This window comes from Mauremys reevesii, linkage group 8, assembly GCF_016161935.1.
Source record: "Mauremys reevesii isolate NIE-2019 linkage group 8, ASM1616193v1, whole genome shotgun sequence".
Lineage (NCBI taxonomy): Eukaryota > Metazoa > Chordata > Testudines > Geoemydidae > Mauremys > Mauremys reevesii.
This window is the reverse complement of record NC_052630.1, coordinates 61,269,917-61,342,005: the sequence shown is the minus strand read 5'-3', so window position 1 is coordinate 61,342,005 and position 72,089 is coordinate 61,269,917. Positions and strand designations below refer to the sequence as shown.

The following is a 72,089-nucleotide window of genomic DNA, read 5'->3' as shown; positions in this document are numbered from 1 at the left end:
TTAGCCAGGCTACTAAAGATTCCTTGCTTATTCCCCTGCTGTGTTGGTTATAGAAGGACATGAATAGTAAGGCAATGGTAGCTGATGTGTGATACATTTTGCCACTTAAAGTATTTTTGTACTTGTAGCTGGCTATCTGGACTCATGTTTCTCATGGGACAAGCAGCACAGTCTTTCAAGATTTAGGAAATTAATACATGCCGATAAACTGACCTGTTGAGAACTAAGCATTCAGAAGAAAGAGAAATAGTATCTTATCTGTTTTTCCAGGGAATTCTCCTCAGGCTCTCTTCTTATGTCAGCTTTATGCTTGTGATTGGAAAATTTTGTGTCTTGTGATGGGGCAAGGCCAGATGGCTACAGTAAAGTAGTGAGGAACAGGTATGTTAGCCCCAGTCTAAACAAATCCCTGGTCCCATGATAACCAATTGGCAGTTGCTCCAGGTTAATCAAGACACCTGGGGCCAATTAAGATCTTTCTAGAAGGCAGTGGAGATAGCTACATTGATTGGGACACCTGAAGCCAATCAAGGGCTGGCTGGAACTAGTTAAAAGCCTCCCAGTTAGTCAGTGAGGTACATGTGTGAGAAGCTGAGAGTGACAGGGTGTGCTGCTGGAGGACTAAGGTGTATAAGCATTATCAGACACCAGGAGGAAGGTCCTGTGGTGAGGATAAAGAAGGTGTTTGGAGGAGGCCATGGGGAAGTAGCCCAGGGAGTTGTAGCTGTCATGCAGCTGTTACAGGCAGCACTATAGACAGCTGCAGTCCACAGGGCCCTGGGCTGGAACCTGGAGTAGAGGGTGGGCCTGGGTTCCTCCCAAAGCTCCTAACTCCTGATCCGACACAGGAGGAGTTGACCCAGACTGTGGGTTCTACCAGAAGGGAAGGTCACTGAGGTGAGCAAATCTGCCAATAAGTGCAGGACCCACCAAGGTAGAGGAGGAACTTTGTCACAATCTATAATTTTAACTTTATTAACTTGAAGCTATAGGAGACTTTTAAGGGATTTATTCTGAATAATGGTACCATACCATGGGAATACTTTAAATACTAGGAAGGCTAAAGTTGGTAAGATCAGTTTGTAAAGTACATAGGTACTCTACCCCCTACTTTTGAAATTTCTTCAACTACTCTTATTGTGCAGTGTACAACCTCCACTCTAGCAAAGGGGTGTTTCAATGGGGCTATGCTGCTTATGTACAGCAGTTGCACAGTGTTTTCAAATCTTTCAGAATAAAAGGAGTTAAATGTGAAATCATCAGTTTATCCAACCTGTAAAGTTAAAACATCAATATCAGAAATATTTAAAATGATGAAATGATAAAAAAGCTGGGTCTTAGCCAGAAACTTCACTGTGCTGCTGTTACCATAGAGGCCATGATCCTACAAGCTAACCTCTCCTGCAAATTGCTACGGCTGCCCAGAGCTGTATTTGGAATCTGTTGGGTTCCATGGGGGAACACAGGTCTGTTCTCATGGGGTAACTGCTGGACTGGTGCCAGCAGGATTGTTCCTTAATACACTACAGTGCACAGTAGGTCACTTGGATAATACTGTAAAGCTAGAAAAGTTCTAGACCTTTCCTACTATTGGCATTTTTGAACTTTAGAATATTTTTAGATACAAATATTTTCATAAATTAGACATGTAGTATATTGAACAGATATGTTTAAGCTATCCTAGACTAGCATCCTAGTGCAGTTTATCATTTGATGCATCAAGCCTGAGCAATTCAGATGATGACATTTTTATCATAACAGAGATTAATTTGGGGAGCAGTGTGACAGTCATTAGAGTAGTGGACCAGGATTCAGGAGAGCTGGGTTCTAGTCCTTGGCTTCTGCCCTGCTGGTGGTCTTGCACAACTGCCTTTATGGTTACCCTGTGCCTCAGTTTCCCCAGCTGTAAAATGAGAATGTCACAGGGTCCACACAGGTTTCTGCCTTCTCTCCCTGTGCTTAGGCTGGTAAAATAAGAGTCCTCTCGCCTTCTTCTGGTGTTTCACCCTTGTGCTTTATTTTATAGTGCAACAATGCAGTCCCCTTTATCCCCCAACAGTTATCCCCTTTCCAACCCGTTCCAGGGTCTCTTGGCCCTTGAAGCTCCCTTCCTGTGGTGAGGCGACAGAGCTGTAGCCTGCTGTCCCTTCCCAGGCTAGCCTCCTGACTGAGTTTGGTTCAGGGCTATTATAGCTCCTCTCCCCCCACCCCCTTTCCAGCCCAGCTGTTGCTGCTTTGCTCAGTCTATTGCAGTGAGCCAGCCCTTGTTAGGGCCCACAGCTGGGCTCCCTGCTGGCTGCTTTGCACCTCTGCCCCGGCCTCTCTGCCTGAAAGCAGGGCTTAGCTAGCATTTTAGCAGGGCAGTCAAGGGGTTTTACCCCTGCCCTGCCACAGTCAGCTATCACCTTTGTAAAGTGCTTTGAGAGCTCCAGCTGAAGTATGGTATAAACTCTAGGTATGATTATTATTTATTGACTAAACAGCTGGTTGATATTCTTTGTTTAACATTGTCAAGGCTGATTTCCCACTTTGGCACTTCAAGCGCAGAAGGCGGGGGCCCGCAAGGATTTTAAAAATTAATATTGGCCACTAAAGGCATGTATTAAACTCCCAAGGTTACAGCTTCTCTCTGACCTTGGATGGGTAGATGCTGCCACCACCCAAGTGCAAAAAACCCCTTTGAAACCAGAAAGGCACACTTGGGAATTCCTTCCTGTGGGGTACCCTCAAGCCTTTTCACCACCCCCTCCGGGGAAGAGCTAAGAAAGAAAAACAAAGGAAATCAGCATTGCCACCAGCTAATTAAACAACATATGCACAAACCTCTTTGGACACCAGAAATCCAATCCTGTTCTTAAAAAAAGGTAAATTTTATTTAAAACAAAAAGAAAATACACCTGGAATTTAGGCTTTTGTTTAATTTTTGTAAGTGGGGTTTTTTAAAATCTAACATCAAGAATAACCTTCTTGAGGTCTAGCTTAAAGTTGCAAAACAAAAAGCAATTGAGGTTAGCACAGAGAAGTCCACAAGCTGATAAGAAATAAAACCTAATTGCATCTTCCTAGACATTCCCTAATTTACTTATCGGGGGTTTCAGATAAGCAATCTTTAGGTATGATCTGATGGCTTTTCATACGTGGTTTCAGCTTCTCACAGCATAACTGTTCCCCTCTTTCCTGGAGAACACCACCACCACAAAGGGAAGTTTTTTCCCAATTTTAAAAAGTTCTAGCCTCCCATTGGCTCTTTTGGTCAGGTGCCCACTCCTTTCCTTTTACCTGTGGGCTTGTTAACTCTTTACAAGTAAAGCAAATAGAGAACAACCACCAAGAGACATTCCACAGCCAACTGGCTGGCTGGATGCCCACAAAAGGGAGCTATCCCCCCTCTCATTTATCACAAACATTTTTATAAATAGTTTAGAAATTAATGACAAACTAGTCAGAATACAGCCAGTGTATAGTAGATGTGGATACAGTTTAAACAGACATAATAATTAGTTCCCATAAGATATGATACAAAAACCATCTATACCGACAGATGCAATTAAAATACCTAAGGATGAACACACAACACGTTATTAGACAAAACAAAAGAACAGGCTATAAACAAGACATTACCAATCTATTACTCAAAATGAGAGCTCACCCCAGGAATTTGCAGGGGAGGATTTATTATTGTCCAAAGGGAATAGCAAGATATGTCAACTTAAGAAAGTAACTACTACCATCGTAACTTTAGGTAATATATCAATAAGTGATTGCTTAAAGAGAATCCAGGCTTCACTTAAAAAAATCCTTTATTCTCTTGTTATACCTTTATTTCTTGATCTGAAAATGTATTTAATAAAATATCAAACTATACTATTACATGCTGCATTCCCAAAATGAACAGGAGAAAGGGAATGTTATTTCATTACTGCATTAATGTTTACTAGATCCTCTTTCTGATTTGTCTCTCAGCTAAGGGTAGTGGCAAAATCATGGAGCAGCTCATGTTGTCCAGCAAAATCATAGAGCTGGTCCTCAAGGGAATCCATTTTGAAGCACTTGGAGGAGAGGAAGGTGATCAGGAATAGTCAACATGGATTCACCAAGGGCAAGTCATGTCTGACCAACCTGATTGCCTTCAATGATGAGATAACTGGCTCTATGGATATGGGGAAAGCAGTGGCTGTGTTATTCCTTGACTTTAGCAAAGCTTTTGATATGGTCTCCTACAATATTCTTGCCAGCAAGTTAAAGTATGGATTGGATGAAGGGACTATACGGTGAATAGAAAGCTGGCTAGATCATCGGGCTCAACAGGTAGTGATCAACGGCTTGATGTCTAGTTGGCAGCCGGTATCAAGCGGAGTGCCCCAGAGGTCGGTCCTGGGGCTGGTTTTGTTCAACATCTTTATTAATGATCGGGATGATGGGATGAATTGCACCCTTAGCAAGGTCACAAATGACACTAAGCTGCGGGGAGAGGTAGATAGAGTCCAGAGTGAGCTAGACAAATTGGAGGATTGGGCCACAATAAATCTGATGAGGTTCAAAAAGGACAAGTGTAGAGTCCTGCACTTAGGATGTATGAATCCCATGCACTGCTACAGGCTGGGGACCGAATGGCCAGGCAGCAGTTCTGCAGAAAAGGACCTGGGGATTACAGTGGATGAGAAGCTGGATATGAGTCAGCAGTGTGCCCTTGTTGCCAAGAAGGCCAACAGCATATTGGGCTGTATTAGTAGGAGCATTACCAGCAGATCAAGGGAAGTGATTATTCCCCTCTATTCGGCACTGGTGAGGCCACACCTGGAGCATTGTCTAGTTTTGGTCCCCCCACTACAGAAGGGATGTGGACAAATTGAAGGGAGTCCAACAGAGGGCAACAAAAATGATTAGGAGGCTGGGGCACATGACTTAAGAGGAGAGGCTGAGGGAACTGTGGTTATTTAGTCCGCAGAAAAGAACAGTGAGGGGGGATTTGATAGCAGCCTTCAACTACCGAAGGGAGGTTCTAAAGAGGATGGAGCTAGGCTGTTCTCAGTGGTGGCAGATGACAGAACAAGAAGCAATGGTCTCAAGTTGCAGTGTGGGAGATCTAGGTTGGATATTAGGAAACACTATTTCACTAAGAGGATAGTGAAGCCCTGGAATGGGTTACCTAGGGAGATGGTGGAATCTCCATTCTTAGAGTTTTTTAAGGCCTGGCTTGACAAAGCCCTGGCTGGGATGATTTAGTTGGTGTTGGTCCCGCTTTGAGCAGGGGATTGGACTAGATGACCTCCTGAGCTCTCTTCCAACCCTAATAGTCTACGATTCTATGATTTTAGTGTAAACTCCCTTTGATCATTGCCTTCCTCTTGGTGTGTCATTACAAGTGCCTTCATTGCTCCCTCCCTTACATTTATAGATGGTCTTTAGCACTAGTATCATAAATCTCTCTTCTGTGCTATTTATCATTTTGTAAAATTTAACATGTAAAATAAGAGTTTTTAAAAACAAATTTTTTTAAAACAAGGAATCCTGGGGGATAATGGGAACCTGCCTGCTTCTAGACAGTGCTGTTCACAAGCGTGTGTGTGTGTGTGTGTGTGTGTGTGTGAAATCAACAGTGCATGTATGCAATAAAGCATAGTAGATAAAATCTAAACTGGTTACCACTAGAGGTAAGAGGTCAGTGTATCTGTCAAAAGAGATGCATGACATCCAGTAGTTAGGGTGAATAGTCGGCCAGGTGTATTACTATTTGCCTGTGAAGGCAATCTGAAATCGTTTAGTGCACTTGAGTACTTCTGAAGGATATCATCTTCTGGATTTTTTCAGGAAAGGTAAACATTTGTAAGGGGGGGTATTAATGTGTTGGCAGCTTAAAGAACCGAAAGAAGATAGTGTGGTGCAAATTTTTCTTATTTGCCAATCGATATCATTTTTAATATTACAGAAGACTTGAAGACTGAAACACAGCCTCAAAGAACAGCTTTACAGAAATCTAATAAGATAGCGATCAGTCAAAAAAACAATTGGTCTGAATAATTTGTGACTGAAGCTAATACAATTTGTTATAGTACCAGGGAATTTTACATAAAGAGAGTTTACTTTTGTTGTAAGGTGTAATTGTACTCTTGTTTCAGTTGTATGGTGCAGGAAAACAAGTTTTGATCATCTCATATTAATGTTCAGAGAATGAGTCAAAGGATAGGCTTAATCCACCAAGGATAACATTCTTCCTGTTTGTGATTTCATGACTTTTTCTTGGTAATCTGCATGTAAACATTTGCCATATTTTGGGGATAAGAGCCTTGCACTGCATAGAATAATATTCTACATCATAGTCCAAAATGTTTGTTTAAGCCTCACATTGCAGGAGCAAGGCAGAATTGGTCTAGTTCATGGGGAAAGCCAGTCAGTTTTTGTAGTGATTTCCTTTAGTGCATGTCTATAAAGCTCAGGGCTGGTTTTCTAAGGCCTGGTCTACACTAGGGTGGGGGGTCGAACTAAGATACGCGACTTCAGCTACGCGAATAGCGTAGCTGAAGTCAAACTACCTTAGTTCGAGTTACTTACCCGTCCAGACGCCGCGGGATCGAAGTCCGCGGCTCCCCCGTCGACTTCGCCACTGCCGTTCGCGGTGGTGGAGTTCCGGAGTCTAATCTAGATTAGACGCGATAGTTCGAACTCCGAGAAGTCGAACGCTATGCGTCGACCCGGCAGGTAAGTATAGACCTACCCTAAGAAATCTATGTATCAAAGATGAGTTTACCACAATCCTGGTTTAAGAATAAAACAGCACTGAAGAGATAGAGCTGTGTCAGATTACACAGGGTGATGACTTTGCCCACCATCTCCCCTCTTGTTAGTTACCAATGATGCACATGAAGTGTCTGAGAGGTTCTGTGTGGTATTCTTGTGTTTCATGTCTAAAAAATACTGGATACAACTTTTTTCCTCTCCATGCAATTAGCTTTTTGCTAAATGTTTGTTTTCTCCCAGCTGCCCCAAATGTTATAGAGGTGTGGTTTCCACCCCATAGTTAAACAGAAATTGGCAGGTACATAATAGGAAGCTAACATAAACCAAAATTAGTTTAATGATAGAGCTTGAGCTTCTACCTTCTGTCACTGAGCAACCCACTGAGAAGTCCCACCACACTAAGTGAGAGGGAACTGGGAGTTCCTGCATAATGAGCAGGTATTCTCATGTGGATTTATGGAAGAATGAGTGTTGCTGGAAATTGACTCCTGTTTCCCATGTCCTCTCCATCTTTAATTTGATCTTCCTTCCTATTGTAAAATTAGAAGGAAAGGGAGGGGAAATGGCCAGTGTAAAGGAAGAAAAAAGAGAGTGGAAAGTGTGTAAAGAACAGTTTAGATTTTAAGTGGGAGAAATTAAGAGGGTCAGAGAAGAGACTTCCTGTCACCTTTCCCTCATTCTCCTCACCCTAGCAAACCACAAACTGTAGCAAAACACAATTCTGCCCCTAAACAATCTTCAATTAATTCCACCACTCTAAAGACTAATTCTATAATTCCTATACACTGGATTTCCCAATTAATTCTGTACACCTCCTACATGCAAAGGCAGGATTGCCCAATTGAATCGGCTCTCCACCCAGGCACTCAGGTGCCTCAAACTAATTCTATTTATTCTCTCGTACTCAGTTAACTTTATAACTCAATAACAGTGTGATTTTTATCTCCGGGGCAGGGCTGATCCACAACATTTTGGCAATGGAGGTGGGGGGCTCAAATGATGGCCCCATGCCCTCTTGCTTGGGCCAAAACTTTGAAAGGTCTCAATTCTGCCTTCTTCCTGTTCTACTCCTCTCATGGTACTGCTCTGCTACCTACCCCCAATAAAGGAGAACTAACAGCTTAAAATGCCTTGCTTAAACATTTGAAGTAACACTTAAGTTTCATTTTCTGTTCAGGCGTTTAAAAGTTTTCTAGTCTGTATAGTAAACACTGGCATTTTTATCTGTTTGAATAATCAAAGTGGTGCTTTACGTGCCTTCTTGGTTGTAAAGGTTTGAACTGCTTCCTGAAGGTCCACAGTCTGGGCCAGCTTACGCTCTACTGAGATGGCTACAAGGCCGACCAGCCTCTCCTGTGTCATTGTGGAGCGTAGATGTGTTTTTATTAACTGCAGTTTGGAGAAGCTGCGTTCTCCACTGGCAACTGTTACAGGAAGTGTTGGAAGTATGCGCAGAGCAACAAAAGCATTTGGAAAGAGGGTGGTCATCTTATTTGTGCATATATACCAGAACAGCCTTTGGAGTTGATCCTGCTGAAATGTATCTTGACAGGGCTTTCAGTTCATCCCCTAAATCACTCACATCAATATCGCGCATGTCATCATGTGTCAACACTGTCTCTAGTGCCATGCATTGCTGGTGTAGGTCGTCTTCAGGTATAGTGAAGAGTTTTGGAATAACATACAACATGCCCAATATACTACTGTGTTCCTTGAGCTGCATAATCTGTTCTTCAACTGACTGTATTGCACAATCTAGCACCTGGTTAAAGAATTCAACTTTGAATTGTTGTTTAGGGTCTCTTATGGGATTATCTTGTGCCTTGTAATCAAAATGTCGTCTTCTTTGGTGACTCTTGTATTCTTGAATGGGTAGGAAAATAGTTTCAGTATGAAGTTCCTTTGCCAACTTCTGTGCACTCTTCAGAATGTTTTGAAATCCCTCATCTGACTGCTAAGACTGTAAGTATGACTTTGCTTTGTCCAGTTGTTCCATTGCTGCATATATATCAAAGTCAACACCTTGGAGTCTCTTGCTTACAACATTTATTTCAAACAGTATGTCATGCCACAACACTAAGCCACACAGAAATTTGAAGTTATGTATGTTTCTGGTGATTCCATTTTCCTCTGCCACTGTTCTCCCACGAACAGTACCTGTCATAGCATTATCGTCCACAGTGGCAACTATGGCATCATCTATCTTCCCAATTTGGTGTTTGATAGGCTTTATCACCTCAACTCAACTTTCCCAGCATGTGGCACTCAGTGGTTTCAGTATCAGAGAGGATGTTCCCAGATGTTACTTCAAAATTTGCCATCGATGAGTTGATGCAAGAAAAATACATTAAAAAATTCAGCAGCCTCACTAGAAGCTGATGCTGCATCACTGACCACCAAGTTCAAAGAATGAGAACTGCATGGGACAAAAAAAAGCTTGAGGGTTTAACTCTCAGATCCATGTCCGCACTCCTCTTTCCTCTCATGTTGGCGCCACTATCGTAGCCCTGACCTCTCATGTCAGCTATCGCACTTCCCATATCTTCCAGCTTTTTAAGAAGCACATTTGTCATACCAGCTCCTGTAGTACCCTCAATGTTAATAAATTCTAGAAAATGCTCTCTGACAATCACCATTGCAGGGACACTTTCACTAGGTTCTGTTGTTGTTACAGAACACACTACAGTCGAACCCATTTATCTCGACCTCGGTTAACTTGCCAATCGTATTAAGTCGACGTTTTAGAAGTGGAACCGCCAAACTCCCTCTTTGTCTTATCGGTTTCTCATCGGTTATGTCGATTCTTTAATCTCGCCGAACCCTAATATCTCGAGCACAGAAGAGCGCCGAATTTGCCACTTACCGGTAAACTACTAACTCCGGCGGCGGCCCTGCCCGGCTCCTGCCGCATCCCTCCCCGGCCGCGTGACTCCTGCCCTGGCCCCACGTCCCCAGCCGCGTGACTCCCGCCCGGCCCCCCGCGTCCCCGCTTCGCCGCCCGGCCCCCCGCTTCGCCGCCCGCTCCCCGGCTCCCCAGCCCCGCGGTTCCCCGCGTACCCGCCTGCCCGGCCCCGCTTCCCCAGTCCCCGCTTCGCCGCCCGCCCGGCCCCGCTTCCCCGGTCTCCGCCCGCCCGGCCGATTATCTCGATCATTGGTTATCTCAACGCTTTTTGGCAAACCCCTAGGCCGGCGACATAACAGGGTTCAACTGTATTAAAGTCATTTGTTCCGTATGGCTATCATCAGGTGTGCAGTCCAGAATAAAAGAGTAATATCTTGCTGACTTCAGATCTGCCACAATCTTCTGTTTGACTTTTGTTGCCAGTAACTATATGATCTCATTTTGCATTCTTTTTCCAAGGTAGTGGTGTGTGTACATTTCTTGGGTAGTGACTCTTCTTAGATACTCCCGGAGTACAGCATCAAACTGAGCTACCAGCTCCACAATTTTAAGGAAGTTTCCATTGTTTGGCATATACAACTGATCTAAAGTGCCACACAGTGCTAGGTTTTGGGTAGCAAGCATTCTCACAATGGCAATGAGTCTTTTCAGAACATTTTTGCCAGTAAAGAGACTCTGATGCAATCTTCTCTTGATGCTGATCATCTATGGTGGCCTTTAACCTTAGTCTCGTCTCATCTCAAGCGCTTTCCTTGCTCTCTGGTGATTTGCTGCCTGCATGCCAGATTTCATGGCATGCCAGATTTTTCCAGCCCTTTGTTCCTGTATAGCCCAATGTGGCTGGAACATTAGACTGGAAGAGTTTGCAACAAAAATAGTATGCAGCATTCTGGGGTTTTGAGTACATAAGCCATGGCCTCTCCACTTTGTCACCATTGGGGATTTCACACCAGTAATGTGTTTGGATGGAAACTTCTATTTTCATTGTCTTTGGGGAACATGAAGTTTTTCACTTGCTGTGGCCCATGCAGTACAAGGAAGTCCCTCAGGCTACTTTAGCTAAAGTGGGTCCACAGTCCTGGATCATCTAGACTTAAGGAACTAAACTCAGCAGCAGCTGTTTCTTGCACCTCCACCACCAGGGCCGGTGCAAGGAAGTTTCGCTCTCTAGGCGAAACTTCCACCTTGCACCCCCCACCCAGCTAATCCCCCCAAAGCAGCTAACTCAGCCCCCCACCTAGGGAGCCCCCCCTCACAGCAGCTACCCCCCCTGACTGCGACAGCTAACCCTTCTCCCCCCCCACGGCAACTAACCCCGTCCAGGGAGACTCCTCCTGTCCCCCCGTGGCAGCTAACCCCCCCTGTGGTGACTCTTCCCCCCCCCCCACCTCCCAGCAGCTAACCCTGCCTGGGAAGCCCGCCCCAGCTCACCTCGGCTCCGCCTCCTCCACTGAGCACGCCGGCGCTGCTCTAATTCTCCTCCCCGCCCAGGCTTGCGGCGCTGATTGGAGGAGACTTAGAGCTGGGCTGTGTGCTCAGCGGAGGAGGCAGAGTGGAGGTAAGCTGGGGCGTGGAGCTGTTCCCCTGTGCGCGCCCATTACTGCGGGCAGCCCTCCCCGCAGGCCCTCCCCGCAGGCCCCCCCCCCCACCCAGATCACCTCCACTCCACCTCCTCGCCGGAGGGGACTTTTAGGTGCCCCCAACCACTAGGCGCCCTAGGCGGCCGCCTAGTTTGCCTAAATGGCTGCACCGGCCCTGTCCACCACATTCTTCTCTGATCTACACTTTTCTTCAGGAATGTGCATGGTTACATCCATTTGAGATGGAGATATGGATGCTGCAGTAGCTGCCAGGTCACCTGCACTCTGACTAACTGGAAGATCAGGCATCTCCTCACCACTCACCTCCTCACTGGGGCTAGAAGGCTCACCGTGAACATTTCTGTCTATGTATCTCAGGAGAAGCAGCAGGAAACAAGAAGATACCTGAAAAGCTGGTGTTAATCAGTCCAGGCTTCTGGGGGTGGGGTGCTAGAAAGGTACATAAGAGGATCCTCCTCCTCTCTCTCCCTGCAGCTCCTGCTGCTTTCTGTTATTCCCTCTCACCTTTTCTCCTGCCTGCCTGTTATGTCTCTTGTGCCCTCCTTCCTCCAGCACAGCACAGCACTCCACCATCTCTGTGCATCTAGAGCAGAGAGAATACATACACACCAGCAGCAGACACAATTTTCTACACTCTGGGTCCTAGTGCCCGCCCCCGAATCCGGCACCTGAGGCGGCCGCCTCAATGATTCTAGGACTAGAAGGGACCTCGAGAGGTCATCGAGTCCAGTCCCCTGCCCTCATGGCAGGTCCAAATACTGTCTAGACCATCCCTGATAGACATTTATCTAACCTACTCTTAAATATCTCCAGAGATGGAGATTCTACAACTTCCCTAGGCAATTTATTCCAGTGTTTATTTGCCTCATGGTAAGGCCAGCCCCGTCTAGGGGCTAGCCCAGGAATGTCATTACCCACACACTCCTCTAATTCTATAATTCCTGAACATACATGCACAGGCTACCTTGGTTAATTTTGCTCTTACACACACACACACACACAGGAATCTCCAATTAATCCCACAATTCTGCTAATCAGTTCTGCCACCCCACAGGCTCCCCCAAGTCAGACCTGCCCTGCAACATGCCTTTTCACAGGGGCGGAAATCAAGGCCCACTTCCCCCTCCCTTTCTTTCTCCCTCCCTCCCTCCAACTTGAGGGCAGCTGTAGCAACAGGGTCATCTTCTTCACCATCTGCCCAGGCTGGGGAGGAACAACAGCAATGGAGCCTTTTCTCTTCCCCCTGTTGCCCAGGTCTTGCAGGAAGGGGAGGTGGCATAGCACACCCCTTCCCATCAAGGAGCAGGACAGCAGCCTCTTTACACTGCTTTCTAGAGCCCAAACCCATCAGGGATAGGTAGCAGCAACAGGAGGCTCTTCACCCTCCTGCCCCCAGGTCTGGGAAGGTGGTATTAATGGAGGCCTCTTCATCCCCCTCCCACAACCCAGGCCTTGTGGCCAGTACCAGGGAGGGTGGGGGTCTCTTCACCACCCTTCTCCCAGGCACGGTGTGGGGCAGCAGTGGAGGATGCTGAGCTAGCAGGATCTGCTGGTCTTGGCTTAAACTGGGGAGAGGGTAGCAGCTCTGTCCTTCCTCAGGGGGTGGGGAATGGGAGTCAAGCAGCCAGTCAGAGGGGTTTTCCTTGAAGAGCTGTAATGGGTTTGGAAAATCCACAGCCTACAGGAAATATGCAAGTTTCACCACCCCTTCCCTGTACCACAGTTTCCCCCAAAATGAACCATTCCCCCTGGAATCCAGGCAATGTTGGTGATCTGAGCCAGACATGAGGGAAAGGTGACACCTATATGGGATGGTCAGGACATTTAGGAGGAAATACAGAGGAAGGAATTGGCAGGGGGAATAGAGGGGGCTGGGAATGGGTAGATAATGATTAGGGTCACATGGAGCGGCTGCCTGAACCCATGCTTCCTAACTTTCAAGGGGTGGGGTAGGGTGGGATGGGAGGAGAGGGAGGTGGCGAGGGCATTAGAGGGAGGCAGGAGGAAAGGAAGCAAGAATCTCCTGGGGCATGGCAGGGAACTAAAGTTAAAACAAACTCTCCATGGCAAGCACAGTTATTTTGTATGGGACCTTGATCCCCTAGGCAATACTGAGATACAAATAATAATTTATTACTATGAAGGGTATATCTTCCCCAAGGTGTAAAAATTGAGTGTAGCTGAAGTGAAGTTTTTATAGGGGGGGAGGAAAAAAGGAAAAGGGTCCTCTTATGGTAGGGAAAAATAAGATAAGGAACAAGGAGTCTATTAGTGTGTTAAACCAAATAAAATAGTGAAAATTGGATTAACAATGAACTCTTGCATAAAATGTAAGCAGGACAGAAATACTCAGGAATCTGCTTGATAGTCCTTTTCCTTGTTTTTACATACTGCAGCTAAACTACAGGTGACTTCTCTGTCTATAATATATTGTTTTCCAGGAGGAGACTAAACATTGCAATAAATCTGGACAAGATGCAGTGCAAGATGGTATTGGGCTCAGAACATTATGAGAAGCAGCCTTATCTTTTGTTCCAAAATGGCTCTGTTCCTTAGCTTGATACTAGGACATAGACTACAGTTTGTTTTTTGAGGGCTAAATAAGATGAAAGAAAAATGTGTTTTAGTCAATAAGAGACAGGACCAGAAAGGAAAGTGGAATAGACAATATACATGGGTGAGCTGCTGTTGCTAGGTGGTAATATTATTCCTTGGACAAACTGTAGTTGTTGCATTTGATAGGCAGCAGATGACAGATGTAGAAAAACATCACACACATGGAATGCAGTAAAGCAGAGTAGGTTTGAAACTATTTGATTACCAATACTGAGCAACAGACTGTCCATTTAGCAGCTTATACAATGAGTAGGACAGAAATGCTATTTTAGCTAGGTAGCCCTACTCCTTCAGCAACAGATTTCTCCTGGCTGAAAGTATCAGGGGGTAGCCATGTTAATCTGTATCCACAAAAACAACAAGGAGTCCGGTGGCACCTTAAAGACTAACAGATTTATTTGGGCATAAGCTTTCGTGGGTAAAACAACCTCACTTCTTCAGCTGCTGGATAGTCAGTGCTTCTGAGGGCAGGCCAATAAATTAGGTGCTGGATTTAGGAGCCTAATTTTTGGCACCTATTTCTGAAAATATTGGCCTGCATCTCCACAAGTATAAAAAACCAAGCCATTATCACTTGACTGCTGTCTCATTAAAATACAGCAGTGCATCATATATCCTATTCTCTATTTAAAGAAAACAAAGATGGGCCTGAGCTGTGGAGTTTTGATCTGGATCTGTACTATCTCAAAGTTCAAGTGGAGTTAGATCAGGGTTCTGCTTTGAAATCATCTCTCATTTAGAATTCAGCTACCGTCATTGGCAGACCCTTTTTTTTTGTTTTCCATTTTTGATCAGTAGAGAGGCACTGACCTTGTGATTACGAATGTTCAACCAGTTAGAGAAATGACAGATAGTTGTTCTCCTACCACAGACATAGAGTATGGACAGAAAAGTTCTCTTTGTTTAACAAATCTGATGTGATGGCTTTCAAGCTTTTCGTTTTCTAGCTATGGGGCTATGACTCATGGCTTTTGCAAATGCATGTTTACCAATGCAAAAAGCATTCATTTAAAAAGGGAAGTTGCATTTGCAAATAAAAAAGATGGCATTGTTCTTTTTCACATGGCAGGATTAAAAAGACAGCTATGATTACTTCATTATACCCTGTGTATAGCATGAGCAACATATCAGTCTATGGAAGTAATAGTTTGTGTTTTCCTTGCTTGTAAAAGGCTTTCAATATTTCAGATTTCATAATGAAACTGGAAACTTTCAGAAAAATATACAAACCTATGAAAACTGCATAATTATGATCTCCAACACTTTTTTTTAAAGTGGGTGCACTTTCACTTAACTAGAACCCAAAAGAACATTGTGATCATGATGCAGTGCTTCAGGGAAGCGGGGGGGGGGGGGAGACATGGAATAAAAAACAGGCAAGAGCATCAGCAAGATGAGTAACTTCAGAATAATCAGTAAAATCTGAAGCTTTTGGGGTTCATCAGTGTTGAAATGCAGTTTCTCTCTCTTCTACCATGTAACAGGGTCTCTGCTCCGCCCGTCGTCTTCCTGCAGAAACTGCACAGAGTCCTCCAGGTATGTTCTCATTGAAGCTTTATTTCAAGTCCTCTTCACTAATATCACCACAGTCCCCCATGCTCCCACCTATTTACAGTGTTTGCCAAGGTTTAGGGCCTCTCAGCAGGAACTGAGGGGAACAGGGGTCTCCTTACTTTGAGCTCTCTGTGTGATTGTGACTGACTGACTGCCTCTTGGCTGATGGGGCCAATTGATTTCTTAGGCCATTAGCCTGATTAGACCATTACCCTCAATCAGCTTCTCCTGGGGCACTAATTAGCCTCAAGTGATCAGAGTGCAGGCTCACCTACTCACTCCTTGCACTCTGTCACATGCCATCTATATACAGTCTAACCTTGATTATCCAAATGTAAAAGGACATCCATTTAGACAGTCATGGAATCGGGTTAGGAGAATCATTGGGACTGAGAGCAGGCAGAATTTAGAAATGCTATAGGCTTAAGCGCTTGAGTGTAGAGTTTTCCACATAGGAAAAGTTAATGCAGTGAAGCCAAACCTTGGAGGTTTCAGTTAGAGCTGTTTTCCCCCTGCCCCGATGAACACTTCATCACATTTGATTCAAAGGTTAGCAGTATAGATGGTATCTTCTAATTGGAATGCAAACCCAGTATTGTTAAAGTCCAACTTTGAAATTTGCAGTGTTTGAAATGAGGTAAAATGAATTTGTCTGGCACTAGTTTGAGTGATGTTCAGTATGCCAGACCTCCCAAAACTGGACCTGATCTATGGAAAGCAAAGCTATTGGTTTCCAGACACCAGGTTGCTCCAAAAGTTTATTTTTAATATTTTTGATCCTGGTTATTTTTCCTCCTCATATTTGTGTTTCACATTATTCTTTGACAGAGGCTTGATTGCAACTTTTTCCATAACTGCTCAAGAAATTAACGAGGGGAGTAGGGAGACACGTTACTAGAGGGACAAAATGTACTGGTTGCTCAGTAATTTATTAAAGCAATAAAGCGCAGCAGGGCTTGTGAAGCTGATCCCTAGAGTGTAACTGGCAGGTTTCCCCAGTGCCATACAAGAGATTTCCTATGTTTACTCTCAAAATTCAGTTACTGCTCTTTACCTAAGAAATCCCTTAGCATGAAACTTTTTTTTTTTTTAAAGGATGGTAACTTTAGGAAGAGGGATACAGTCACTTCCCTGTGCTAGTCTTGTTCACTGTGCTGGGGTGGGAGGTATTCATTTGAAAGAAGGCAGTTCAAGGCATACATTGAACCAGGATATCTTCCCCGCTGGCTCCTAGCTGCCATAGACATGTCCTTTCTCCCGCTGGCACATTTTGAGTTGCACTGGCTGGCGACGTGGCCCCCTCTGTAGGGGTTATGCCATATTCCTTATATGACTCCTGGTGGACTTTAGTGCAGACCATGGCACAGATGCCATCATAAATAGTATAAATTTGGCACAAAGATATTAGATTAATATATTTTGTATTTTAAAAGCAACAAAAAATAAAACTTCCAAAGTAGAAAGATTGTAAAGGATTACATATTTAAGAGCTCTAACATGTTGAGCAAGTCCCCGAATGATGATTGGAATGTAAATTAGGAAAGTACCAAGCTTAGATGAGTCAGAAATCATTTTTTATTGATTATTACATCAATGAATGTGTGGGGACTATTAAAAAAAAGTTGAGTTTCTGTGTGCTTTAAATATAGCATGAGCAACAGAGAGGCCTTCAGTTTGTCATATGGACTTGTAACTGGAACATCATTGCATATGGTAGGTATCATTAAGTGTTCATGGCATTCTTCTAGTAGGAGAAATGTAATAAATATCCACCTGTTGCTTGCACTTGCAGCTCCCTTTTCCAGATTCCACCATCTCCTGCATATAGGTGATACTTCGTATAGATAATTTGTATCTGAAATAAATAATAAAGAATTATTTAAATGCCAGCATCAATTTGAAAATCACACGTTCTGAAAATGCTGTACTTACTGAGTTTAGAACACTTAAGATAACTGGAACAGAAAGTAGTTAGGTTTTTTTTTTGTCATTTTTGTTTTTTGCTTGTTTACTTTTTGCATTGAAGTAAATACAAAGCAGAAACAGTGAAACCTTCATACACAAAGTGGTGACAATCAGTCTTTTCAGCAAGGAAGAAATTCTTATAGGTTGCCCAATGAAGTCAATAATAAGGCTCCTATTGACTATAAATGTATATTGGCTCAGGCTCATAAATTTCAACAGGAGAAGCAGCCCATATGTATTTTTATGAAAGGGTTAACAAAATAAGGCATAGTATTTAAAGAGTTTTATTAGAATCTTGAATTTTTTTATTAGTCATTTTGAAAATAGTCAGAGTGACAACATATCTCTAAGTAAACCAAAGTGCAATCTGACACTACCTGTTTGCCAATATTCTGAAGAGAATATATTACAATCTAAAGCATATGCCATTATTGCTCCATACGTGCGGTGTACTGTATGTGTTTAGGAAAATGTGTAAAGGAACCACATACTACAAGATCCAATAACCACTCTAGCAATGCATGTTAATCACATAAACCCCCAAAACACAGGGCTCAGGGAATTATCTGTCCTCTGATCTCATTTGATGAAATTTGACCATCTATATTTATATATAATTTAAAACTTTGTATTCATTGGACTTGGATCACCGAAGATAGTATCTGGAAGGACAGAACAAAAATCAGTGAAGCAGGAAAGTAATGGTTCACTTATAAAGCTGGAAAGTAATTTGAACAATCTGATCTAAAACATCTTGCACTCTAGCATTTCTGTCTCTGGATGTCAAAGCCGTAGCAAAATTGTGACAAGATTTGTTTGTGAATTAAAGGAAAAAGAAAATAAATCTTTATCGAGATTATGGGCTACATCCTCAGCTGGAGTGAAGCCAATGAAACTTTCTTGATTAAAACCAAGTTAAAATAGGACTAGGTCCAGGAATTCCTCGATGAAGTTGTATGGTCTGTACGGAGGACATTGGACTAGAACAGGGGTCAGCAACTTTTGGCACACGGCTCATTAGGGTAAGCACCCTGGTGGGCTGGGATGGTTTGTTTTCCTGCTGCGTCCGCAGGTTCAGCCGATCGCGGCTCCCACTAGCCATGGTTCACCACTCCAGGCCAATGGGGGCAGTGGAAAGCGGCGGCCAGCACATTCCTCAGCCTGCGCTGCTTCCCGCTGCCCCCATTGGCTTGGAGCGGCGAACCACACCAAGTGGGAGCCGTGATCAGCTGAAGCTGCGGACGCGGCAGGTAATCAAACCAGCCTGGCCCGCCAGGGTGCTTACCCTGGTGAGTTGCGTACCACATGTTGATGATCTCTGGACTAGCAGGTCCCTTCTCCCCTTAAATCTTTGAATCTATGACAAGCTACAGATCTTTGTAAAGTTTTTTTTTTCAGAATAAAACATCATATTTTTACATTTCCTCATTTAAAGAATGAGAATAAACAACATGCTTAATCCACAAAGAGTCCAGCATGCAGTCAATCATCAATCACCACTGGTTCTGTGTTGAGAGAGGCCATTTCCAGCCACCTTTGCACTCAAGTTTTGTTTGTTTCTGATCCTACCTCTGAGAGAGAGACAGAGCTTTCTCTCTTTTATAGTATTTTACCTCACACTGCATCTCAGAAGACACATTTTGTCTTTATTTTTTTCACTAGAAACTAGAGAAGGAAAAGACCTGTTTTAAAACTGCAAATAACATTAAACAGAAGGGGTGGGGAGGGAAATGGAAATCCTCCACATCACTTATTTACTACCTATTTGGCTATAATGGGGTGTACTGTGAAGGCCATTCCTGGCTAGCATGTGTGATGAGAGACACCCTACATCTATTTCATACTAAGGAAATTTCCAAGTGGCTAGAGAAGGTACCATCAACTGGCTATGGTGGAGAAAGAGCAGTTGGCTTTACTTCCTTCCAAGCTTGTTTTGAGCTGAATGAAGGCAGCTGCATTTTGAATTCTGTCAGCTGTCAAGGCGATCCTTGTTATATTGGGCAGGGGCTAGAAATTGGAAACTTTTGGTGGTATAGTATTGTCAGTTAGGGGTATGACATTTTACAATATTTCTATACCAGCAAAGTGTAGTAGTGTAGTGTAGATGCAGTTATACTGGCAAAAGAGACCTTTTGTCAGGATAGCTTAATTCACTCTGGGAACACTGGGTGTACATAGTGTATGCAACACTGAAACAAGTGCACACTTGCTCCTTTAAGCTGTGTCTACAGTAGGAGGGTTTGCTGGTATACCTGAAATGGAAAATGTTTTTCAGTGTAGTGTAGGCCTCGAGGGGTGGGGGAAGCAAGAGGGAACAGAAATGCACAAAGGAAGACGATACAGAAAGTTCCATGTGAACAGCTTTCTGAAGAGAAAGTGAAGATAATGCTCCTGGTAGAAGCAGATTGTCTGTCTGATTTTTGTTGTGTTCTTCCTAACCAAAATAGGAAGTAGTATGGCTCAGTGACTGGGGACACTTTTTTTTTAATTTTTTTTAATATCTGAGTGATTGAATAAACACAGGGCAATTTTACAAAAGAACACTGTATGTTCTCCCTTGGTGCCAAACCCTAGAGCCTCTGCATTGTCCTTTTTATTTGCATGGCATGATCCTCCTGATTAGAACTGCATTGACAAACAAAAGTTACCTTTATTTCACATTTGACATGTGTGTAATAGTTTCAGGTGTTTGTTTATACACAGTAAACTCAAGGGGCTAAATTCATTCCTTCTGTAACTCCATTGAAGTTGCACCAGGATGGCTTTGGCCTACAATCTATTTTTTCTGTCATGTTTGATGGTGAACTGCATATAGGAGGTTGAGGAAATAATTAGGGTTCTGATTATGAGAAACTGAAAAATATCTTTAAACTGATTCCCAAATGAATTGTCATAGGGTTGCTTTATTATTTCAATATGTTGTATGCCCTCTGATTTTTACCTTTTTTATTACTGATTTCCCATTTGTTTTCTTCTCACTGGGAGAAAGGCAGTCATTGGCAATAGGAAAATGGAGTTAGGATTTAGCACACAGACTTTAAACAGAGAGAAGGAATAGAACATTTATTTGTCAGATTTCTCTCTTGGTGCCAATAGCTGATGAACTTTCAGTGCTGTCTTCATGTTTGATTCAGCTAATAAACTTATGAAACCAATCATCAAAGAAAGCTTGGCTTCCTTTCACATTCCTGTTTTCTCACATAAACAAACTTTCAAAATGAAAGCAAACCTCCACATATGTCACTCCTAACTGCTCTCACTCCTTTTTTAGTGAAACTTTGTTTCGTTAAACATTTTAACTTTTTAAATCTCCCAGCTATAAGCACTCAATGCATTAGTATCACTTCACTGTCTAATCCCTTTTTTGAAGTCCAGATGTGGCCTGAAGAGGAGATCCAAATTTAAGGCTATTTTTCCCCTCCTCAATAGATCCAGAGTTAAAGCCACAAAGAGCTGCACTCAATTGAATGACTTATCCTGGGGGTCTCAACTTTTTTCATTCCCATCAGCCACTTCCTGTAAAATATTGAATTGTTAAAATGGCTGCTAGTGTATCTACCCTTAGATAGCAATGCCAGAATGAGTACATACACATTAATATATTCATGTATTATACCCAAAACATACCTTTCTTCTGAGTTATAAGTCTTGAACCACTCACATATGCACCAAACTGCATATAAAATGCTGTGCCAATAGAAACTATTAAGTGATTATAAGAGTTACCTGTACATCGACTACATGTCCCTGGTTTTGATCACTCATGTATCTCATGAGTAAGTTTGCTGTTCACCTGCCAGTAAAAGCCTTTTTAAAATACAAAGAAATAATTGAAAATGGTGTGATGAAAAGCCATTCCTAGGTTTTCCCATTTATGGAGATTTTCTTGGTTATGGTGACTTGTGAGACCACTAGAGTAGTTTTATCCATTCTGCAAATGATTTACCCCCCCCCCCCCGCCAGGTCCACCATATGTAGAATAAAGACTACATAGGGCAGCTTCTTGCCATCCAAAAGACTGAGCATAGAGGTCCGGATTCAGCAAGAACTTAAGCACATGCCTAACTTCAAGCATGTGTGTAGTCTCATTGAGCTTAGTGAGAGCACTCATGTGTGGTTAGTCCTGTGCATAAATACTTGGTTGAACGAGGGCCTATATTATTCTGAATAACATTTAAGGTTTAGTAGCTGTCTGGCTCCTGGACTGATCACAAAGGCTGCCTAATAACTGTTAACTGTCTGCTAATACTTTTGCTAGTATTGTAGAATCTCTGTCAAATCTTTTCTTGGTCTCTCTGATTCTTTCCTAGTTTGAGCATTCCTGTTGGTTGTTCCTCTCAGTGATGGGGCTCACATACTAATATTCAAGCTATGATTAAATATGCCTAGCAGTTGATTTACCAGAATACCTGTTTTTGTAGCAGTCAGCTGAGCACCTCTGAGCTAGGGGATTTTCCTCCTCAGTTTATTACACAGGGTGTGTTTACATTTTAACTTATTCCAAGACTATCTTGGCATCTAGTGCTTCACTAATTCACCAGATGTGAGCAGGCTGAGTTTTAGTGTGTGCCAACACAGATGAACAATTGTTGGTTTTCCTTGTTCTGTTCTTTTTAGGTTAGTGCAGGCCCATCACCATGCCATCTGAGGGACAAGGTATAGTGTGTCTGCTTGGTAATATTCGTGGAATTCTATGAAATATAGTTCTGCTCTGAAAAGTTAGTGTAAACTGGTATCTTTTACTTTGATATTTGCTCCCTGTATTACTGTCATGTCAGAAAGACAAGATGGGGGAGGTAATGTATATATTTTTTATTGGACCAACTTCTGTTGGTGAGAGAGAGAAGCTTTCGAGCCGCACAAGCTAACTGTCTGTCCACTATCTGTGAACAGAATGAGAGCAAAATTTTATTGGTGTAAATGTTTGTAGAATGGAAACTTTATAAAGTGTTTCATTACAAAATTAAGCATGACTTTGGTTGGCAGTAGTTTATCTAACCTCTACAATCAGGACCAGAAAATATGCCATTTGTGGCAGAGGCTCCCTTTTCTAGCGGTTAGTTCCAAGCTCTCATCTCTTGCCTTTGGGTGGAAAAACAAGCTACAGCCTTTGGGCGATAGGGAATCACCCCACCCTCACTCCAACATCTTTATTAGCAAATGAATAGTACGTGTGCCACCATTAGTTCCTTAGTCATGGATCGGGATAGCCTCCTTCCCTTTGGGGTCTGGACGATTCTCACATGCAGTGCTTTGTAGGTTCCCAGGGGCCACACAGATGAGGTGCTCACAGTCCTGAGCGCTGCGTCTCATGCATCTGTCTCTCTGCAGCAGCAGTTTGTGCCCTCCCTTCCAGCATGCACAGTCTCGTTCTGGAATGGTACATCCATCCTCCAATTGGTGGATAGCTGCAGCATGAAGTAGGGGTTGGATTTCTTGCCAGTTTACCCGCCACCTAAGGTTCTTTCACGTTGTTGATCTGTGGAGTGGGAGCTCCCCACTCTGTGACTTAGATAACCAATCATACAGCTCTGATATCAGAGCATAAACAGTGAATAGATGATTTGTGATTTGATAATATTGAATGTCTGAATAGGAACAAATTTTAAAACTTGGAGTCTGCAGACAGGGCACAAGTGTGTGAGCGCTAAATTCACTAAACAAATTATCCATAGTGAATTGTTTACTCACCCTCAGCAGCTAAAGTAGATTAGGACTGTTCCCCTTTTCAAGGATAGAATACAGGTCAGAAACTCAGGAATATGGGGTTTCTAGCCACTGCATGGATAGTAGCTTACTGTGTGACTGGGGGCAAGTCCTTCAGGCCAAAATTTTCAAACCTGTGTGTCTGAAATTAGGCAGCTAAATCCACATGACAGTATCTAAATAAGTGGTATGATTCCCTTCCCCCCCATCCCCCCCGATGTGCTGAGCACCCATAGTGCCCACTGAAGTGCTCATCATTAGCAGTGATATTTACAAATGTGGGGAAGGACTCTGGCAGCATCAATAGTTCAAGGGCCAGCATTATGGTGGAGGTGGTCGCTATAGAATGGCCAGCTGGGGGACTTTTTTATTTTTTCAATTTTGCAGTGAAAACTAGAGCAACTGGCTTTCAAACCAGCCAGTAGGACCAGGTGCAACATAACCAAATCATATCATACCTAAAATGACAGTGTCCATGTTAGGGCAATTTTAAAAATCTGGATGCACGGGGTTTGTCTAATTTTGAAAATTGGATTCATGATGTGTGTATTGAAATCATGGCTTTTTGGGTTCAGCTCTAAATGCACATAACTTCCTTCACATATGGGAGGCAAAATTGGCTGACATCAATTAGCCTGCTTGGGAATTCAATTCATTCTTACACACTGCTTGTACATTGTAACACACTTGTTTTAAAATCTACCAACGTGTTGTGGAGAGTCAGAATGGTAATTAAAGATATTTATAGAGTACTCTCAAATCAGTATCCAAGCATAACAAATACTAGTAAGATTATTTTAAAATTATTTTGCTTGCAACTGCCTCAGTTGAAAGAAAAATAAGAGTTTAAATAGGGCCATGTTTGACTGTTTAAAGGTATAAAACTAACTATTCACTTATATATAAGTAATTCGTGACACATCTCCAGGATTTCTGAGTCTCTAAAGGAATACTAAATAAAGCTGCATTGTTAACAGTAGCTGGAAGGCAAAAATAAGTTCTACCTCTGGCAGCACCAGCTTTTTAAAGATTTACTAAAAGGGAACACCAGTGACACATCACAATGCTTCCTCATGAATATTTATCAAATGGCTAGAAGATCACGAGCAATTTGATTGGCACTGCATGTTCTGCCAGCTGCACGTACCCTTTGCAACTGCAGAGGTTGTAATTTATTTTCCACATCATGCTTCTTCATATCAAATACAGCCACACTAATAGAGAAAACTGAATGTGAATTTTACTGCATATAGCTGTTCAGGCTGAGCTACACCCAACTAAGAAATTATATGGAATGTGACGAGATCAAGGAGAAATGAATTGTTTAAAACTTCAAATTTGGTCTGACATGGGAAAAGTAGCTTTAAAATAGCTTTATTCCCCTTCTTTTATCTCCTAGAACTATATATGGATATAAATCAGTATTTAGGTTTAACACAGCAGCTCTTTCAAGCTGTATAAATGTGTGGCAGAAAATGTGATGCATATGATTTTTTAGGAGGTCTTCCAGGGTCCCTTGTTTTTTGTTTAAATGTCTGGTGTACCTGCTGGGCTATGCATGAAAGCCTGTCAAAGTGACTCTCCATCAGCTAAAGTAGAAGTCACCCAAGAGTGTCCACCTCACAGAATGTGAACATGCTTCCACTTCTTTCCAAGTCTCCTAGTCTGGGGTAGCAAGAAATCATGTCCGGTCCCAAACTCAGGTCACCTACTTAGCAGGCCACCCCCTCTCATGAGTGTCCTATTGCAAGCAGAAAAGTCCCCCAACCCTCACTCAATGGCCATCAAAACTCTGGTGGAGATCATATTGTCTGAGCCTTTAACAGGAGTCTCTGAGGTGAGCACCATGGTCTTAGCTGTAGGAATAGTGCAAGGCTGAGTCCTGCTATCGTCCCCCAAGGCTTCCAGAATCTCTCTTTGAAACACTGGCTGGAGATTATAAGTATTTTGAGGAGGAAAATATGTTGACTCTGGTCCAATGCCAGAATTATATCTCCAAATCTCACAATACTGCATAGACTGCAGTGGAAGAGAAATGTGTTATGCCCTAAGACCAAATGGACCCATAAGGATCTGACCCACTTGAGCTCATCAGCTGTCCAAATATTGTTAAATCAACCCTGTGACAGGGCAAGGTCCCATCTGTCTTTTGCTCTGTCTAGACAGACTATTTGGAAACTTTCAGTTGTTAAACATCACTGTGTAATTTATTTACATTGCTGTTCCTACCACTACACTGATCCTTCCACCAAACCATTTACAGCATTAGTTTCTCCTCACCCTCTGCAAGGAGCAGGAAGAGGTCTTTCCACCCAGAGATTTCTTCTTGGTTCTGGCTTTCCTAGCCTGTCTGCCTCTCCCTTCCAGCATGTCTTTCCTGTGCCTTTCTCAACCCTCTGTTAATGGGATAAGTAGCTTGTTAGTTAATCAGACATAGTCAGAGTGCTAGCTCAGTTGTTTGATCCCAGCACTCTGTCACAAACACATACTAGTTCTGTGCTCTAACTCACTGAGTCCTTCCTCTTGTATTGTATTTGCCAGCTCTAAATGAGAAGATTTGGAGACTCTAAGAACCCTGCCTGTTCTCAGGAGTGATATTTCTAAGGTTCTCCTTATCTCCAGCTCACTGAAGCAGTATCACTTCAGCCCCCCAAATCTGGCAGTGTTAATTTTGCAGCCACCTACAGTTGTGTGCCTGAATAAGGACCTCCAAGTTAGAGTGCAAGAGCCCACAGTCTCATAAAGAACTATATTCCAACAAGATAAATGTTATCCTGGAAATATACCAATTTCCCCACCTCTACAACCACGGTCTATATGGAAGTAGTCCCTCTCCTATCACATAGATCCTATTGAGGTGAAGTGGGAATCGTTAATCTGGCTCCTAGTAGTAGTTATACCTATCAGTTTTAGGTTAATGATTTTAAGACTTGTCTATTTTGATGGTTTTTTTTAGAGGTCACTTAGTGGATAGTGGAGAACATGACCTGGTCAAATCTACTGATACATGCTTTAGGTTTTGGGGAGATGTCCTCAACTGAGAGGATCATTGGAGTGCTGTTTAGGGCCTTACCAAATTCCTGGTCCGTTTTTGCAAATTTCATGGTCATAGCACTTTTAAAACCTTGAATTTCATGGTTTCAGATATTTAAATCTTAAATTTCAGTGTGGAACAAAGCATGAATATGTATTTTAAAATGGCAAAACATAAACATGTAAAACCTGTAAGTTAGTGTTTCTCAAACTGGGGGTCCTGACCCAAAAGGGGGCTGCAGGGTGTGTGTGCTACAAGGCAATTGTAGGGGGTCGCGATATTGCCATCCTTACTTCTGTGCTGCCTTCAGAGCTAGGTGGTTGGAGAGTGGTGGCTGCTGGCCGGGCACCCAACTCTGAAGACAGAACCACTGCCAGCAGCAGTACAGAAGTAAGGGTGGCAATACCATCCCATGTGGCCCTTACTTCAGAGCTGGGCATCTGGCTAGTTGCCACTGTTCTCCCAGTGCCCTGCTCTGAAGGCAGCACAGAACTAAGGGTAGCAATATTGTACCATAGGCTTACTAGTTTAAATGGTTACAATTTTTAAAAAGAATAGTTTGGGCACCAGGGAGTATCCATAGATGGTCAGGGTTCCCCTTTTTAGTTCATTCCTCCAGTAGAGGTCACTGGGTGTCCCTGCAGAGCCCTGCCAGGATTCAGTTCTGTGGTAGGTCTCATTGGAGGCTCCACTGTATTGTTCTGCCAGGCTGCTGCATGGCTCTTACCAGCACACTGCTCCACTTTCTCTTGGAAATTGTCTATACTACCTGTTCCTACAGGAAGGGTTCTCCTGTTGGTGTAGGTAATCCACCTCTCTGAGAGGTGGTAGCTGGGCCAATGGAATAATTCTTCAGCTGTTTACATGGGGACATAGGTCTGCTTAACTATGCCATTCGGGGAGTGGATTTTTCACACCTCTGACCAATGTAGTTAAACTGACCTGATTTTCTCGTGTAGACCAGGCCTTAGCTAGATGTCCAGCTAAAGTCAGGTCTGTTACTGTTGCTGGGGCCACTGGGAGACAGTGCTGAGTGACAGAATGATTTAGGTTCAAAGAAGCAGGCCTGGAATTCTGGGATCAGAAGGTTCCTGGGTGGTTGGAAATGGCAGTTCTGGGTAGGTTCCTCCTGGCTGCTGTGGTGCCAGGGAGCAGCAGAAAAACTGTTGCTGTTTGCTTACCGAGCAGTAAGAAATAGCGTGCCTCAGTGTCTTCCAATCGGTGGGAAGTTTAGTTTATTTCTTGTCCTTTCTTTGGGATAGTTTTGGTAACAGTGAGGGAGGTGGACTGGGGGAAGGCTAGGATTATTGCTAACCTGCTAATTATCTCCAAGGAGAGAGTAGTGAATGTGTGCATTAACTGCTGGTGACGGGACCCTAGGGACAAGTTCCCAGAGCACATGTAGCCTCCATCCCTACGGAAGCCCAAACCCCAGCCCTCCTTTTGCTTGTGTCTCCTCAAAATGGATAGGCCATTGAACTTCAAAGCCACCCAGACTGAGTCTGGTGTTCAAGGTCTGATGCATTAGTACCTTAGCCTACCTTCACAGCTCCTTTGGGATGAGGTATTAAGACTAAGTGACTTACACAAGGTAACACAGAATGTCTATGGCAAAGCAGTATGTTTATGGCAAAGCACAAGACCAGGTCCCCAGAGTCCCAGTCCACAACCTTAATCATAAGTCCATCTTTCCTCTCTCCAAGGTGAATGACAAATTGACCATCAATGCTACCAGGGTTGGATCCTTATTTGACTTGTTTATAAAATAACTTCACTGGATATCTGAGACGCTGTACAATTAAGGCAGTAATTCAAATAAAATTGGACCTAATGGCCTAAGAACCAAACAAAAAGAAAATTCCATACAACCTACAAACAAAAACAGATTGTTGATATTTACTATAGAGGGGGTTATTTTATTAGGAAGATATTAAGGTATAAAATAAGTGTGGGTAATATTTTTATAGTATTTATAGTCTGAGCTGCAGGCTTGTTAAGCACTAAGTTTAACAAGCTTGTCTCATTTTCATGAGCTATTATCCTAACTTCTCTGCTTCCTACATGTGGTATTTTCAGTGGTCTTTCTTAAAAATTCAACATTTGCCTAAACCTATCCCATGAGCTCTGATTCCTAACTTCGTTGACTTTAGGGGTCCACCTGTGCAATTCCCTTGGCAGGATTGGGGCCAAGGTTACAACAGGTATTTCGTAATTTTAATTTGGCTGGCAATGGAGGGAGTGTTGTGTTTCAGAAGTCAGTGTGTGGTAAGTGTTGTTAAATGCTGATTTTTTTTTTAACCAGTGACCAGAGTCTGGGAGGCTTGTTTACAACACCACCATTATCCCATCAGCAGGGGCAGCAGGTTTGTATAATTTTTGGTGGTGCCCAGAATGGGTCCAAGTCTGCTCCCACTACCTACCTAAGGCTCTGGGAGGAAGTTTTGGTGCAGGCTCTGGGCTGCAGGAGGGGATATAGGAGGGGCTGTGGGGTGCTGATGGTGGGAGGTGGTTTGGGTCAGGGCCGCCCAGAGGATTCCGGGGGCCCGGAGTCTTCGGCGGCGGGGGACCCTTCCGTTCCGGGACCCGCCGCCGAAGTGCCCCGAAGACCCGCGGCGGGGCCCCCCCCCCGCCGCCGAATTACCGCCGAAGCGGGACCCGCCACTGAAGTGCAGCCCGGTCTTCGGCGGTAATTCGGCGGAGGGGGGCTTTATCTTTTGGGTTTTATCTTTCTTAAACCTAAATTTAACAACAGCTGCAGTCATGTAATATCAACTTTAAAAAAAGTAAAATTGGAGGTGGGGAGACTTCCAGGATTTATTTAAAAATTGGAAATTCTTTAGAAAAGTTGATTAAAAATACTCAAGCTAACCTAGACCATCTGTTCTATTTCCTGTCAACATTACATCATGTAGTTTCATTGTGTTTACATATCTTTTAATGAAACAATATTTATGCATGTGGAGAAGGGGGAAGTTGGTAGTGGCAAGTGTACAAGAGGCTTTACTGTAATAAAGGTGGGCAGCAGTGAATGCTTATGTGGTAACTGAAGAACTTTATTTGAAACTAGATAGTTTCAGATGGGAACCAGTATTGAAAAGGTGAGCCATTCCCTTGCCAACTGGCTCATGGTGAACTGTCATTAAAAAACACTGTGAACAAAATGGCAGCAAAGTGCACAAGAACACTTTAAACAAAAAACAAAACAAAAAAACCTGAGGTGAAATCCAATTTTGCCATTGACTTCAGTGGAGCCAGAATTTCACATTTGAGCTTTTCAGGCTTGGCCCTAATTTTGAAATTTTGGATTTGTGTGTGTGTATAGCTCTCTTTATGTGTGAGGTGAGAAAGGGGTAGAATTATCCCTAAAATTGGATCCCCTTCTGGTACAGGATCCTAAACTGATTCTCTGTACTACCCACTGGATATGCAATGCACCGCATTACTCTTCAAATCTACCAATGTTAGATACAGGAGCAGAATACCATTTAATAATTCTTCCAGGGCATTGTATCAATCCAATAATGTTTGTTTCTTGCATTTGTCTTTTTTTTTTTTACATACAAACTGTAGTAGAAAAGAACAGGTGCAAACATATAAATAGAGTGCTCTAGTCCAGCTAATTATGACTAACTGCCTTTATTAACAGGTTTTAGGTATGCAATTAATATCCAATTATTTATACATTCATTCAAGAGTAATCCAGTTTACAGGATGTTGGAGGCGTTGTTGAGAAATGTTAAATAAAGCTGCATTGCTCATAATGGCTGGAAGGCAGAAATAATTTGTACCTCTGGCAGCCCCAGCTTTTTAAAGATTTACTAAGAAACACCACTGACGCATCTCTGTGTTTCTCACTGAATATTTATCAGGCAGACAGGATTGTGAGTAACCTGATTGGTGATCAGTATTCTGCCAATCAAATACACAAATGAAGAAAACTAAATAAGTTTAAAAGAGAATAACCACATAAGTCTGAGCTACAACAACCCAGTAAATCATCTGAAATTTGAGCATGTCGAGCTGTGTTTTAAGTTTTCAAAGGTGGGTCTGAGACAGGGAAATAATATGGCTTTAGAAAACAACAGGAGATGAGAAAAATATGGCCACCATTGCCCCTCTGACTGGGGAGTAGGATGTTGTTAATCATAAAAACAACTGTCACAAATAGTGTCTGGTAGTGAACTTTGAGAATTCATCCAAGTGAGGAGGACCTATGCAGGGCTCTCTCTAGTACCCATAGTAGGGTTGCCAGCCTCAAGGGTTGTCCTGGAGTCTCCAGGAATTAAAGATTAATCTTTAATTAAAGATTATGTCGTTATGAAACCTCCAGGAATACAGCCAACCAAAATTGGTAACCCTAACCCCATAGGTTCTCTGCCCACAAGGTTTGTGGAACTGCTGCTGGGGGTCTCCGCAAAGCTGTGCTGGGAAGGAGAGCTCTGCATTGGTTTTGAATAGGCCAGAATGGAAGGAGTTAATGGGGGTGAGCTAGGGGAGGAAATCCTGGATCTACACTTACATGGATCCAGTGGTCCAAAAGCCCCATTTGGTGTATGTCTGGAGTAGGAGAAAGGTGTTAGCTAAGATGTTTTTAAAGAATACCTTTTATCTTAATTTAGACAAGCCTTTAGGGAGAATGAAGGTGCACTGTTTGGTGTTCAGCTCCATATGTTGTGTTTTATGCTGTGCCCTGCATTCTGCCTGTAAGCTAGGGCTGGAATTTCATTCCCTGTTTCCTATGGATTTCTCGCCTTCTTGTGGTTTTGCACTACTGCCAATCACACAAGTATTGGAATCTACACCGTACTTGATTCTTGCTATGTACATGGAGGTTGAATTTCACCCAAACTAATTAAAATATTATCTGAAATCCATTAGATCGTTTTGGATTTGTTGCCTACCCAAATGCTTGTAATGGAAGTGATGGAAAGCTAAGGAGATTATGGAATAAAGAAAACCAAGGCAGTGAAGTTAACAGTTTAAACTAAGGAATTTTTGTCTTTCTGTTTCACAGACTGTAGTGATCATATGGCCATATTATGGATACTGCAACTTCCAGCGCTAAAAATGCTTTGATATCTTCTATTACCCAACTGTGATCGGTTTATCTTAACACTTTGGTATGTCATACTCAGTCACTGCTGATAATTTTTGACCCAAACCCTTATATTTCACCCATGATTCTGAACAAGAAATGCTATTAAGTATATTAAGTATTTCTTAATATAGCCTGTAGTGTACAAGTCTATTATTCCAGGAAGAAAGTATTACAAAAGCTGCATACCTTATGTCTTTCATCAAAACATTACCAAAAAGCATAGGGGAATGTGATTCCCTCACTGAATGTGTAACTTCCATTGATGTACATGAGAATTGTGCCTCCCCCAAAGAAAGCTATTCCTACCCACAACCCCATTAAACGGATCTTAATCAGATTTTGTGCCCACCTTGGGTTAAGTATAAGTGGGTAAAACTCATGAAAGTCAGTTCCCAAGCACAGCATTGCTGTAAACCATGGCTTAAGTTACACATTAGTGTAACTGTTAAAATAGAGTAACTTTTGTTCTCCCTGCCACACACATTGGTACAACTTCCCTGAGAGGCCAGAAGGGAGATGTGACATGAAAAGCATCTAACATGATGATATGGGATAAAGCGTAGGAGCTCTATCTCTCTCCAACTTTCGCACCGCTCTCTCACATACTCTTAATACCTCTTGTTAGCTATTCTACCTTCTATATCTCCCTTCCACTCCCTCAGGAAATGTCTCTTTTGACATATCTACTGAATGCTTAGGGGCTTCTTTCTAGCCAATTTACAATAAATGTTTAACTTACATCAATGACACACACTTCCTAATTTGGCCCGCTGCATATAAAATGCCATGTGTACCTCTGATTCTAATATGGACCAAATTTTGTCCTGATTGACACTCTACATAACTCCATCCAAGTCAATGGGCCTGCAAATGGTGCAAGGCAGGGCCCTGTATTTTGTCACTTCTTCATTAATAATGTTAATATATTTTGGTGTAAATTCTGCTCAGAATGACATGGTTGCAACCCCTATTGCCTTAAACAGGATCTACGCACGTATAACCGAGTGCCATTGTTTTTCGCCACCATGTGCTTTTTAAAGTATCAGCGACAATTCTTCAGATTTTTCCACTCATTAGCGTACAGGAATCAACTGTAAAGCTTATAAACAAGGCATTTTCTGATGCACACAATATCAGAAATAGCTTTCATTGTTAACTAGCTGTACATAAATGACTAGCAGACTTGGTGTTGCCGCTTCTTGATAGTGTCCTTCAATAACAGGCACTGAAGAAGCTGGTTGCTTGGTTAGTGAATCTCTGTGCTGACGGCTGCTCCTACACACTCTGTCATGCCTGTCCTTCCAAGTGGTGCCATTGTCGGTGCATCTTCTGGTAAAGCTGTTTGGCCGAAGGGTGCAGGATGGAGTCTCAAACAAAGGAAAAATAACTGCAGTGCAAGCCTCTCCACTTCTTCATCAAGCACTAAAGGAGTATGGAGTTTCTACACTGATGCTTCCCATGGGATCAAAATTGGTCCATTTACAGTACTGATCATAAGTATTCTTTTTATTGCTTTTGTAATAATATTACACATCTGGGCCAAGTATACTCGTTCCTAGACTCAGTTGTAGCCATGTAGTCTTTGCTACTTGCATTAATGGACAGCATGAGTTGGGGTGGGTGGAGAAATGGGGAAGCACCTGTCCCAAAACTATAGTGGGTTTAAAATTGTTTGTGAAATATTTGCAAGCTTTCTCTTTAGACTAAAAGGGGATTTTTAAAAAATAGTGAGGATTCCCTTCGCTCTTTTATTTGGCTGTTGTTGTTTTTGATCTTTAAAATGGAAACGTGTTGTACTTAGTATCTCTGGTTCCTAAAGTTTGTCAGTCACAGGACTATCCACCTGTAAAAATGTGTGGTAGAACTCTTTTTAAATGCATAAAACAAGGCACTAAGAACAACATCTTATGCAAGTTTGAAACAACAAGCTTTTGGAATGAGTGATCTACTGGAAGTTTAATTCTGATATATATTTGGAGGAGTTAGTGTTGCAGTTGCCTTATCTAATGATTTATATGTATGCATAAATAAACTGATTACATTTTATATGATTTTAGACAACATACTGTACAGATTTAAAAAGTACATAAACTATGTTATCATATAGGAAGATACAGATTGTAACATCTATAGCAAAAAGGCATGGCATGACATAGCTTGCCAGAGTAATATGGTTATTTTGGATATGTTTTTATTTGAAAAGTTGAGGTTCTCCCAATCCCTTCACTTATTTAAATAAATGTTTCATTCTGTATGTAAGTGTTTTTCTTTGATTATTCATCATAAGAAGTTGAGAATAATAGAAAAAACTCACTGGCAACTTGCCTATATATTTCAATTAGCTATATATCCCATCCATCTCTGGGGTTAGACTGTACCATTCAATTTCTGTTAGCCAGTGGGGACATGGTATGCAAAGGAGGAGGAGCCCCAGTTCTCCTGAATCATTCTTTCCCTCCCCAAAGCCTGTAGAACCTTCTCTGGAGGATTTATACTCTGCTGGATTTTGTGGGTAAAGCCTGGGGCACAAAGAAGATGGGGCAGAGGACCAGCCACTCTTCCTGTTGTTGTTGTCTCAGGCTTCCTCCATGAATAATCCCAGAAGAAGTCCAAGCTCTCAAGTGTTCCCACTACTGCTGTATTGAAATGGCACAAGGATCTTTCAGAAGGTGAAGGGGCATTTGTCTGCATCCACATATTGAGGGCTATCTATCTCCAAGGATCCTAGGATGTCCTAGTCTCCTCCATAGACTGCACAACCCCTTCCCTTTTGAGGATGTGATTCTCTGGAAATTTTGCAAGGTAAGTCTCTAGCCGATTTTCCAGCCCCCTCTGTTCCTCTTCTATAGGTTTTTCTAGTGCAGGACACAATGGGGCCCGGATCATCGATGGGGGACTTTAAGCATTATTACAATGCAAATTAATAATAATGGTGGAGATTAGCTACAATGAGTTCCACAACCAGGAACTCTTTCTAAATCATAGCTATGCATGGATTGTGAGGCCTTCCACCTTAGTCTCAGAAGATCTGCCCTTATGAAACCCAGTGAGCTAGATGGAAAAGTTATTAGCAGACAAATGGGCTGCTAGAAACCAGAAAGAATCAGAGATCAACTGAATTATTAAAGTACATAATTACACTATTCTGGGAAAAATAACTACAGTATTTAAGATACTATGTTACATTAGCTTGATATACTATTGGATAACAATCAGTCAAACCAGGTTAAACGGCTAGGGTGCAAATAATTAGTGTGCTCTATTAAACTGTTTTGTCCTTTCAGCTACCAGGGTAGATAATTTGATTGTTATATATCATCTTCACCGTTTGATCTGGCCTCTGATCAGACCAGGCCCTACAAACCCTCAAACCTTTTATAACATTATACCTAGGCAAGCTTATCAGTGATGCAATGCTAGAGTGAATGTAATTATTTCACCAATTGTTCCAATTTTTATGGCAAATTAAGCTTTATTTATTAGAGTCTAGAGATGAAGATTGCATAGTCTGCAGTGTTTAGCAATGTAAAGTAGCTGTTTTGTAAACATCAATATGTTTGTGTATGATAACATAGTCTTCTGTGGTCTATCATCCTTGTGTTAATTGAGTGAAACTATAATTTGATACCAGACTTCATATTGCTAGCAATTACTTCCCAGCATCTGTGATAACTATAGCCTAAATTTAGCTATAATGGCACCCACTGTAATATATTCTGTGGAATGTTTGCTAGATTCAGGGTTTTATGTTTCTTTACATGACAGCATGGTATTTTGGGCCTCAATCCTGCAATAGGATCTGTGTGAGTGGACCCTGGTGCCTATGCATAGTCCCACTGAAGAAACTGGATCTCCAAAGAAGTTCAAAGGGTCCACCTGAGCAGGTCAGATTACAGGATTGGGGTTTTACTTTGAATGGGGATTTATTTGTAAGGACACCAAACACTTTACAGACTTAAATAAGCATTTAGAGTTCAGTGGCAGAGGAGAAGAGGAAAAGGGAGAAGAAATTGACAAGCTCATAAGGAAGAGAGATGGGATGTGTTCTAGATGTAGTAGCCAGATCACACACTAACAAAAATGGAGAGAACGGCCAATGCTAAATCAGAAAGAAAGAGGAAAAGGAGGGGGAAGCAGTGAAGAAAGCAAGTCAGAGAGAAAACCTGGAGCAAGTCAATGAGCATTTGAAAAAGAAAGGTAGCTTTGAACTGACTTGGGAAATAATTGTCTTGTTTGAAGGGGCAATGTATTTTCCTTTGTTCATGTGAGATAGTGGGCAGAAACCTTCTTCATGTGCTGGAATCTGAAGAACTAAGATTTGGGGAATTTTAAAGAAGAGATCTGCAATAAACAAGGGGAGAAGATCTTGTATGAGGATTTTAGCAAAAGGTAGAATTGAGGATGTGTCTTGCACAGGAGTAACATGAGCAATAATTTATATGAAAATGTATTGGACACAGTGATGGGGAGTCCACCCCACACCAGACCTGAAAGGGTTAAGGTGCCTAGCTGGGCCAATTAACTCTCCTGGCTGCACCTGGAGGAGGATCACTTAAGGTTAAAGAGGCACAGTCTCTTGTTGGTGCTGATTAACCTGAGGTTAACCTGAGTTTTGTATTTGTATTTATGTAAGCATTTCTAATGCATCCATCCCAAATGTGAGAACCAACACATTTTATGTGAAGTAGACAGTCACTGGATGTAGTCTAATCTCCAGAAAACTAATTTACATGTGCTTGTGCCTTGCATATACCTTAGCATAGCAGATACTCAGTAAAATTCAGTTTAGACCTGGTTCCACAGTAGCCCACTCAGTCTACTCCACATTCCTTTCTGTAAGGGGACCAGATGGGTGAGCCCCATTTCCATGGAGAGGACTATATACAAGGATTCCAGAGCTTGGAATGAAAAGAGCCTTCCTTGCAGTAGGTTGTATCTTCCTTTCTGGCCCTGACTAAAACCATGCATGGAGAACAATATTTTCTTTTCTTAAAAAGTCAAGTAGCTTTTTCTTGGCAGGTGTACAGCAAGAATTCCAGTGGGCAGCCACAGGGTTATCATCAGGGAGGGTTAGCTGCCATGTGCCAGCTTCATCTGGGACCACCAGAAGTAGGGTGAGCAGATATCCCGATTTTATAGGGACAGTCTCAGTATGTGGGACTTTTTCTTATATAGGCACCTATAACATCTCACCCTGTCCCAAATAGCAAGGCTGAAATATTGGGCACTCTAACTAGGAGGAACATTCTGACTGCACTTCCGGTCCTTATCTACATAGGCCTCATATTCCCCCCTCCTTGTTTTGTGTGTCTGTAAACTGGGTAGCAGCCAAACTCTGGCAGAAAGAGAACAAAAGGCAGTCCTGGTTCTAAAACAACCAGCAGCAACGCGTGTGGGCACAAAAAGGAACCCTGAACTTTTTCTTCCCCCATGATCTTCAGCTTTCAGAATGGAATTGCTGTGGCAGAAGGAATGATAAGAGGGCTGCAGAACCGTGCAGGTGCTGGTCTGAAGAATGCTGGGGGTGGGGAGGATGCCAAAAAGGGAAAGGAGAGGAGTTACAGCTAGCCCAGTAGAATGCCAGAGGAGGAGAGGCAGGGAGGAGATGAAAAGTGGAGTCCTCTTTCAGGCAACTAAAAAAGGGGCTGTCCGCTGCCCCTATTTATGTGCAGTTTTTTCCAGGTTAAATTTTCAGCTTGCAACATGCTCCAACCCAAAATATGGGCGGTTTGTGGCTGTCAATGCTGATTTCCCCACTCTGGCACTTGGAGTGCAGAAGGTGGGGGCCCACAAGGACTCTAATACTTGCCACTCCAGACTTGTATTAAACTCCCAAGGTTACAGCTTTTCTTTGACCTTGGATTGGTAGATGCTGCCACCATCCAAGTGCAAAACCTCTTTGAGAACCCAGGAAGGCACACTTGGGAATTCCTTCTGTGGGGTACCCTCAAACCCTTTCACCCCTCCCTCCCTGGGGAAGAGGTAAGAAGGAAATCAGCTGTTGCCACCAGCTAATTAAACTTGCGCACAAACCTCTTAAGACACAAATATCCAATTCTGTTCTTAAAAAAGTAAATTTTATTACTAAAAAAAAGGAAGAAAATACATCTGGGGACTTAGGCTTTTGCTAGATTTAAAAAAAGAACTACAAGGATTAAGCATCAAGAATAGCTCTCTTGAGGTCCAGCTTAACGGTTACAAGCACAACAAAAGCACCGGGGTTAGCACAGAGGAATCCACAAGCCATAAAGAAATAAAAGGGATAAACCTAACTGCATCTTCCTGGACATTTCCTGATCTACTTACATATCTGGGGTTTTAGATGAGTAGTTTCTAGGTATGATACTGATGATTTTTCATACTTGGCCCAAGCTTCTCATAGCATAACTGCTCCCTGTCTGCCTCTCCCCGAGAACAACAAGAGACAGATAAAAGGGGAGTCTTGTTTCAATTTTAAAAAGTTCTAGCCTTCCCATTGGCTCTTTTGGCCAGGTGCCCACTCACTTCCTTTTACCTGTGCATAGCAGTGAGACTTTGTAACCCTTTACAGGTAGAGCAATTAGAGAACAGCTACTAAGAGGGATTTTATAGCTACGGGCTGGCTCGGTGTCCATAAAAGAGAGCTACTCCCACCCCTTCATTTATCACAGTGGCTTTCCCCTTAAAGGAATAATCAGTAGGTAAAGAGAACCCCTCCAAAAATCTATATGGTTTAATTTTTCCATGCACAACTTTATGGGTTTTCTTATGACTTTGTTTTGACCTGTGATATGATTTTTGCATGACTGAGGCTGGCAATGCTGCTTTAATTTTTGGGTGTTCAAATTTTCTTTCTGCTGGAGAGAGAAGAGATATTGCTTTTGGGTGGTAAAGATGGAAAATCAAACCATGCAAAATAGGTAAAAGCACCACAGATAGCGGTAGCACATTTGTGTAAAAATACCCCCAAATAATCCTAGGATAGGGGCCATGTCTGCACATCACTCTGGGCCTTGAAAATCCTGGCTGCATATGCACTTTCTATGGCTAAGATGGTAGTTTTGGCAACCCTGCTTTATAATCTTAGAACCTGATCTGAATTGTTCCATTTCTTCTCTGTGTCGGCTCATGAGTATTGGTACTGAATAGCCAACTACTATTTTAAAGTGCCTTTAACTAGTCAAGTTAAGTATGCATGAATGTTTTGGTAGTATCATTGTGGATGCATAAATTGGTCCACGATTTTTAGCTATTTTACTTAATATTTCCCTTTAAAATGGAAACAGAGAAACCATTACTGTATACACTACAAAATGTTCTAAGTGAGGTAGCCCAAAGTTACAAATATCTTGTATATCGCATTCTTGGCAATATGCCAGAAGTTCCCCCGTTAGAGTCATCAGTGTCTGGTTTAACAAAGAAACTATGAGAAAATACTTCACTATCAGTAGTTTTATGTTTCTGATTGTAAAGAATGCTGGGAGACAGTAGTTAATCATTGCTTATCACGGTGAGATATTAGGAGTTTCTGAAATTTAGTTATGTCACTTGGGGGATTATTTTGCTTAGCCGGGTGAAATAGCCACATAGACGTAATAACCAATATCTTAGGGTGACCGTTACATACTCACAAATATGGGTTGAAGCTATGTTTGGCAATCTGAACTTTCATAGAATGAACTACATCACTTTTTTTCCCCCAGATGACATGAACGATTTTTTCTCCCATAGCTTTGTGCCTTGCATTCCTAGGAATTGTTGTTTTTTAGATTTTTAATCTTGGGCATCTAGGCCATAAAATTATTCTCTAGTGTTATTTAAAAAAATCTTTAAAAACTTCCTATGTATTTTAAAGGGATCATCAGTTTTGGCTTTTTGCTATTCTGATATTTGAATGATGAATTTACTACTTTGGAGCTTGAAGCCCAAGACTTAAAACTGATAAGCTCTGCTTTAAGAAGAAAAAATACTGATTTATTGCAATGCCAGCTTTTTCTGAATCAAGTGTTTTTCTCCTCTCTCCTCCTGATTTGTAGTAGTTTCAAACATCTACTAATAGAACCCTATTTGAGAAACATCTAATTCCATGGGTTGCTTAGGTTCTTGCCGGGTTAAAGGGGTGTGTGTGCATGTTTCAGATTCTTGTCAGCAATGTTGACAGTACATAGGATAATTCTGATGACAACTGATCACCAGTCAGCTTCTGTTGTGCTTGGCTCAAATGTAGAGTCTCTGTAAACATATGCAGCCAGCAAGAGTGTTCTGTTACTTTTTACTCTGGTCCCTCAATGCATTTCCCTTTACACTGGTGACAGCCATCCCAGTCTTCTCTGATTGATGGATTTCTCATCCTGTCCAGAAAGCAGGGAGTTCATTTCAGTCCCAAATGTGATCAAAACAGATGCTTCTGGTTGGAGCTAAGGAATACACCAAGAGCTGACAGTTTAATCAGTGGAATGTGGGAGGAATGTTCGGGAATTGCGAGCTTTAGTATTAAGTGGATGGGCCATAATACCTTTCTTGCGCCATGTTGTTCAAGTGCTCATAGATAACAGAACAGCCATGTATTACTTTTTAAAAAGTTGCTTGCTTCTAAAATCTCTGTGGAGATGCATGGCTCAATGAGACTGGTGCCTACCTCATAAAGTGCATTCCATTACTCTGTATCTGCCAGGTGAGTGGAGGACTTCAGTTGCAGTATACAGGAAAACATGAGTAGTTCTTGAAATAGATCATAACTGATCTGCTGTTCAAATAGTGGGCCCATTTGCAAACATTTTGACAAACAGCAATGCAAACTGTCCCCAGTTCTGCTCCAGAGCAAATATAGATTGAGACTTGACCACAGATACTTTTAATTTGGATAGACATAAGGGATTTTTTTGTTTCTTCATTGATTCCATGGATGGTTTTAGATATAGTGTCTGAGACACAACACGGCAGAGCCTGAGTCTACATCCCAGTCTGGAACAATTTCTCCCAGGGGCGGCTCCAGGCCCCAGCACACCAAGCGCGTGCTTGGGATGGTATGCCGCAGGGAGCGCTCTGCCAGTCGCCAGGAGGGCGGCAGGTGGCTCCGGTGGACCTCCCGCAGACGTGCCTGCGGGAGGTCTACCGAAGCCGCGGGACCAGCAACCGGCAGAGCGCCCCCCGCGGCGTGCCGCCGTGCTTGGGGCGGCGGAATGGCTAGAGCTGCTCCTGATTTCTCCCTACCTCATGCATCACAGGATAATGATATACTACTCTCTTTGCTTGGCCTCTAGATCTGATACTCACTTTGGGAGGGTAGTTCTGCAATTCTAGTTTAATTCCTTAGCTCCCTTTCTCTGGGGTTGTATTGCTTGCTAGGCATTTTAAAAAAATATTTATGTAAAGCCTCTGTCTAGGGCACTAAATGCAGCACAATCATTTCTTACTGACCCTAGTAATAAACTGGCCACAGTGTCCTGGACTTTAAAAGAAGAACTAAATATTCACAGTTAATATGAAAATATAAATGTATTTGGAAGTACATGAGAGAAAAGGTTGTTTATTCTGTGAAGGCTTTTGGTGTTCCAGAAGTATATTATAAAGAACTGCTAGTATCTACTTTATCATCCATTAGCACTGTTTTTTTTTAAATCTGTCTGTACTAGCCTTGCAAGTGTTTTCTTGCCAACTTCAGCTACTGCTCTAAGCAATTCTTTATTTGGCATCTCTTTGACTTGCTTTACCATCTGTTTGCTACCCTCCATTTATCAGCACCTACTCACCTACTGTGAATGCAGAGCTGATTAAAACTGCATACAATATTAAAGGGATGATCAGTACTTTATCTCTGCTCCCTTCTTTTCTTCCCAGTGTCTGTATTTTTCCAGTTTAAAATATTAATTTCATTTGGGGTTTGTTTGCTCTTGTCCGGTGATTGTTTCTCTGAAGAGGAGGAAAGAGGCCTAAACTAAAGATGTCACTTTTTAAAGAGGAGGAATAAGTGACAGAATTTTCATTTAGGCCTGAAAGTTAGGTTAATGATGAGATTTCCCCACATGGAAATGTTCTCATTATTTAAAAAAGAAAATAGCTACCATATATTGAACATTACTCTGTGATGGTGGCACTATACTAATGAACTGTACTACTTAATGTATGGTAGGTCAGTGAGAAACAATCAACATCTAATTTAACTGCATGATCAGCTCGCTGTGTCTGCGCCTGCGTAGGCTTCATGGTGACTTGCTAGATAACATTCTACATTGGAGAGGAACATAAAATGGTGGCTGTGTCACAGTTGCCCTTGCAACAGACAAGGAGACGGCTCTATATTTAAGGATGAATACTCAGAAGACAGGATGACAGCTCTTTTCAGTTCCCGGGCAGAAAGTGCCACCTAAATAAGGAGGATAAATGTCAACTTGATTGTTAATGCTTTTAGTTTAAATTATTAAATGCTAATCTGTTAACTGGTATCAGAGATAAGGATTTTTAAAATATTTAATCTTGACAGCATCCATTTAGCTGGTTGTGTGACCTGAATTTAACTTGACATACTGATTAATCTCTTAAATTTTGTGTTTGAATATTTTCCATATTTATCACTTCAAATCTTTTACTTTTGTTCTTACCTGTTAAGTAAACAGTTGAAGAATAAAGAGGGAGAATTGACTACTAAGGTTACAGGGTTTTAGATTTCATTTTCTTTCTTAACAGTAGTCCTTCAACTGATAAGGATTGATGTTGACATATACTTCTGAATGCTGTACGCAAATGGAAAGTACATCTAAACTAGCTGTTCAAGTGCTACTACTGACAATGATAAATGCATGAGGTCAGTGGTTTGTTCTTGCTGCCATTAGTTACTGTTATTACGAACCGTACGACCTGATGAAAAGCATTGTGATTGTTCATCCACTAATGAGGAAAGGGAATCCAGAGAGAAATAAATTGCCATGTTTCCAGTTCATAGGACTAAGCTGTTTAATAGAGAAAAGAAACAAACTCTGAAACTTTTAGTCATTTCCTGACAGAAGAGGCTCTGCACTTGAATATTAAACAGACCCTAAAGTTTCATTCTAGAAAGAGGAATTTTAAATGTATCTTGAATAAAATAACCATAAGATGAGCATGTTTTAGGCCAAAAAATAATGCTGATTATTAACTGTAATTTTTCATAGTCATCCCTATGGACCACTTTCTTTCCTAAGTGTGAGGGATGTTGTATTGTGAATGGCCCCAGCCTCACTGCACTACTGTAAGTGACCCCACTATGGGTATCAGTTAGGTACATTAAGCCCTTTCAGAAACTTGGCAGTGTGCTCCTTGTACCATGAACTTGGAGGCAATCATTGTAGAAGAATCTCTCTAAAATGTAAACTGGTCCATACCCACCTCAAACTAAAAGTGACACACTTGTAAGATTAGCAAGTCCTCCCTTTTGGAGCATAGCTTTATTAACAAAAAGATAGTTTTCAGCAGTAGCTCCCCAGCCCTCTCCTTCATTTGGGATTCACGTGGGCTAGTTTGAAACTATCCACTGTAGAGGAAACTTTCACAATCACTAAAAACCAGCCTGAGCAGAGGCCAAAAGGAGCTGGACTAGCAGCAGCTGAGGACACATGGCAGATACAGAGTAATTTCTAACAGCAAAAAGGAAGCAGACAGGCTCTCTCAAATAATATGCTGAGCAAGGCTGGTTGCTGACCATGGAGAAAAGAGGGCTGCTGATTTATGGATATCAAATATGGAGTTGGGGGACTAGGAGGAGTATCCAGAGAATGATAGGCCTATGATAATGGCATTAGGTCGGTACTGATGGAGAAGGCCACCTACATCATCAGCAACTCTCCCTGTACCACCTAGATTTCTGTTGGAGATCTCCCAAATGCATACAGATCACCAATGCTTAGTTTGTCAGATTGGACGTGATCACAGCCTGATGTATTATATTGGAAAATATTGATTGAAAAGACACTTGAAAAGCTTTAGTTATACAACAGAATCACTTATAATTTAGTGTGTGTGTGAGAGCTTATAATTAGTTTAGACATTAGAACATGTTATGCTCAGGTGAAAACTAGTAGTATCTTATTTTATAATTGGGGATAGCACCACTTCTCACTAATCCAATCCATTACCCAAGAGAAGGATTTGTATTCTGTTTATCCAAACTAGCAGCATGCCCTATTCCTTTAATGGACAGCTCACAGTAGTCCATTGTTTCCCCTCTAGGTTTTATAGATGAAAGATTTACAAGAAACATTTTCATTTGGATACATTTGTTGTGTGAGGGCCTGATAGTGATGTAAACATTCTAATTATAAAGGGGCAAAAGCTACACTTTGAATAGTGCAGTGAACAGGCAGATCAGGTGAATCTGCCAAAATGTAAGTGGCATGAAATATAGGGCTAGCCATAATAAATGTCATATACTGCTGTGAAAACACAAGTCATGCAGAACTAATCTAGGTGTTTATTTTCTACCATCTGCACCTGGCTAGCCAGATTTATGAAGCCATTCCCAACATGACTTATTAAACAAAAACATTCCATATCTCTCCTCTAAGGTTTAACAACCTGCTTTGTATCTTACTTTATTAATCCAAGAGCATTTGGTACAACATGCACAGTAGCTTAAATACGCCTGGATACAATTACAACTATCCTTGGAGCCTTCTGAAAACTAATGTATTTTTTGTGTAATCAAATGTAATGGGCATGTGTTTCCCTTTACACTTGAGACTGTTTAGCTGATGAACTGGGCAATGTGCTGAATTTTAGCTTGTGAATTATAGAGTTTAGAATACTGTACGTAACTATCATTCTAAACCTCAGCACTTTTATTTTTAAATAAAGTGGCTTCCCTTGGATAGTGGTGGATGTTGATGAGGGGGTGGAACTAGTCTTCCCTAGCTGGTAGGAGAAGGACAAGAGTCAGCTAATTTCCCATAGATTGTAGTGAGTGAGTGGGGTCCTAGGTTTCTTCCCTGTAACGACTTTTTAAAATTCCAGACAGACTGAGGTGAACTAAAAGTGGCTTTCAATTTTTTGACATAAAGCTGAAATATTCCACCAGGCGGGTGCGGGTGGAGGGTGGAAAGTATTTTATGTTCAGCTCTAATATCTGCATAAGAACAAACTACCATTCTTTGTAAGGAAAATTCATCCATTGGCTGATTTCTTCTGTTCTTCTTTTACCATTTGAAAACATTAATAAACCAGAAGGAAGTCTCTTCTGCTAAATCCTTAGTCTCTCTCTCTAATGTATTGAGTCATTTCTGTCAGTCTGAAGGCCTGTGTTTGAGTTTCTGATAGATTTCTGATCCAAGAAACCTGGGATATGAATCCCTTTCCATGTGCATGTAAACTATTCTCTGAGCTTCATCAAAACAGGATTGAGTTGGTTCTTGAATATTCCTGATAATAGCTTCCCTTGCAGGACTATCAATGTTAATCTGAAAAATAACACAATATTAAAGAAAGTTACAACAAAAATACAGAGGACAAAAATAGGATACTTCAAAGATGAAGCTTGGTAGGCTGCAGCCTATGCCTTACATCCATATGATCTACTTTGGCACCATGTTCCCTATGTTGAAAAGGAGCTACAGGAGAGAGATTATTAAGAAAAATAAAAATCTAATATTAAAAAATCTTGATATAAAAGTGTTCGCCTCCCCCCACTTAAAGTTAGGTTCCTATATCTATATTTATTTATCTAAATTGAAGGCCTGTTTTTCAGACATTCTGACCAACTGAAATCAGTGGGAGCCATTGGGTGCTCATCACATCACTTTTGAAAATTAGGCCACTGAAGTCACAGAATATTGTACAACAGAGATTGTACATTAATCCTGATTAGGAAATGGGTTATTGTGTAAGAGACTCAGGAGTCAGATGAGGATTTGCAGTGGATGAGTGGAAGCTTTGTGGATCTCTAAGAACTTAATGTGCTCGTGGTGCTTACCTTTCTGATAGAAAGGTACTGCAAATAAAAGTTGAACCTCACCATAATCTAGGAGACTGACCAAGGCAATTGCAGTTCAACTAAACATTTTGTACTTAGATTTGCTCTGCTAAATTGCACTTATTGGAGGCTGAAAGAGGAGCTGGAGGCACGTGAATTAATGTATAACTGTTGATGTGTGGAGACCTTGCTGTACCAAGGGTGTTTTTTAAGGTGCAATCTACTCCTTTCCTAATACTATTGCATTTTTTTAATACAGACTACGTTGAGATTACCATCAGCTTCCATTTAAAAAAGAAAGTTTCAAGCCTTCATGTTTGCAGAGAAAAACTTGAAAACAGGAAGCAAGTGTGTTCCTAAAGACTCAAAATCAGAAGGCAAACTAATAATTCACAATTTATTATTTAAAAATTGTTATGCTGATCTCATGATTTTGAGAACTGACTCATGATTATTCAATGCTTGAGGCTGTCAATGCTGATAAGCAAAAGGGAGTTTATCCATCTTTAAGCATGTGTGGCTTTTTTTTTGTACATTTGTGATTGAATTTCCTATAAACGTCCATGAAAAGCTCAAATAAAACAACAGCAGGCCGGCCAACCAATCCCTTCTTCCCCCCACAAAATCCTCAAAACAAAAAAAACCCCAAACTCATCATAATGTTTAAAATAATCACATGAATTTTTGAGCCAGTCTTGTGAATTTTCAACTTGCAGGGCTGACAAGATTGTTGTCTCTTAATCAAAGCAGTAAACTGTCACCCTACTCCAACCTTAGTCTGGCATCTGAGAATCAAACTGGGTTCTTTCTAGCCCTCACATCTCCAGTAATTTGTATTGTGCATTTTTAATTTAGTTAACAATTCTGTTGCTGAAGCATGAGCCAGAAAAAATCTAGCCTCACTCTACCAGTGTTGTGTTGGACCTGCAGTGGTAACGAGTAAAAAGCAGATTAATTTATTTTTGTCAGTAAAGTGAGAAGATATGATTCTGAAGACACCTAGAAATGATCTGCTAGGTGTAATGTTTATTTAGTGTTTTAACAGAAAAGAACGACCCTTTAATATTAATCCCTGTTCATACAGCCAAATCTGGTCTGTTTTTCCTAAAATTTGTCCATGTTTTTATTAGAAGATTATTAAGGATTGATTTATTGAAGTAGTTTAACCATTTGGAATGAATTACTTCAATTTTTCTTACTTCTCCAGTGCTTTTGGGAACTTGATGGTCTTTCAGCATGCTTCTGCCAGCCCTCGAAAAGGATGGAACTGGGTAGAGATTTCACTTAATTTCCAGGTACCGGACTAAGTAAGGGTCACATTCAAAGTCTATTGAAGTGTTTGGAAAGATTCCTATTGGCATCAACAGGCTTTGTACATGCCCTAAAAGTATGGACCCCCACCCCCAGACATTTAGTTCTAGACTCTTTCTGGCACTGACTCCCTTTTACCTACCTGCCTCAGTTTATCTGAAATGAGGTTAAAAATACGTAATTACCTGCTTCACAAAGGTGCTGTGAAGATGATTAATCAAGTAAACATCTTTACACTACTTTGTACAGTGAGTGCCATTGCCAAGTATTTTGGAATACTTGCATTTTGCAAGCTGCTGCTTTCAGTTTCAACAGGTATTACATGCATGTTTTAAATATAAACAGGTAGGGGTGTGCGTGTGTGTGTGCGCGCACACACACTGAAGGGAGGGACGGAGCAGTTCTTGCAATGTTAATTCACCTCTTTAGGCGCCTGGGGCTGAATGTAATTTTTAAACATTCTCTTGGCCACAGAAATCCTTTTCCTCCGAGATTCAATCTTCTTGTAAGTTTCACATGCAAGCCAGAATTCAATGTTCTCATCACTGTATTCTGTCTTCAGGTAGGTCTTGTAGATTACAGGTCCATCTGAAAATATTTCAGAAGTCAAACTTTATAAACTATAAATGATAGCATTTAGGAAGATAATTGTCAAACAGGTTTTGCTTAGCTTTGAGTGAAAAATGACTAGACAAGGATTATGGACCAGTTTTGGTACTTTTTCTCATGTTGAATAGTTCCTGACTCCACAAGAAATCTTACAGAAGACAATGGGGCTACTCATGGGATAAGGTACTACCCATGGTCAGTATGTGTATCACAGATTACTTCAGGAGTGCTGGAACAATTTTTATAGTGGGAGTGCTGAGAGCCATTGAACCAAACTGTAAACCCTGTATATAATAACCATTTCAGTGCAGGGGGTGCTGCAGGACTCTTAGTTCCAGCACCTATGAACTACTTTTAAATCTTCTGGCCCTTTTTGTTTTATATTTACATAAAATGTGAGATTGTTAATAGAATGGTTTTAAAAGAATATTTGGGGGATAACTGGCCACTCAATGTGACATATAAAAGTTTCAGACTTCAATATTCATTTTGTACATGCTCAGAACTCCCGTAACATCAGTGAGAGCTGCACATGAGCAGAATATCAAAGAACATTTTTCCTCTTCCTGTGGTTTAAAATCACACATAAGAACAGAAGAATGGCTGTACTGGCTCAGACCAAAGGTCCATCTAGCCCAGTATCCTGTCTACCGACAGTAGCCAATGCCAGGTGCCTCAGAGGGAGTGAACCGAACAGGCAATGATCAAGTGATCTCTCTTCTGCCATCCATCTTCATCCTCTGACAAACAGAGGCTAGGGACACCATTCCTTACCCATCCTGGCTAATAGCCATTTATGGACTTAACCACCATGAATTTATCCAGTTCTCTTTTAAATGCACACAACACATATACATCTGTTATGAGGCTGATAATTATCTTAAAAATTCAGCTCTACATCAGAGTGAAAAACATCTAAACATCAAAAAATCATGATCTAACTGGGGAAGAAGGGAAGGCTTTAATAGACTCATGGACTTTAAGGTCAGAAGAGACCATTATGATCTAGTCCAACCTCCTGCACAACACAGGCCACAGAATGTCACCCACTCACTCCTGTAACAACCCTCTAACCTATATCTGAGCCATTTAAGTCTGCAAATCATGGTTTAAAGACTTCAAGGTGCAGAGAATCCTCCAGCAGGTGACCCGTGCCCCATGCTACAGAGGAAGGCAAAAAAAACCCCAGATCCTCTGCCAATCTGCCCTGGGGGAAAATTCCTTCCCGACTCCTAATATGGCGATCAGCTAAACCCTGAGCATGTGGGCAAGACTCACCAGCTGGACACCCAGGAAAGAATTCTCTGTAGTAACTCAGATCTCACCCCATCTAACATCCCATCACAAGCCATTGGGCATATTTACCACTAATAGTCAAAGATCAATTAATTGCCAAAATTAGGCTACCCCATTATACCATTCCTGCCATAAACTTATCAAGCTTAGTCTTGAAGCCAGATATGTCTTTTGCCCCCACTACTCCCCTTGGCAAACTGTTCCAGAACTTCTCTCCTCTGATGGTTAGAAACCTTTGTCTAATTTCAAGTCTAAACTTCCTGATGGCCAGTTTATATCCATTTGTTCTTGTGTCCACATTGGTACTGAATGTAAATAATTCCTCTCCTTCCCTGGTATTTATCCATCTGATCTATTTATAGAGAGCCATCATATCTCCCCTCAGCCTTCTTTTGGTTAGGCTAAATAAGCTGAGCTCTTTGAGTCTCCATTCATAAGACGGGTTTCCATTCCTCGGGTCATCCTAGTAGCCCATCTCTGAACCTGTTCCAGTTTGAATTCATCCTTCTTAAACATGGGAGACCAGAACTGCACAGCATTCCAGATGAGGTCTCACCAGTGCCTTGTATAATGGTACTAACACCTCCTTATCTCTACTGGAAATACCTCGCCTGATGCATCCCAAGACCACATGAGCTTTTTTCATGGCCATATCACACTGGCGACTCATAGTCATCCTGTGATCAACCAATACTCCAAAGTCCTCCTCCTCCTCTGTTACTTCCAACTGATACGTCCCCAGCTTATAACCAAAATTCTTGTTGTTAATCCCTAAATGGATGACCTTGCACTTTTCACTATTAAATTTCATCCTATTACTATTACTCCAGTTTACAAGGTCATCCAGATCTTCCTGAATGATATCCCGGCCCTTCTCTGTATTGGTAATACCTCCCAGCTTTGTGTCATCTGCAAGCTTTATTAGCACATTTCCCACTTTTTGTCTCAAGGTCAGTAATAAAAAGATTAAATAAGATTGGTCCCAAAACTGATCCCTGAGGAACTCCACTAGTAACCTCCCTCCAGCCTGACAGTTCACCTTTCAGTATGACCTGTTGTAGTCTCCTCTTTAACCAATTCCTTATCCACCTTTCAATTTTCATATTGATCCCCAACTTTTCCAATTTAGTTAATAATTCCCCATGTGGAACCATATCAAATGCCTTACTGAAATCAAGGTAAATTAGATCCACTGTGTTTCCTTTGTCTAAAAAATCTGTTACCTTCTCAAAGAAGGAGATCAGGTTGGTTTGGCACGATCTACCTTTTGTAAAATCATGTTGTATTTTGTCTCAATGACCATTGACCTCAATGTCCTTAACTACTTTCTCCTTAAAATTTTTTTCCAAGACCTTGCATACTACAGATGTCAAACTAACAGGCCTGTAGTTACCCAGATCACTTTTCCCCCCATTTCTTAAAAATAGGAACTATGTTAGCAATTCTCCAGTCATACGGTACAACCCCTGAGTTTACAGATTCATTAAAAATGCTTGCTAATGGGCTTGCAATTTCATGTGCAATATTCTTGGATGAAGAGTATCTGGGCTCCCCAGTTTAGTCCCATTAAGCTGTTCGAGTTTGGCTTCTACCTCGGATGTGGTGATATCTACCTCCATATCCTCATTCCCATTTGTCACCCTACCATTATCCCTAAGCTCCTCATTAGCCTCATTAAAGACTGAGGCAAAGTATTTGTTTAGATATTGGACCATGCCTAGATTATCCTTAACCTTCACTCCATCCTCAGTGTTTAGCGGTCCCACTTCTTCCTTTGTTTTCTTCTTAGTTATATGGCTATAGAACCTTTTACTATTGGTTTTAATTCCTGTTGCAAGGTCCAACTCTACATGGCTTTTGGCCTTTCTCACTTTGTCCCTACATGTTCTGACCTCAATAAAGTAGCTTTCCTTGCTGATCCCTCCCATCTTCCACTCCTTGTAGGCTTTCTGCTTTTTCTTAATCACCTCTCTGAGATGCTTGCTCATCCAGCTTTGTATATAACACCTGCATATGAATTTTTTCCCCTTTCTTGTGATTCAGACTTCTGATAGTTTCTGCAACTTTGACTTGAAGTAATTCCAGGCCTCCTCTGCCTTTAGATCCACAAGTTCTTCAGTCCAATCCACTTCCCTAACTAATTCCCTTAATTTTCTAAAGTTAGCCCTTTTGAAATAAAAAACCCTAGTCCCAGATCTATTTTTGTTTATCCTTCCATTTAGTTTGAACTGAATTAGCTCATGATCGCTCGAACCAAGGTTGTCCCCTACAATCATTTCTTCTATGATGTCTTCACTACTCACCAAAACCAAATCTAAAATGGCATCCCCTCTTGTTGGTTCAGCAACTACTTGGTGAAGGAATCCATCAGCTATCACATCCAGGAAAACCTGAGCCCTATTATTACTAGCACTTGTCCTCCAGTTTATATCTGGGAAGTTAGTCTCCCATGATCACACAATTCCCATTAGTATTTACTTCATTAAAAACATTAAAGAAGTCTCTATCCATATCCAGATCAGATCCCAGTGGTCTATAGCACACCCTAAGCACTATCCCAAGGGAGGCTCTAGTAACTTTCTTCCCCAATGTGAATTTTGCCCAGACAAACTCTTACCCATTCCATCACTTATTTCTTTACAGTCTACCTCATCATTGATATACAATGCTACTCCACCACCTTTGCCTTTATTTCTGTCTTTCCTAAACAGCACATACCCTTCAATACCTATACTCCAGTCATGACTACTATTCCACCATGTTTCTGTTATCCCTATATTATCTGGTTTCACTTCCTGCACCAGTAGCTCTAGTTCCTCCATTTTGTTTCCTAGGCTCCTCACATTAGTGTACAAACATCTTAATTTTTGTTGTTTGGCTTTGCTCACATTCTTTACCCGATTAGGCCCAGACATTCAACTGCCAGTATCACCTTTTAGATTCGTATCTACACTACCCTTCCTCCTTATGTCCATTCTCCTACCCACGGCTGTATCCTTTCTTACTTCATTTTCTTCCATCTCAGTGTTAAAATCTAGCATGGAGATTACCTGTACATCTCCCAACCATCTCCCCCAAATTCCTAGTTTAAAGCTCTCTTAATCAGTTGTCAGTCTCCATCCTAGAAGTCTATTTCCTGCCCTACTCAGGTGAAGTCCATCCCAAGAGAACAGTTCTCTGTCCATGAATGCCTCCCAGTGGCCATACATCCCAAAGCCCTCCTTATAGCACCACTGCCTGAGCCATCTGTTGAGCATCATAATCTTGTCACACCTTTGTTACCCTTCTCTAGGAACAGACAGAATCCCACTGAAGATCACCTGAGCCTTGAATTCCTTAAGCATCTTCCCCAGCCTTGGATAGACTCCCTTGATTCGTTCCAGTGAGAATCTAGCCGTGTCATTTGTTCCCACATGAAGGACAATCAGTGCATTCTTTCCCGCTCCCGTTAGGATCCTCTTCAGCATCAGTTCTACATCCCGTATCTTTGCACCCGGCATACAGCACACCCTTCTGTTCTCTGGATCAGCTCTGGTTACAAGCCTATCTATTCTTCTCAGTAAAGAGTCCCCAATTGTGTAGACCTGCCTTTTCCCGTATCCTTCTGGGGCTCATATTTGGTGTCATCTCCATTGACTCTTCTCTTCTTCCTATAGGATTCACTGTTCTTCTCTTCTTCCTTGCCTTCTCACCTTCAGTGACCACCTGCTGTGCCCCTTCTTCATTTTCCAACTCCGCAAACCTGTTCCTGAGCTCTATTTCTTCTTCACTAGCCCGCTTTTCCTCTGCCTGGTTCTTAGTCACATGCTTCCACTGTCTTCACCAGGCAGTCTCCTCTCGGAGTTCTTCAGTCCTGCTTCCGTCTGCAAGTCTGAGCTTTTCCCTTCAGCCTCCTTATGTCTTCGCTCCATCATCTGCTCAAACTCCCTTCTAAACTCAACCAGAATTCCCACCTGCATCTCCAATCCTCGCATCTTTTCTTCCATCAGCTCTATCAGGTGCCACTTCATGCAGATGAAACTCTTTTCAGGTACCCCCTCCAGGATCATGTACATACCGCAGCTTCAACATCTAGTCATCTTCATTGTGTCTTCCACTGCTTCGGTCACTACCACTGCTGCTTCTGTCATAGACTTCCCATCTAAGTCCAGAAAGCACAAACCAAACCAAAACACCACAACCCATAGCAAAGCAAACCCCCAACAAGCAGCAAAACACTGCCAGAACACCACACACTCCCTTCACTAGACTGTCTGTTCCTCTGCTTGCCTCTTTTAGTGTTCCCTGCAAACTCCCATCAACCTCCCCTGTTTACAGCTCTGTTTGCTGGCTCCTGTACTACTTCCATTTTTTTCCTCTGTCATCAACAGGAAAGGTGACTTTTGTTGCTGCCATCATTGTAACTAAGAAAGCTGTCAGTTTTCTCTCCAGCAAATAAAAGTTTTTCCAAATTGTGTTCTGGTATTCATTAAGGGTGCAGTACATCTTTGCTATAATGAACCTAGGGATCCAAACCATTTCTTCAGCATAGCCAACAGTTTGTTATAGAGAGAGGGGTGGAGGAAGACAGAGCTCCTAGGGCCATGGCAGAGAGGGTGAGTAGGATCCAGGGACCATGTTCACTATAGCTCAAGGTTTGCTATTGCAAAGGCATTATAATGAGGACCTTCTGTATTTTGTCCAAACATCCCAACTTCCACTGATTTTTGGCTTTACCAGTGGTAGCAATTATTGGAAGCCTTAGTACACTATCCTTTAAAGAACTAGCAGCTTCAAGAATTTAACACCATGTCACTTACACCTGCTCTGAGCAGTGCTTGATGATGCAGTGGCTAAAATACCTGCAGTCATGAGAACATTGAGGTTTCAACCATTGTTACTACTTGCTGAGTAGCACCTTTTTTAGCAATGGTGAGAAATATTTTCCAGTAAAACTTAGTGTAGGCAAATACTTTAAGACCAACATAGCTCTGGGATAAGCAGTTGCAGCTTCATTGACTTCAAGTGAAGTTTCTCATGATTCATATACTTGGCCCTTTGCAACCTGAGAGCAATGCAGAGACATTTAATCAATGGCAAAATCTATATATTGTGAGTGATTCATAGCTCTCTAGTTCTAAAAGCAAATTTCTCCAGTGATGCAAATCATAGGGTTTTTTGGTTTCTGCAAGAGATGTCAGCATGCCACAGGCTGAGGGTGGTGGTTACAAGCACTCATGCTGCTCCGGGGGGCCCGGAAAACTCTTGAGGGGCCGGGCCCAGGAGCTGCTTCTGCTCCCGGTCTTCGCTGGCGGGGGGTCCTTCCGCTCCGGTATTCATTAAGGGTGCAGTACACCTTTGCTATAATGAACCTAGGGATCCAAACCATTTCTTCAGCATAGCCAACAGTTTGTTATAGAGAGAGGGGTGGAGGAAGACAGAGCTCCTAGGGCCATGGCAGAGAGGGTGAGTAGGATCCAGGGACCATGTTCACTATAGCTCAAGGTTTGCTATTGCAAAGGCATTATAATGAGGACCTTCTGTATTTTGTCCAAACATCCCACCAAAGTGCCCCGCCAAAGTGCCCCGAAGACCCGCAGCAGGGCCCCCCCCGCCGCCGAATTACCACCTAAGAACGGGCTGCACTTCAGCGGTGGGTCCCGCTTTGGCGGTAATTCGGTGGCGGGGGGAGCCCCGCCGCGGGACTTCGGGGCACTTCAGCGGGGTGTCCCGGAGCGGAAGGGCCCCCCTGCTGCCGAAGACCCCAGGCCCTGGAATCCTCTGGGCGGCCCTGGGCCCAAAACTGGACACAGTACTCCAGATGAGGCCTCACCAATGTTGAATGGAGGGGAATGATCATGTCCCTCGATCTGCTAGCAATGCCCCTACTTATACAGCCAAAATGCTCATTAGCCTTCTTGGCAACAAGGGCACACTGTTGACTCCTAGGTCCTTTTCTGCAGAACTGCTGCCTAGCTATTCGGTCTCTAGTCTGTAGCGGTGCATGGGATTCTTCTGTCCTAAGTGAAGGACTCTGCACTTGTCCTTGTTGAACCTCATCAGATTTCTTTTGGCCCAATCCTCTAATTTGTCTAGGTCCCTCTGTATCCTATCCCTATCCTCCAGTGTATCTACCACTCCTCCCAGTTTAGTGTTATCTGCAAACTTGCTGAGGGTGCAGTCCACACCATCCTCCAGATCATTAATGAAGATATTGAACAAAACTGGCCCCAGGACTGACCCTATCCGTTGAGCCGAATGATCTAGCCAGCTTTCTATCCACCATACTTCTTTAACTTGCCGGCAAGAATACTGTGGGAGACAGTATGAAAAGCTTTGCTGAAGTCAAGGAATAACACATCCACTGCTTTCCCCTCATTCACAGAACCAGTTATCTCTTTAGAGAAGACAATTAGGTTAATCAGGCATGACTTGCCCTTGGTGAATCCATGCTGACTGTTCCTGATCACTTTCCTCTCCTCTAAGTGCTTCAGAATTGATTCCTTGAGGACCTGCTCCATGATTTTTCCAGGGACTGAGGTGAGGCTGACTGGCCTGTAGTTCCCCGGATCCTCCTCCTTCCCTTTTTAAAAGATGGGCACTACATTAGCCTTTTTCCAGTCATCTGGGACCTCCCCCGATTGCCATGATTTTTCAAAGATAATGGCCAATGGCTCTGCATCACATCCACCAACTCCTTTAGCACCCTTGCATGCAATTCATCCGGCCCCATGGACTTGTGCTCATCCAGATTTTCCAAATAGTCCCAAACCACTTCTTTCTCCACAGAGAGCTGGTCACTTCCTTCCCATGCTGTGCTGCCCAGTGCAGCAGTCTGGGAGCTGACCTTGTTCGTGAAGACAGAGGCAAAAAAAGCATTGAGTACATTAGCTTTTTTCACATTCTCTCTCACTAGGTTGCCTCCTTCATTCAGTAAGGGGCCCACACTTTCCTTGACTTTCTTCTTGTTACTAACATACCTGAAGAAACCCTTCTTGTTACTTTTAACATCTCTGGCTAGCTGCAACTCCAAGTGTGATTTGGCCTTCCTGATTTCACTCCTACATGCCTGAGCAATATTTTTATACTCCTCCCTGGTCATTTGTCCAATCTTCCACTTCTTGTAAGCTTCTTTTTTGTGTTTAAGATCAGCAAGGATTTCACTGTTAAGCCAAGCTGTTGGCCTGCCATATTTACTATTCTTTATACACATTGAGATGGTTGGTTCCTGCAACCTCAATAAGGATTCTTTAAAATACAGCCAGCTCTCCTGCACTCCTTTCTCCTTCATGTTATTCTTCCAGGGGATCCCACCCATCAGTTCCCTGAGGGAGTCAAAGTCTGCTTTTCTGAAGTCCAGGGTCTGTATTCTGCTGCTCTCCTTTCTTCCTTATGTCAGGATCCCGAACTTGACCCTCTCATGGTCACTGCCTCCCAGGTTCCCATCCACTTTTGCTTCCCCTACTAATTCTTCCCAGTTTGTGAGCAGCAGGTTAAGAAGAGCTCTGCCCCTAGTTGGTTCCTCCAGCACTTGCACCAGGAAATTGTCCCCTACACTTTTTCAAAAACTTCCTGGATTGTCTGTGTACTGCTATATTGCTCTCCCAGCGGATATCAGGGTGATTGAAGTCTCCCATGAGAACCAGGGCCTGTGATCTAGTAACTTCTGTTTAATGTCTTTGTTTAAGTACATGATTTTTAGTGTTCAGTAGAGTTATGAATTTAAGTTCCCAAGTTTGTCCATTGTGCAGGTTTCCTTTGAGAATGAGGACATCAACAATATTTTCATCCTTTTGACAGATGACCTAAAATTACTCCAGAACTTCAAGCACCACTGCCCAACCATCAAACTCTCTTGAACATTCCCATGCTAGCATCAACTTCCTGGACACCATGATGAGCCCTACAGATGACTATATACAAGAAACTTCTGGATCCAGCAGCCACCCTGAACACAGCAAGAAGTCTGGTATCTACAGCCAGGCACTGGTACCACAGAATTTTCTCTGAGGAGAAACTCCGCGATATTCACACAAATGCCTTCATCAAACAAGGACATGCCACTAGAAAAATAGATCACATCATGGAATGGGTCACCCAAATACCTTGGGAGAACCTGCTTCAATACACGGGGGAGGAGGGGGGACCCCACTGAACATACACCCCTAGTTTTCACCTACCACCCCACACTGGAACCCACATGGGGTGTCATCAAACTACAACCCTGACTTGAGGGGACCACATCTTGAAAGAAATCTTTCCCAAACCCCCTCTTCTGGCCTTAAAACACTGACCCAACCTCACCTAGCTTCCCACAGACTAGGACACACCAACTCAAAATGGCATCAGATCCTGCCATAATAACAAGTGCAAATCTGCAGACATATCTCCACTTCTACAATGATCAATACTCCCCAGAACACACCTTTCAAGATTCATGACTCCTATATCACATGCCTCTATCAACCCATGCCTCAACTAGCACATCAGATGCTACAAAACAACTATGGGGGTGAAACCAGACAATCACTATGCTCTTGAATGAACCGTCACAAAAAATAAGATAAAAATGACCTGTGGGTGAACACTTTTTACAAAGTGATCACTTCATGTCTGACCTCTTAGTCTTCATCATCAAAGGAAACCTGTGAAACACCTTTTAAAGATGAGCCTAGAAACATAAATTCATAACTTTGCTGAACACTTAAAACCAATGACTTAACACAAATGCTGGATTTATGACTTATTGCAACAATTTGTAACACACGCTACTGCCTGCTAAACCCTTAATGGCCCACTTCATTTTAAGTAGTCTCCTACAGCAAGTGTGAATCCCTTATGCTTAATAGTCTGTCCCAGTTTGTATTTAATTCCCCAGACAAGGAAGAGCTTGGTGAAGCTCAAAAATGTGTCCCTTCCTCAACAGAAATTGGCCTAATAAAAGATATTATCTCACCTAACTTATCTCTCAGAAGGATTCATAGTGATTAATTATATTGCAATGGGCATCAAGGGCATTTGTGGTGATTGATTTGGCATTAAAATTTTTCATTCGCTTTCCTCTTTAATGGAAGTCAATAACCATAAAACGCAGTAAATGGAGATATACCAATGTATCACATAAGTTTTCCCTATCCACACATTTCTAAAAAAGTTAGCTAGCTGCTGGTAAATAACTCTGCTGGAGTACAAACATACAACTACTTACATTTAGTAGTCATCAACTTTTCAAAAGATTGGGACCACTGTAGCACTTCCTCCAATGACACTCTTTGCAAAAGGAGGAAAGGTTATTGTGGGATTAGAGTTGTAGTTAACTGCGTGGCTAATGCTAGGCTTAAAAATAAAGCTAAATTTCATTATCTAAAATACAGTCACATAATTCAATGAATTTATATGCATTTTGCTCTCTGCAAGTTCATTTTTTGGATGTCTCAGATCTCGTGCTTACAATTTTGAAGAAAAGATAACTTTCAATAACTGTGGACCCAGTTCTGCGCTAAATTAAACACATACAAGTCCCTTTAAAGTCAATGGAAATTGTGTGTGTGTAGGCAGTGCAGTACAGTACTTCAGAATGGGAGAAGAATAAAGAAAGCATTAACAGTTCCGATTGTCAGCTCTTTGAGGCAGGGGTGATCATGTAGGGGTGATCTTTGTGTCTAGAGACCCTGCTGTGGTTCAGGACTTCAGGTGCCACTGCAATGTTAGGTACTATTATTAAAGTCCCTTGGGACTGAGTATGATAAAAAATGTAAAAACTTTTTTCTTCTCAACTAACACCTTCTACACTTATCATCAGCTGAGAGGTTGAGCTCTGAACATGATACAGTAGAACCTCAGTATTATGAACACCTCGGGAATGGAGATTGTTCGTAACTCTGAACAAAACGCTGTGGTAGTTATTTCAAAAGTTTGCAACTGAGCATTGACTTAACACAGCTTTGAAACTTTACTATGGAGAATAACAATGCTGATTTTAACCATCTTAATTTAAATGAAACAGTTTCCTTACCTTGTCAATTTTTTTAAAACTTTCCCTTTATTTTTTTTAGTAATTTACATTTAACACAGTTCTGCATTGTATTGCTTTTGTCTCTGCTGCTGCCTGATTGCATGCTTCCAGTTTCAAATGAGGTGCGTGGTTGATGGTCAGTTCATAACTCTCGTGCTCGTAACCCAGAGGTTCTATTGTAGCTGATAAATGATGAAAAGACTAATAGAATCTTGACTGCAAAAGACACTAAATTCATTTAATTCCCTACTTGTTTGTAATTTAAAATTAATCACGGTATTACTAATCAAGGGGATTCTTAGAGGTGACTAACAATGGATTGTTTTTCTTCTATGCTTGTTGTCCTTACGTGACAATTTCCTGGGTTTTAGGGATCTTCCATTTATTCTCTTAACTCTCAGTTCTGTGGAAGACTGAGGGATCAGAAAGAACTAAACATCTTGAAGAAAAATAAACTTCTAAGGGCCAGATTCTGCACTGGTGTAAATCAGCATAACTTTATATATACCATCTTTGTCTCCGGGTCTTATAATTTTTAGTATCCTACCACTGGTAACTTGAAAGAAATGCCTATGCTAAATGTTCATGTCCATGTAAGAGATTGGAGAAAAAGTGCATTGTAGTTCATTAGGCTCTAATCAAACTGGAGAGAGAGTTTTCATTCTCCCTTGATCCTTCCATTTTGGCATCAGTTACTGAATCCTAACTAAAGCCACTTAATTACCATGAAGTTCAAGAATAATCCATATTTGATTAAAAGCAGTATTGGTTTGTGGATAGTAGGTACTAGTGGGATTGATTTATAAGTCTGCTCTGCACAGCAGCTGTTTGCTGGTTTTGTAGTCTAGTTTGTGGTGATTTCTTAGGTTTGTTTTGATATAATTCTAGGAAGGAAACCACTGCCGTGTCTTACTGTTTGTTATAACAAGCGAATCTTCTTTTCTGGGAAGAAAAATGAATGTCAGTTACTCAGCACATTTTTAGATAGATTTAACTCCTATCTTTGATAGAAATTTTGCAACCACCAAACTGTAGTCTTAGTTCTTTCGTAATTTCTGGTCACACAGTTGGTTCTTGTTCAAGTAGGGCTTTTCTCATGCCTAACTGACCTCCTCTTTACATAAATACTTGAAGTGTGTGGTTATGAGAAGAGAGGTGGCTCTGCAAAAGTTGCATCTTGTTCCTGTGAATGCTTATTCGTTGATAGAGCTGCTTCTGAGTCATATCTGCTGTTACTGACACAGACACATTTTTACTGTTGTCAGCATTATCACTCTTATACAGAATAAGTGACGTTCTTGTCTGTCACCCTGAGCGCCATCAAAACTGCCATTTTATTTCCATTTCTGAATATTTGCCTCTAGTGTTAATCTGCAAAGCAGAACAAACACAGCCTGTTTTTAGTTACACTCCATGGGTGAGTTTACGCTTAGGGAAGAATGGTGTTTTACTGTAAACTGAGGAAATATATGGAAGTCACTGAGGGGAAAATGAGTATGGACTATTAAGATGTTCGTTCCCCACTTTTCTGACTATAACCCCACCTAGTCACAGTAGTTGTATCAGTAGGATCTGCTGCAGTGAGAATCCTTATGGAGAGGGAGAAGAACTGGTTATGTCTCCACTATCCAATGTGTACTGCACAATAGAAAAGACAAAGTACTTAAGGGACCATGGTCCACTGCAGAAAGCCTGGGACTGGGAGTCAGGAGACATGGCTTCTATTTCCTGCTCTGCCACTGACCAGCTGTGTGAATTTGGGCAAGTCACTTGATTTGTTTTCCCTTCCAACCTTTTTCGTTTTTTTTGTATTTAGATAGTCCCTGCCCCAATGAGCCTACAATCTCACTGTGTTTGTACTGTGTCTTGCACAATGGCGTCCCAATCTTGCTTGTTGCTTCTATGTGCTACTGTAATAAAAAGAATAAATACTATTAGTAGAAGTGAGACTACTGCCTTAGTGAGGTTGTTTTGGATTCTCATATGTTATTTGTACACTTTTAAAATCCATTTGTCTCCCACCATCTTGCAAAGTGCTAAGAAGAGCTGGTTGGTGTTTGTTTTTTCCACACAGAAAAACTTGACTTTACTGAAAAAATAAAAAAACTAGAAATTTTGGGCTGAAAGATTTCAATTTGGAAATGCCATTGTGGTACTTGATGTGAGCTGTAGTTCAGCCCTTGCATCTGAAGAAGTGGGTATTCACCCACGAAAGCTCATGCTGCAGAACGTCTGTTAGTCTATAAGGTGCCACAGGATTCTTTGTTGCTTTTACAGATCCAGACTAACACGGCTACCCCTCTGATACAGCTGTAGTTCGGTTGCCTCATGTCCCAATTCTCTTCTATGGGCTGGGTTCCCTGGTTCTGAAGCACCACAATCTCCTCTCTTGTTGAGCAGTTGTAGTGTACATAGGAATCTATGGTATCATGGAAAACATAAAGTGGCTGGAGAACCTGTCCAGCTGAGACAAATGGCAGCATAAGGCACAAATTTTCAACATCTGGCAGTGAGACTGAGCTAAAAAAAAACAACCCCACAAACAAAAACAAACCCAAAACATCCCTGCTTTAAATTCATCCCAGGTATAGCTCATTGACTTCAGTGGTTACACCAGGGGTGAACTTGGACCAGGATGTCTATGCCTGAACAGCTCAAATTAAAACAATCCAGTTACTCATAGCGTAAGACAATGCAAATATATTGAAATTGTTCTACTGTGAAGCAACAGCATGAATAACAGGTGATCAACGTATGTGCATGCATGAGGACAACATGCATAGGTAAATATTCAGCATTAAATTGTATTGTTAGCCCTCTTGACTCTTTCAGTCAGGAGGCTAAATCCCTTCATCTCTTGTAGGATTATGTGACTGCAGAATTATAGTAGTACTTACTTAGAAGTGATCCCATTTTCATCTTCTCTGAATAGCTTACAAAGACAACAAATATTTGGGCTCATTCTCCTAAATAAAGAAAACATGTGAGTTTTGGAACCTGATATAGTACAGCAGGTGCACTTAAAGTTCACTCTGATTTTAGAGGTCTGACCAGTTCCAACGGTGTTCCTCGTTTTACATATAGGGAATATAACTGGAATTGGTCAGACCTCTAAAACCGGGATGAACTGTTTAAATTCACCCACTGTATTTATGAAAATCTTTGACAGGAATGAGGCATCTCCACTCATCTCAATGGAGATTTGTCCCCTGGTTCTTAAGCATTAAAGAAAAGAATAATTAACAAGCATTCAAAACAGTCTTTCAAGGGCCTAACTGAAACAGATTAAATTATTGAATTTGTAAAAGACTTGTTCCTTTGGTGCTTTTTTAGAAAAACATGAACGTAACAATTTCTCTTTTATAAAATGAGACCTCCATAACTCCACAGTCCAAGATACGTGACTCTAGAAAAGCTTCCGTCTCATTACAATCAACTGTAATGCTATCCCTAAATTTGGCTTTTCCTTTAATCGTTTTTCAGGGTTTTATGTTTCTCGTTTGCTTTTGTTGAACAGTAAATTATTCCTTCTCTCAAAATGTTTTGAGGGACACCCTATAAATATGCCTGGAGAGGTTTTGGAGAACTCAAGACTTTGATTTAAACTGAATAATTTCGAGTTTGTGAGTGAATTATTGAATCTCCAAGACAACTGTCTGGGATATGCTAAGTCAATATTAATCCAAAATATTGATCAGACTTGGTAAACTTATTCTGACATATGGATCCTGTCAGAAACTATCACTACTATGTAGTGATGAGGAAATTAAGGAAATATCTATCCTAGAAAATTATTTGTGAACTGAAGAAAGTCATCTTCTCCTTTTTTATTTCTATTTTTTTATTTGTCCAACTCCTCCTCCTCTAAACAATGCCATATGTTCTGAAGGCCAAATTCTTCAATAAGCTTATGTACAATGTTCTTTATGGAATGTGTCTTTCTTTAAAATGAGTTTCTGTGTATATCAGTTTAGAATTAGATTACTACATTATAGTCCCCACCACTAATCAAAGAGATCTCTTTTCAGTCTAGTAATTTAAATCTAATTTGGTTCAGATTAGGGCTTGATTGGCCTACACCTATCCTAGGGCTAGATTGTGCTTTTATATTGGAACACAAAATAAGGATGGTGCAGAGTTTCACTGCCCATGGAGACATTCCGAACTGTGGAACCCTTAAACTCGCCTTTCTTATAATTGGGCCATATCTTTAGAGTCTGAAATCAATGGAACTACATCAGTTTAGACCATCTTAGACTCTAGCCCATTAGGTTTTCTACCAGATATTAAAATGCCTACTTGCAAAGCACCATGACAACTCTGACTGATAATACTATATGAGGCCTTATCCCCCAAACCCAAAGAGAATTCATGCCAGTATCCTTGAGATAGCTGCTCAAATTCTCATAGCTCTATGGCTTTGCATAGTTCCCTGTGTGTAATATATACTCCAAACATTGCCCACAAGCAAAACCCAAATAATTGACTCAACAGAAACCCACACTGAAATTTAAAGCAGACCTCAGGGGGAGTTGCTGGGTGCTTAACACTTTAAAAAAGAACAAGCCAAGATTTAGAACCTTCAGGCCTCCATTTTTGAAATACTTAGCTGTAGCCTTTACCTGTGCTGTAATAAAAATGTTCATATCGAGATACATTTGTACTTTGGATCATTGGAGTGGAACTCGTGCATAACCTAGATGGCTTTATTTTAAAATATAAGGTAGTCTGCATTGCTGAATTCTTCTTTAAAGCAGGAGTCAATAACAACTATTTTTTCTTTGGTTGCTGTATGGAAAACTCCATTGTAAAAGAAGACTGTTTTGTTCTTACTGGAGAACATGTATCAGCAAAGATAAACACTTTCAACAAATACTGTGGCCTAGAGCTTAACTACACATTTGTAGCTCATGAAAGCAGGACTATGTTGTTCTCTGTTCTTCCTTTACAGGTATTTGAATCATCTGATTATGCACTAGGTAACAGGCAAAAAAATACAAATGTACTTTTTGTAGCACTATGATATGAATTCCATAGTTTCAGCTGAATTTGATCTTTTCCCCCTGAAGCCTTGTCTGCACTGAGGATTTGCGTGAGTTTCAGCCATTGGTGCTAGCAATTTGGGTAGCTGCACTGGTGCAACTCATAATGTAGACAGGGTATGCTGCAATAAACTATGATTTACTCTGGTGCATTTTATGCTAGTTTAAATCAAGGAACGATCCACTGGTGCAAAGAGTGGCTTCAGCTGTCTACATTAGGGGTCACATCTGCTGCTGCCCTAAATTGCAGTGTGGCTTCATTTACCTGAGCAGAGCATTACAGTACACCGATGTATACCATACCAGAATCTGGTGCTAGCCTGTTGACCAGTGGAGTTACACTGAGGGCAGGCTCCCCATGACTGTAATCAGAGCAAATCTAGAAGGTAAGAAAGACTTGAGTCATTCCTTGAAAGCTTCCATTATGTAGTCTGGTTATTTGCTATTTAGCAGGTTATGTAGTCATATACACCTGTGTGCACATTGTGATTTGGTAGCATGTGCCCCCTCTGTTCATAAGTGTAAATGGCTAAACAAGTGCAAGGCAGCAAAGTTTTGCAATTTTATTGATTTATTGCTTTCTTTTACATCACTGTATTTTAGTACTCATGGTAATTGTGTCACACTTGAGGTTCTCTGTCTATAGAATGAGCACAGCATGGGCATCTGTATGTAGTGTTTCCCACACCGCTCCTACCATATGCCTCGGATCTGTCCTGGAGAGGTCACTTCTAAGTAATTCAGTCTCTATCATGCTCAGCAGTTGGCCTTTCTGAGACTAAAAACAAAACTCCTTTGAGTTCATGAGGACAGAATTTTACCCTACGTTGTCAATTGTGAGGCTGTTTGTAAAACACTTTTTTTCCTAAATATTTTGTTCTTTTTGAATTATTGAAACTTCTTTCTACTTCATGTTTCCACTCGGCCCTGGATTGGTTTTTGGATTTAACTTTAATATTTTTAATGTTATGTGCTGAATAAAAAAAAATCTCTTGCTCTCACGCTCTCTCTCAATAAGCTTTTTACACAGTTTGGAATTTTGTATTTTTAGTAAAGAATGTAAAAGCAGCAAAGAGTCCTGTGGCACCTTATAGACTAACAGACGTATTGGAGCATGAGCTTTCGTGGGTGAATACATGCATCCGACGAAGTGGGTATTGACCCACGAAAGCTCATGCTCCAATACATCTGTTAGTCTATAAGGTGCCACAGGACTCTTTGCTGCTTTTACAGATCCAGACTAGCATGGCTACCCCTCTGATAGTGAAGAATGGTTTATCTCGCTTGGTACTGTGTTTGCATTTCTCATGCAGTTCCAAGTGCTTAGTTCTGCAGAAGTGTGGCTGTCTGGGTGTCATGTCAATGAGAGTCTGTGGTGGGCCCCATCCTGTGAAACATTGGGTCCCCAAAATTAGCAGCTGGGCTTAGCACCATTCAGGAGGTGGCTCTGGGTTTTTATGAATCAGCATTTGGAGATCTTGCTTCTCATTCAGAAAGGTTTTTACAAATAGAGTCCCTAGACTGCTCACCCTGACATTCTGCTCCTTAGCCCACCTGCACTGCTTATCCCCAATAATTAAAAAGAGTATGTGATCAAATTTGATCCTAATACTTTCATTCTCTATCTGAGCTCAACACTATTACTGTTCAGAATAAATTTCACTTGTAGGTTTTCAGCTACTGTATCAACACACAAGTCAGTTTATAGAATTACATTCAGAAACAATATGAACATTTCTTTGATAATGCTTTTGAAAGGCTGGAATACATATAATCCACTTCTAAAGCTAAGGTTAGGATTGATGAAATACGCTATCTTGGATTAATGTGAAGACAGAAATGTGCTAAATCACAAGAGTCTTGAGTATTTACACAGTTCTTCTTCATCAGCTTTCCCTTTTCCTTCAGAGCCCTGCCCCACGTATGGACCTGCAGAGAGGGACATACATGCTGGGATACCTTTTTGCTTTGTTCTGTCCTAGCCCAAGGGTATTGTATACTGCTGAAATTCACATGAATGTAACCGTTATCAAAGGTATTGTCTTCAGCTGGTATAAATCAGCATAGTTCTATTGAAGACAATGGAGCTATACTCAGTTACACCACTTGTGGATTTAGTTCAGAGGAGTTGTGTGCAAATTACCCAGATCTGTTCCTTGGTTTATTATGAAGCTTTTCCACGTAAGCTCATGAAAAGTATCTTAGCATGTAGGATTGTGCATTTCCAGCAGATTTCATCACCCAAAAGACAAATCACAGGACCCTAGCTGAGTTAGTACAATATATGAATGAATGAAGTAGTCACACACATTCTGAGAATTAATCACACTTCTGATAGTAAATGAATCTAAGATCTAAAATTATTCACAGATGGAAAGGATATGAGTAATTTGTTAAACAATACAAGTCTGGGATGACTGTAATTACAATTATCTATAATGAGAGAATATCCTGTGAAACAGAAAAATGTTTTGATAGATCAAAGAGCAAAGCCTTTATTTTGAATGAAACTGTAACATACATCATTTTTATTTCAGCATGAGAAGATTATGCCATGTTAGGTTGTAAAGAAGCTATTTACTTTTTTTTAAATATGCAGCTATTTTGACTATACAGTGAAGTCTCCATAAAGAAACCTTTATGATAAAAGTTTTAGTTGATTGCACTCTAACCTCTCTTTTCAGTTTATTGCATAGAGTTTTATTGATCTTAATATACTGAGAATTTAATACAGAAGATTCACATAGGCATACATTTATCTACACATTGTACATATTTAGAAAACAGGTGCAGCTGCCATTCTAAGGCTGACCTTACAAGTGTGTGTGGGAAGTATATCCTGGACAGAAAGGCTATGCCCTTATCTCTACATTCCTTGTTTATGCTGAAGGAAATACTCTAATTCAATTTAAATTCTGAAATGAGTCAAGCATAATCTTATACTTACAATTTTTTTTCTTGGATTGTCCCCCCATTTTTAATGTTTCATTTAGTAGTAGCACTTGGCCAGGGGGTCAAGTTTCCAAATTCCATCCTGAGTGTTTTTCTTTATTTTCTTTTAAAGTAAAAAGTCTTGTGTCACTCTGGTTGTATCCACACTGTGTGTGCTGTTGTCTGACTCCTTTCATGCAAATATATATGGAAACTGTGTGTGTGGTTAATATGAAAAAAAAAAAGTTCCATTGGGCTCCTGATGCACCACTGATAAAAACAGGCTGTGTATTCTGACACTATTGTGACCTCTGTAATGATGAAGTGAAAAGAAGTATTTTACTGTATTGAAATCCTTATGTATTCTCTGATGGGGTCAGTTTTGTGACTAATATTTTCCATCTCTTGATCAAATGACACTGTACAGAAAAAGTTAGAAACATACTGTTGAAAAGAGATAAGCATCCCACCACTGAAAAATGGCGCATTCATGTTATAGTTGCGATCAAGAAGTGATTATCTCTAGTTGTTTTGTTAGTCTTACTTTTCTGCTCTAAAAATAAGTTCTCTCTGAGTTCCTTAGTATGATATGTGTTTTACATGTGCATTTCCAATCAACTTTAATACGTTGCACGATGGTTGACTATGAAGCACTGAAAGTAGGACATGTTTTTACATTGTGTGAGGTCCTTTATCATCGTTATCATAGTTGGCAAGAAGGGTATGTCGTCATTGCGGTGTTAACTCAAGTTCTCTACACTACATCTCGAGTTAGCCTAAGTCAAATGAGAATGGCCAAACTACAAAATAACACTTGGGGCTACACTCCCCTAGTGTGTGGTGCTAAAACTCCCCTAGTGTGTGGTGCTAAAACTTCTGGGGCACACCCCATAGTTTGTAGTAAGCTGAGCCATTCTATGAATTCTTTCCCAGTGAATTGTGGGAGGACTTGCCTCTTGTTCCTGCACACGTGGGGAATTGTGGGAAGTCATTGGAGGATTAATGGTACTTGAGTAGTACCAGCTTGTGTCCACACTACAGAGTGGTTGTGTTAGCAGATGATGAGTTGTGTTTCTTGAGTTTTAGCCTGAGTTAGTACCATATAGGAATGAATGAAGTAGTCCCACAGTTTTCAAGAATTAACTGCCTGGGGTGGCAGATTCTCCCTGGGTTTGGCTTAGCTGCCCCAGCTGCCCTGAGTGGCATTATGACTCTGTGCTCTAGAGCTGTCATGACATTGGGGCAGCTGGGACAAACCTGAATAAGTGGCTCTTTGACCTGCCCTTGGCTCCGCCACTTCTACCATAACCACTGAACCATTGGAAGGCTTATTCTGTCCCCCAAGAAATTCAGATGTGCCCTCCCCACTGGTTTCAAAGCTCTATTCTAGGAGGTCTGAGAGGGACAGAGTGGCAGATTATCTTGAGTACACTCTCAGGGTTTTGACATGAACAGTTTAGTGAAACAGACTGATTTGCAAAAGAGTTTTGAGGGGACTGACCCCCCCCATGTTTAATTTTTCATTGGATCTTTTCTTCTCTGATCTCCCTACTCTTTTTTGTTTTACTTAGTCTCTTGTAAGCAAAACATGAACCCAGTTCATTTAAGTTAAAGTCAAGTTTTCAAACCATAATAATTTAGTGTGCCAGGCCTATTTTATTGCAGATGACTCTGCCAATGTATGACCCTTTTATATGTATAAACGTGTACATCCACCTGGTCTATTCCAACAGTGATTGTTTAAGGGGGGAAAAATGATCCCAATCCTGCAATGTGTAAATTGGCAGAGAACCCTTGGCAGATTTCCAAACTTCGGTGGAATTCTACATGGACATAAAGGTCTACCTGTATGGAACTCATTGCACGACTGGGACCTCTTTTTGCGAAGAGGAGATTAAAAATGTTCTGAGTGTAAGTATTTCATGATTAGCCCAACTGTGTTGGAGAAGGGAGTTTTGTGGGGAGAAAAAGGAAGGAAATTTCAAAGATTCAAGTTCAAATAAGCTTCATAGAGGGGTCTGAACCTGCCAGTGAGCTTATCCAATTAGACATTCTGAACTTTTCAAGATTCACTCTTCTAATGCAACCCTTTTCTGATGCATTCATTATAAAACAGTATTTTCATTCTGCTTTTGTTTACTCTTCAAACCTTTCCATAAGCTTTATGAGTACAGTATAATTTAATTATTTCTCACACAGATCCCTGGACAAATATTTGTACAGTGTAACTCGAGCTCCTTATTTGCCAGAATAAATGATGATGATGCGTTGTCCAATTTTATTTGCATGCCTTACCAAAAATAACATGTATTTGCACAAGCTGCAGGTTCCAGAGGCTCATGAATTCATAACTAGAGTAACATGAAGAAGTAGGCAAAATGTGACAGGAGGCAAAGCACCTCACCTTTACAATTATATTCAGAAACCTTTATTTAAATAATGTTGAGGCAGTGGAACAATCTGACCAAACTTGCTCAATACAAAGCACAGTTAGGCTGTTTAACCTTCACCAGTGAGTTTAGCCAGTGTCACTCACACATTTGTGTATAACTGATATTTTCTAAATAGAAAAATGTTACAGATAAGAAGAGGTTAAATATATTCATCAAAAGATTGCAATGTCTTGAATACATTAATACCTAAACTGGAACCCTAATTGACTTTATTAGAAAAAATGTGTAACTCTTTCTAATCAGCTAATGACTGAATGTTATTATCACTTAATGGTTCCTTGTTGGCTTATATGAAACGAATGTGCTGGTTTCAGTCCAGTTTCTAGTGGACAGTTGTTCTTTTAAAAATTACACCCTTACATTGGCATGCATTGACACTCCTGTTGGCAGTCTCAGTGGAGGCCCATGGTAGGAATGGGAATATTGTTATTTATTTGTATTTGTGGTAGGGCCTGGGAAATCCCATCATTGACCAGAACTCCTCCATTGTGCTAGATGATGTACAAACCCATAGAGCAAAAAGGAAATCCCTGCCCTAAGGAGCTTGCAATCTAAACAGAGACTCAGTTCCTCCATTTCTCTTAGAAAAGGGTTTAAATAGACTATCTCTTGTGGGTGGAGGCCCTCCCCCCCATGCAAAGTCCAGCTCCAAGATGGAGTTTTGGAGTCACATGGGCAAGTCACATGTCCATGCATGACTCAGAACTTACAGGGTAGCAGCCATGGTTCACATGCTTCCTTGAACGTCCTCAGGTAGACTTCGTATGTGGATTGGAGCATTCCAAGATTCATTGTTCCTTAAGTGCCCAATCAAGATGCACTTAACTTTGCAAATTCCTTTGTAAAGAAACTGACCAAATGCCTTACCAAGCTTACTTAGAAATCAAGCAAGTATACAGCCAATATTCATAACTTCAAGTACAAAAATGATACACACATACAAATGGGATGAATACATTCAGTAGATCATAACATTTACATAGATATGTTACATGGCATCTGTAGCCTAAAACATATTCTGGTTATGTCACATATACAATCATAAGCATATTCCATAAAGCCGTATGGAGGGGCTCCATCACACCCACCTCATGCCTAGTTTGAGTGGCAGAACAGGCTGTTGATACACTCCCTCACTTCACAGGAATCTCCCTCAGAGATCTTCAGGAAACTCTTGTGGAGAAACTTGGTAATCTGCTCCCGCAAGTTCCTCAGCAGAGGTGCTTTGTTTCTTGCCCCATTAATGGTAACTTTCCCACGCCACTGTGCCACCAAGGGGGGGGGGAGAATCATTGCTGCAGAGGGACCAGGGTAGAAGCCGAAAGCTTGGAGAAGACCCTCCCTTGATTCCCTGCTCATCCTCAGCAATGAGATCTTCCATAATGATCACATCCTGTGGAAAGTGTGGGGACAGGAATGATCATCAGGCACCCCCTACAGTGCTGGCTGTACCCAAGAGTCATGTGCCCAGTGTACAGCATGGTCCGGGAAGAGTTATTTACCCTGCCCTGTGGCTACTCACCATTTCGGGGGTCTTGTGGCTTATGTGTGCTTGCCTGGGGCCAGCCAGTTAGTGACAGGTGTGAGAGTACTGGCTGTGTTTTAAAGCACTGAAACAGTGTTGTCTGTGTTGCAAATAATACTGCTTCGGTAAAATGTTGCATTTAAACTTCACAGAGATGACCTTGGGAGCACAGTCTCCCCCTTTATTATCGGTGGCAGAATGATTGCGAAGAATTAGGAAGCGTCCAAGAAAAACTAAGGAGGACTTTATGCATGAGGTTATGATGCACTCTGCTGCCGAGAAAAAGGAATTGAAGGAGTGGCAGGACAGTGAGAAGAGGGAATGAAAGGAGAACACAGCACACCAGAAAGAAGCCACAGAACGGCTCTTAACAGTTATGGAGCACCAGGTGGACATGCCCCAGGCGATACTAGGTCTTCAAACCGAGCAACTCTGCCCCCGCCCTCCCCTGCAGCCGCTGTCGCAAAACTTTCCCATGTGCCCCCCTCAACCCCCAACACACTCTTCCCTTCTCCCAATACCCACTGCACTCAACACCCATCCATCTGCATTTTGGCTCTGCTGAAGTACAGCACCCGCTGCATTGTACTCCAAAGGAGAAGGTTGGGTATGATCCCTGGACATACACAACTCTGTAGCCGTCCTGGGACCCTTCCTCCTCTTGAGAACTTCCATTCCCCCACCCCCTCCCTGCTGATGATTTTTTTCATTTGACTCTCTCCTCTGGTGGTTTGCTTTGAAACAATTATTTTATTGAAAGATATCTTTATTCTATTAAGTGAAAGCAAAAAGAGGCCTGCAAAGCAACATACAAATATGTTAAGGCCCCTTCTTGCATCGTGTGCATCAGTCACTTCCTAGCACTACAAGCACTGCAATCCTGAGCATAGCAACAAATATTGGTGGCTTTCAGATTGAAATTGCTGTCTCAAAGCCTTATGTCCCCGCACTGTGCCCCTCTAATAGCCTTGGTCTCTAGCTGTTCAAACTCAGCCTTCAGGTGCTGACCCTCTGCAGTCCAGCCCTTAGGGAAGCTTTCACCCTTCCCTTCACAAATATTATGGAGTGTACAGCACACAGCTATAAGCATAGGGATATTGTCATAGCCCATGTCCAGCTTCCCATAACGCCATCACCAGAGGGCTTTTAAACAGCCAAATGCACACTCCACAGTCATTCTGTATTTGCTCAGCCTGTTGTTGAACCACTCCTTGCTGCTGTCAAGTTGCCCCATGTATGGCTTCATAAGTCATGGCATTAAGGAGTAGGCGGGGTCTCCCAGGATCACAATGGGCATTTTGACTTCCCCAATGGTGATCTTCTGGTCTGGGAAGAAAGTCCCTGCTTGCAGCTTCTTGAACAGGCCAGTGTTCCGAAAGATGCATGCATCATACACCTTTCCGGACAAGCCTGCGTTAATGTCTGTGAAACGCCCACAGTGATCCACAAGCTCCTGGAGAACCATTGAGAAATACCCCTTGTGATTAATGTACTCAATCTACCCCTTGTGATTAGGTGGCCTGGTGCCAGAATTGGAATGTGCTTGCTATCTACCGCCCCGCCACAGTTAGGGAAGCCCATTTGTGCAAAGCCATCCACAATCTCACACACGTTGCCCAGAGACATGGTCTTTTGGAGCAAGATGTGATTAATGGCCCTGCACACTTCCATCAACACAAGTCCCACTCCAAACTGAGTAGCAACCGATTGGTAGCAGTCTGGAGTAGTGAACTTCCACAGTGCAATTGCCACGTACTTCTCCAGTGATGGGCAGCTTTCATTCTTGTGTCCTTGCG

The 72,089-nt window shown here is 41.7% G+C and overlaps 1 protein-coding gene and 1 long non-coding RNA gene across 4 annotated transcripts; one reads left to right on the top strand and one right to left on the bottom strand.

The window, feature by feature from the left end:
• The first annotated feature begins 34,977 nt into the window (after positions 1 to 34,977).
• Positions 34,978 to 46,083, top strand: LOC120370009. Its single transcript, XR_005583560.1, has 3 exons — positions 34,978 to 35,098; positions 41,880 to 41,997; positions 45,392 to 46,083. It is a non-coding gene; the product is annotated as an uncharacterized LOC120370009 (long non-coding RNA).
• On the bottom strand, positions 44,164 to 66,566 carry RGS13 (regulator of G protein signaling 13). 3 transcript variants are annotated; one of them, XM_039483979.1, is made up of 6 exons: positions 66,332 to 66,566; positions 63,650 to 63,763; positions 61,240 to 61,308; positions 57,536 to 57,597; positions 46,865 to 47,031; positions 44,164 to 44,620 (listed from the first exon to the last, which is right to left on the bottom strand). In XM_039483979.1, exons 3-6 carry the CDS (start codon positions 61,302 to 61,304, stop codon positions 44,447 to 44,449), a joined length of 468 nt encoding a protein of 155 aa, XP_039339913.1. In that variant the 5' UTR covers positions 61,305 to 61,308; positions 63,650 to 63,763; positions 66,332 to 66,566; the 3' UTR covers positions 44,164 to 44,446. The 3 variants fall into 3 exon arrangements, with proteins under 3 accessions (XP_039339913.1, XP_039339914.1, XP_039339915.1); XM_039483980.1 differs by having other exon boundaries at positions 63,688 to 63,763; XM_039483981.1 differs by lacking the exons at positions 63,650 to 63,763; positions 66,332 to 66,566 and having other exon boundaries at positions 61,240 to 61,321.
• Positions 66,567 to 72,089: the final 5,523 nt, after the last annotated feature.

Excerpts from the sequence above, each read along its gene's own strand:
- RGS13 (XM_039483979.1), bottom strand. The coding sequence starts at position 61,304 with ATGAGCCCAAATATTTGTTGTCTTTGTAAGCTATTCAGAGAAGATGAA. Across the intron at positions 57,598-61,239 it reads GAAAATGGGATCACTTCTAA|AGTGTCATTGGAGGAAGTGC; the intron begins GTAAGTACTACT and ends CCTTTTGCAAAG. Across the intron at positions 44,621-46,864 it reads AGCCCCAGGCGCCTAAAGAG|ATTAACATTGATAGTCCTGC; the intron begins GTGAATTAACAT and ends GTTATTTTTCAG.